Below are 71,643 nucleotides of genomic sequence, written 5' to 3'. Positions count from 1 at the left end.
GGAGCGGAGGAGCCCCCTTCCCTGAGGGCGCCGGGAGCGCCACGGGCCCAGCCGGTGGGGGGACACCATGTCCAGGGCGCTGGGGGCCGGCGACCTCGGGCAGCTGAGCCGGGAGCAGGAGCCCAGCTGTTCCCAATCTCGAGTCTCCCCTGACATTTGCGTCAGCAGCTCTGCCCTTTGACCTTTAATTCCCGGGAGTGGAGGGTGGAGGCAGCTTTGGCGATCAGGACTAATTATTTGCAATTCGATTCAACCAGCAGTTTATTGGGGTTTGGCCTGGCCGCCTGCCCTCCTCTCCCCCCCCCCCCCCCCCCCCCCCCATTTATAGCCTTGGCCTCCTTCGGAAGCTGGAAAGAACACAGGGCAGGGGTGGTTCTACCTGGGACACACCCCGGTTCCTCTTGTCTCCCACTCCTGGGAGGGGCCTGTGGGCAATGACGCTTATAAAAGTGCTTTGAGACCCCCGGACAGAGGACGTGTCCCCATGGACACACCCAGCTCTGCCCGGTGCCCCCCGGGGCTGGCCTCCGGCTCCACTCCGGGCTTGCTGGGACACGTCCCAGGGTGGGTTGGCCAGGCCTGGAGGCGCTGGCCTCCCAGCCGCCTGTGAGTGGGTGCAGGGCTAGGAGGGGGGCAGACACCGCCCCAGCCACGGGGCTGCCCAGGTCCCGGGTCTCCTGTCGGTGTCCGGTGTCCCTCTATATTTGTCCTCTCCAAGGGGCAGGCAGCCAGCCGGCCCCATGACGTCTCCTCCGGGCCTGGGCTATTTTGGAGCCGGCCTTGGGGGGCTGGGGGAGGCAGGGGTGAGCGGTAAGGGAATGTTTCCTCCCAGCTCCAGGTCAGAGAAGAGGCTGAGGGTGTGTGGCACGGGGAACAGGCCCTGTGGCCTTTCTCAGAATTCCGTGTGCGGCTACTCAGATGTTCCTTCTGCTAGGGTTTCCTGGGGATGCCTGGGCTCCGGGGCTGTGAGGGCTGTCTGGGCAGGAACCCCAACCTCTTCTCCGCTCTCGGGGTTTTTCCAGCCATTGAGACATCGTCCCTCAGTGAAAACACAACTCCCTCCACTCCGGGTCTCACCTAGGACCAGAGCTAGCCCGGTGGCTCCCATCCGTCAGATTTCTCAGGGCACTGACATTTCCAGAAAACATCCTAAGATCTGACACGGTCACCAGGTTTGTATTTTGCTGAGTTAGGGACATTAAAAGGACATGTCAAAGGAAAGGTCCTTTTAAATACACACGTGCACACGCACGCACACAAATGAAAATATATAGTACAAGTGAAAGGGCCTTGCTTCACATCGAGTGGGTCTGGCTCTGTGAAAACCTCACTATGTTGTCCTTATTTTTCTCATTTTGCCACAAACAGATGAGAACATGGCAACAGCTGGCAGTGGGCACCCTGTCCGTGGGCTCACATTCCAGGAACCACTGGGCCCTTGCGGTCCCCACCTGGGCCCAAGGACCAAGGTCAGCAGGGGACCCCCTCCCCCCACCACTACCCTCTCCCGCTCCCATGCAGCACTTTGCTGCTTTCCGTCCCCCCCCCACCCCCAGCCCCAGTGTTCGCTGCAAGGGAGGCTGAGGACTGGTCTTGACACAGCTCTCAGGCTGTCTGGTCACTGTGCTGGTCACTGGTGCGGCCTGGCTGTCCCCGTGCCCCTTTGAACCCCATCTGGACAGAGCCTCAGGCACCCGGAACATCGGCCACGTCCCGGCCTGTGATCTGAGACTAGTCCCAAAAGCTCCCTCCCTGAGCGTCCGTCCGTTCCTTGTTCTGTAAAATGGGTATACTGACTCCTCGTGAGGATTGAGTGAGAGAGTGTTTGTGAAAGTATTTTGTGGACTATAAAGCTTGGGCAGGGGTGGTTATTATTATTATGAGAAACTAGTAAATGGCTGAAGAAAGAGCACCCCAAAAGCTGATCTCAGCTTCTGGGCACAAAGACAGTGCTCGCACCCACCCCCGTGTCTGTGATCTTGGGGCCCCTCCAACCCCACAAAGGAGCCAAGCAAGTCTGATCCCTGTGAGTCAAGGCGGCCTGGTCTATACCAAGGTCTTCTGCTTGAAATAGGGCCCGACCTCTGGCCTGTGCTCAGAGAAAGGGTCTGCCACTGGCAAAGGCTTCCATTTACTTGTGGTGGCCCCCCTGCGTGGTTATGGGTGTTGTCACCCCCTCAATTGTGGACAAGTGTGTGGAAAGCCTCCCCAAGAAGGAGGCCCTTTGGGGGGGATAAGGAGCCTTGGGTCTGAGGACTCTGAGAAGGTCCCATCCCTGAACTTCAAGGTATCCACAAAGGAGCCGACGTGAAGGACTCCCTGTCTCCCATCATCCTCTGTTTCTGGGGCAGAGACTAGGAAATACACCAACCCGTGTTCCCAGGCCATTTCGACCACTTCCTCTGGCGTGTGGCTTCAGACACATCCCTTTGCCTGCCTGAGCCTCAGTTTCCTCATCCGCAAAATAGGGATAAGAGTCCCTAACTCACGGGGGTTGCTGTAAGTGTCCATGGGATTATGTGTGAACGCCCCTGGAGGGGGCTCGCTCAAGAGGTCCCCCTCCCACCCTCCCACGAGGCCTTGGTGTAGCCACAGCTCCCCCCCAAAAACAACCAAAGTGTCCCCAGGAAGCGTGGGCCCGTGGCTGGGCTGCCTCCTCCACCCAGTAGAGGATCCCCGGGAGGTTTCCTCGTCCCAGCCAGGCCCCGGCTCCCCCCCGCCCCTTCCCCCCAGCTGCTCGGCAGCCAGTTGTCATGAAGTCATTGCCACCTTCCCCAGCCTGCAGCACCCCCCCCCCCACCTCCGCCCCCATGCTGACATCCCATTTGGCAAAGAGGTTGGAAAAGCCGCTGACTCTTCCAGACCCTGAGTTCATGGACTGGTCAGGGCCTGTCAGCCACAGGCTGACCATGTGGGCAGAGGGGGTTTACAGAGCGAGGGAGAGGCCCCTCCAGGCTTTCAGTCCCTGCCTCAAGCTAACCCCAGCTTCTGAGACACTCCTCCACTCCTCCAACACAACACACACACACGCGCACACACGCACACCTCCATGTACATACCTGGACCTAGGTACGTGTGACTCCCCCCCCCCCACTTGTATACACACTCTCCCCTTTCCACTCCCACAGAAACCGTCCTACACACACACACCGAGATACCCACTCCCGCTCCATGTATAGAGTCTTTTACTCAGCCACTTACCCACGAAAGCACACTCTGAACCCACGTGTGGCTGCACGCACACATGCGTGTGCCCACACGGCATCTCCTGACACACTGCATGGGTTCCCGGCCACCACAAGCCGCTCAGAGCTGGCCATTCCTGACTTTCACCCCCGGCCTGTGCCCTTGGGCCCCTTCCAGCCGAGAGGAACACTCACAGACGGAGCCAGACTCGGAGTGGAGAGCCTCTGAGTCCCTAGACCAGGACCCCAGGCAGCCAGAGCCGAAACGGCTCATCCCAGCCGACCCCCCTCAATCTTATTTGTGGAAACTGTGGCCCAGAGAGGGCAAGGGGATGGTCAAGCCACACAGCCGAAGTTCTTCCAAGTATTTCAAAATGCCTGAGAGCAGGGTGGAAAAGGAAGGAAGCACCCAGGCTCCTCCCTCCCTCACCGCCAGCCCCCTCAAACCTCCTGACTCAGTTCTTCCCTTCCCTGGGCAGAACCAGCCCCACGGCAGAACCATTCCTCCAGGATGACTGCCAAGACCGGGTGTTGTGCGAGACGTTCGCCCTCTGCCCTGGGTGCGGGTCACTCGAAGCTGCACAGGGGGAGGGGACCCACTGTTGAGACAAAACCTTCCCGGGCCCTCTTGTTCCCTGCCTCAGTTTCCCTCCTCAGGACTCAAGACCCGCAACAGCTGCCTGGACTGTGGCTCCAGGCACTGCCTTTGTGCCCTAGACCATCAGCTCCACAGGGGGAAGGATTTCTGCCTGGAACTGTGTCTGGCACCTAGCAGGTGCTCTGCAAAACTGTATGGCATGAATGGATAGGCCCTCCCCACCCCAGCCTCCTTTGTCATAATCAGGGGGCCTGGTGCCCAGCTGCTTCCCATCGGCCAGCAGTGCGGGATCTGCCATGGGTGGCCGTGTCACCGTGGGCCAGTCACTTGCTCCCCAGAGCCTCGGCTGCACGGAGGAACGAGGGGCCACTGCTGCGGGGGCATGCAGTTTATCTTAGGTGATTCCAGGGACCGTGTGGGGGGAGGGGGTCCAGTCTCAGGGCTGCCTCCTTCCCACTAAAGGAGGGAGCCCTCTGAGCAGACAAGGCTGGGGAGCCCCCTCTTAGAAACAAAACTGCCACCCAGAGCAGACCAACATTTTCAACCTGGGAAGCCACGGGACGAGAGTAGTTCTGAGTATTTCTCACACCTTTCCCCCAAACGCACCCACCTCTCCCAACTCACACGTGGCGGGTTCACCTGAGGGAGCCACGGGGCACCAGCTCCGGCCAACATCCTGCTTCCTGCAGGGCCCGGGGCGGGCACAGAGGGGTGTTTGTTCATAATGGGCGGCAGGAGATGCTAATCGCTGCGGCTCGCCGGGCCCCAGCTGAAGGTCAGGAGGTAAGGCGACCCGTGGTTATAAATAACCATGCCTGGCCCGGCCCCAGAGGGCAGTGCTTCATCTGCGCCCCTCACCGGGTCACCCTCCTCAGTCCCTGACTGTGGCAACCTAGCCTCCCAAAGCCCCAACCCGCAGGGATCTTTGGGGGCGAGGCGCAAGGTCACATGGGGCCCCTGGGCTGCCCTTGCCCGCGAGTGGAGGAGACACAGGTGTTCTCTGCTGGGGGTGGGGCGGGAGGCACCGAGGCGAACACAGCCTCACCCAGGGGCCCAAGGTGCGGAGAGGCCGTGGACGTAACCCGGGGACCCAGGCAGCCCATACCCCTGCACTCTCACCTCCCACGCCAAGCCTGTCCCCCAAGCCCTGCCTCCCAGCTCATGGTTTGTGACAGCTGGTGGCAGGGCCGCCCAGGGTAAGGCAGCCAGGGAGGGATAGCCCCAGGCCCGCTTCTAGGGCCTAAACTGTAACGGTGCCATTTACCTTGGGAATTGACTCCGGAGCTCCCGGCATCCTTGGGGCTTCACGGAGCCAGAATCCCCAGTCTGGAGCTTGGGGAGTCTCGGAAATGGGGGCAGGGGGAGAGAAAGTCTGGTGGCACCAATGAGGGGCAAGCACAGCACAGGCACAGTAGACATCTGCCCACCACCTCCCTTTGCACAGAAAAAACAGGTGGGGTTAACCTACTCCAGGGTGCGTGTCTTTTTCTCCTCCTTAATTTTTTTCTTATTGGAGTTAAATATACATATAGAAGATTACATACGGAAAACCGCATGAGTCGGAAGTGTACAAGCTCAGCATTGCCCGGGGAACCAGTACGCAGAAGTCCCCTCGGGACGCCCTCGCCACCCCCAGAAGGACCTGTCTCCCGACTCCCAACCCCACCTCAAGATTATGTTGGTGACATTCACCCATATATATAGGGCATTTGCTCTCATTACCGGTAGCTTGCCTGCATGTGACTTAACATTTTCCCGTGTTCTACTGTTGATGGACATTTGGGTAGGTTCCAGTTCCTGGCTGTCATGAATAGTGTCACTGTGAATATTCTAGTTCCTGTCTTCGTGACTCTATGGACACATTCCTGTCGGGTACATACTTATGAGGGGGGTCCGGGGCGTGCATCTATCTGTCTGTTCGGCTTCGGATGATACAGGAAGAGTTCCTTTTTAATCGACATTTTAATAAAAGAATGATTTTGCAAGGTAAAGTTTTTGTTTTTTAGTAAAAAACTTTTTTTAATGTTTATTTATTTTGAGAGAGAGAGAGAGAGAGCAAGCAGGGGAGGGGCAGAGAGAGAGAAGGAGACAGAATCCGAAGCAGGCTTTGCACCACCAGCACAGAGCCCGATTCGGGGCTCGAACTCACAAACCACGAGATCATGACCTGAGCTGAAGCCAAGGGTCAGACACTTAACCAACTGAGCTACTCAGGCGCCCCAGAGTTTCATTTCAAAAAGTGAGGGACGTACATGATTTTTTAAAATAGGAAAATACAGGGGCACCTGGGTGGCTCAGCTGGTTAAGCGTCCGACTCTCAATTTCGGCTCAGGTCATGATCTCATGGTTCGTGGGGTCGAACCCTGCTTCTGACTCTGTGCTCACCGCGCGGAGCCTGCTTGGAGTTCTCTCTCTCTCCCTCTGTCTCTCTCCTCCACTCATGTTCGTTCTCTCTCTCTCTTAAAAAAAGAAAAAAGTTAAAATAGGAAAATACAGAAATGCAGAAAAGGGAAAAAAATCACTCAGAGCTACTATTTAGAGTCAGTCATTCAACCAATCAACGGACATTTCCCAAGAGCCTCTGCTGTATCAGACCCTGAGCCAGAGACCCAGGTCCCCCCTCATGGAGTTTAGGGTTTGAGGCCAGGTCGGAAGCGGTGGTGCCAAGGGACAGACCAGGGGACCTGCGTCTCTCCACGGCTTCCACCGGCCCCATCTCACCCACCACAGCTGCTCCTGATAAACACGTAACAGAGCAGCGGGCTTGCCATGCCCGGCAGCCAGGCTGCTCCCCAAGAACTCAAAATGGAAAGTCAGTGGCAATAACACAATTAATTGCCATCCTGCAAGAAGAGGGCTGCAGAGAGGAGGGCCTGTCGGTAGGGCGAGGGGAAGGCGGCAGGTGTTGGGGCTGATCCCAACAGGCACACAGAGGAAGGAAAACTGGGGGGTTAGCCTGGAGAGGCCGAGGGGCTGGAGGCAGACACATGGGACTTTGGGCTTTTTTTTTTTTTTTAATGTTTATTTATTTTTGAGAGAGAGAGAGCGCGCACCAGCAGGGGAGGGGCAGACAGAGAGGGAGACACAGAATCCGAAGCAGGCTCCAAGCTCTGAGCTGTCAGCACAGAGCCCGAAGTGGGGCTTGAACTCACAGACCTCAAGATCATGACCTGAGCTGAAGTTGGACGCTTAACGGACTAAGTCACCCAGGCGCCCTGACTTTGGTCTTTATCCTGAGGACTGGAGAAGGGATTTAAGCAGGGGAGGGAGCAGTTCAGACGTACTTGTTAGCAAGATCGCTTTGCACCCCTATGGCTCGTGGTGACACAAGAGACAAGGCCAGAGACCTTCTGGGGCCTTGAGCTCATGAGCAAGGGGACAGTGTCCTGGAAGGACCTGGAGCCTGTCTGGTGCACGGGGGAGAATAGGCATCAGGAAGGTGTGAGGTTCAGCCCTGCGGAAGGGAATGGGGAAGGCACGGTGGCTTCGCAGATGGACAGAGGGTGTGGCTGGCTCCGTTGAGGTTTTGGTGGGTTTCCTTCCCATGTTTAGCAGGTTCTGTGTAGCTCCGAGAACTTGTGAGAGCCAGGTGCATTGTACTGGAAGAGGGCGGCCTGAGCCATCCCTAGGAGGTGAGAGATGGTTATTCATTTATCTGACAAATGTGTAGGGAAGACCTACCTGTCTGGGGGTTGTTCCAGGTGCTGGGGATACATTGCTGGGCAAAATAATTCTAGTAGAGAAGACATACAAATATATATAAAGTGGGGATAAATCTTAAGAAAAACCAAACTGGGTAAAGGGAGTAGTGAGTGACAGTGGCGGGAGGGAGTCTATTTCAGATAGGGTGGTCAGAGATGGCCTCTGAGCAGGTGACATCTGAGCTGGGGGAAATGGTCCAGGTAGAGGCCACAGCAAGTGCAAAGGCCCTGAGGCAAGCAATGTTTAGTGCGTCAGAGGAGCAATGAGGAGGCCAGTGTATGAGGACTGGAGTGAGGACCAGAAGGTAGAGGGAAGGCTGAACAGGGTTGAGGGGAGGTCTTTCCACTCTGGGGCTGGTGGGGAGAGCCTGTGAGGGTTTGTGGAGGGATGGCCTGATCTTGTTTTGTCTTAGAACGATCGCTCTGGCTGTTCTGAGAACAGACTATAGGGGTGAAAACAGGGCATGGGGCATGGGGGAGGCTCTTATAGAAGTACGAGTCAGAGAAGGTGGTGCCCTGACCAGGGTGGAGGCAGTAAGGGTGGTGGGAAGTGGTCTGACTGCATGCATCATGAGGGCGGGGCCCACAGTGTTTGCTGATGGGCCCACGTGGGGGTGAGCAAAAGCGGGGAGGCAGGAAGGCCCTAGTGATGGTTCCCATTCGCCAGCCTAAGAACCCCGAGATGGGCCCAGGCCTGCCAGCCTCCCTATATCTCCCCTGTCTCTCCCTCAGAACTCCCTCTCCTCTTATCACCTCACCTCTCCTCCTTTCTGCCCTTCTCCCTGGCCCCACCTCCATTTTTCCTGTTTCAGGAGTCCAGTGACCTCATGCCATCACGTCCCACAGACCAGGGAGGCTGCCCTCAAGAATATGTCCTCCAGGGGCGCCTGGGTGGCTCAGTCGGTTAAGCGGCCGACTTCGGCTCAGGTCATGATCTCACACGGTCCGTGAGTTCAAGCCCCGCGTCGGGCTCTGTGCTGACAGCTCGGATCCTGGAGCCTGTTTCAGATTCTGTGTCTCCCTCTCTCTGCCCCTCCCCCGTTCATGCTCTGTCTCTCTCTGTCTCAAAAATAAATAAACGTTAAAAAAAAAAAAAAATTAAAAAAAAAAAAAAAAAAAAAAGAATATGTCCTCCATTTACTCTGCATTGCTGATGACCGGCCAGGCGCCCAGAGGCTGGGAAAAAGTAGATATGGCCCCCAAGTCTCATCCTGCTAGAGAGAAAACCCATTCTCCACTTAGGGCATTTCCATGCTCAGGGCCCCAGACGTAAGGGTAAATCCTGATGTAAGCAAAGCCCGGGGTTCTTTGGGAGCTGACCAAGCACTGGCTGGGATCTGGGGCTAGGTTGCTCAAAGCCTCAAAGCCTCCTTTATCTGCTCACGACTGAGAGCCGGCTCCTTGGGCCTCTGTTCAGCTCTGGCTGAGGGCGTCCACACCACACGACCCTAAACCCACTGCCTGGAGGCCACCTGTGCCAGGGGAGAGGGCCGGGAGGCGGGGGCCTGCTTCTCACCCGGGCCTTGGTCCCATTTCATACTTCCTGCCCACCCTCTGTCCTGAACTCCAGACTGGGTGCAGGAGGGGAGTTTCAACTAATGTGTCCAAAGTGTGAGCTCCCAGGATCCCTCCAAACCTGCCCCCCCTCCAGCCTGCCCCCCCCCCCCCCAACTGCCTTCTTCCAGAATCGGGCAAACCTTAGCACAGTCCTTCCAGCTCTCACCCAGCATCCAGTCTATCAGAAAATGCTGTCTCTCTGCCTTGGAATTAGTCCCTCACCTGCCTCTGTCACCATGACCTGATCTAAGCCAACATCATCACAATGGCATCTGCCCTCGGCCCCTTCACTCTATTCCCAGCACAGTAACTAGGGATTTTATTAAAAAATAAGTTAGATTAGGGATGCCTGGGTGGCTCAGTTGGTTAAGCGTCCGACTTCAGCTCAGGTCATGATCTCCTTGTTCCTTAAGTTCGAGCCCCGCATCGGGCTCTGTGCTGACGGGTCAGAGCCTGGAGCCTGCTTCACTTCGGATTCTGTGTCTCCCTCTCTCTTTGCCCCTCCCCTTCTCATACTCTGTCTCTCAAAAGGTGAATAAACATTAAAAAAAAAAAAGTTATATTTTGTCACGTGCCTGCCCCTACCCTGATTAATCTGGGGAAAAGCCACAGTCCTTTATGATTGTCCCATCTGCATCTCCCCCACCTCTCCCATATCCTCCCCTGCGCCTCTCATCTGGCTCTAGCCACACTGGCTTCCTTGTTCCTTGTATACACAATGCACATGCCTACCTCAGGGCCTTTGCACTTGTGGTTCCTCTCCCTGGAGTGCTCGGCCCCACCCCCTGCTCCCTCCAGCCGGTGTCTCCATGATTTGCTCCTCACCTTCTTCAGGTTTTCACTCATACGTTACCTTTGGAGAAACTTTCATTAACTACCAAATTAAAAGTTAAAGAACACCCCTCATGCCCAGATATTTCTCATCGTCTCCAGTAAAAGGAACCAGGGATTCTTGAGAAATGGTCAATTCTACGGCTGTGTGTGGAGATACGCGAGACCAGCCTGGACCATCTCGTAGTGCCAGAAAGTAAGGAAATGCTAACAAACAAACAAACAAAACTAATGCAGGGAGGACATGCCAAAGGGCACCAGAACCACGCGAAAGAGCTCCCAGCAGCCGAAGCTAGAACAATTTGGGCGACAAAATGAAATGCCACTGGATTATAACCCAAATGTAAAATAAACATCCATGAGTCCATTATAAATAAGTGATTGGATACATTAACAAATGGGGAAGAGGCAACTTTCCCATGTGAAAGAATTTATGTCCTACACACAACTAAGTATAAGGTAGTTTCCTGGATGGACTCCCAGGACAACAACAACAACAACAACAACAACAACAAAGGAAATTAGGTAAACTAAGGAAATCGGAATAAACTATAGATGTTAGTCAATAATCATGTAATTAATCGTAACAAATGCACCATTATAATGTGAGATATCCTGTAAGTCAGTAAGAGGAGAAACTTTATGTAGAAGGAGTGGTCTGGGAGAACCGTTTGCATTGTCTTAGTTTTTCTGTAAATCTACAACTGCTCAAAAAAATCAATTAAAAATGACCACCCCCAGGGGCGGGGGGTGTGCCTGGGTGGCTCAGTCAGTTAAGCGGCTGACTTCAGCTCAGGTCATGATCTCGCAGTTCAGGGGTTCGAGCCCCACGTCGGGCTCTGTGCTGACAGCTCAGAGCCTGGATCCTGCTTCGGATTCTGTGTCTCCCTCTCTCTCTGCCCCTCCCCTGCTCGCACTCTGTCTCTCAAAAATATAAACATTAAAAAAAAATTTTTTTAAGTACCACCCCCATACCCCACATCCCTTCTCCCCACCCCTTTCCCGTTGCGTTTGTCACCCCTTAAAAATAGTATTCATTGAGCCAAGGAATTTGTTCTTTTCTGTTAACTCTCTAGAATATAAGATTCCTGAGGGTTTTGTCCTTTCCCATTATAACGCGGCACCTGAAACAACAGTCTGACAAACAGTAGGTGCGCAATACATATTTGTTGAACGATAAACTTCTAAAGATAGGCACTGTTAGCTTTTCCAGTTTCTTCCCTCTGCCTAAATACATTTATTATTGTTTCAAAATAAACACAAAGTCGTAATGTTTCGCTTATTGGCTCTCGTCACTCGCTAGCTCCTGGTTATCATTCCTTGCTATCAGTCTTTGCGTGATCATTCTCCTTCTGTGCTGTTAGTCATTTTTTAGAAGGTGCTGAGGTTTGCAGGCCTGGTGGGAAGCAAAATGGTTGCGATTCAAGAGAAGGCTCTGGGTCTCCACTGCTCTCCATCGGCTCCGCCACGCTGCCATGTGGGCAGGAAGGATGGAGCGGTGCCAGGGCCGCCCTCTGACATCAGATCCGTGGGCACTAGATCCTGCTTGGTGGTGAACTGGGTGCGTCAGAACCCAGGGATTAAACAGCTTTCGAAATCCACCGGCCTGTCTGCGATCAGCCAGCGGGCCACAGGGCACATGCCCAGCCCTTCTGCTAGCTCAGGGACGGTGGAAAACGCCATCCATACATACATGTGGGGAAACTGGGGAGAGGCCTCTCACTGGCTGAGCCCAGACCCAAGGATGATGGAGAGCTGAGCTCCTGAGCAGGGGGGATGGACTGGGGGCTGGCAGACCCTCTCCCCTCTCCCCGGGGCCAGGGGGCCGCGGAGTCTGCCCTGCTGGCCAGTTTCCTGGTGGGGATGGGGGGTCCTGGGCAGGCTTCCGTTGGTGGTGGGGGGTGGGAGGCAAGGGTCCTCTGCACCCAGGGGCCATCTGCTTTAAAATCCAGCCACTTCTGCCCTCCTTCCTGGTAGCAATACGGAGCCAGCCAGACTCTGCTAGACGTATGAGTGCTAAAGATAAAAATACTCGAAGGACACATGCCTTCTGCAAACTGCTTTGCTAAATGCGCTGTTCCTTCTGAGCCACATTTCACTCCACCCCCCCGCTGGCCCGGCTCACGGGAAGAAGCAGGGACCCGTGGCGGCCTTAAGAACCGCTGAATGTGTGGGGCGCCTGGGTGGCTCAGTCGGTTAAGCGTCCAACTTCAGCTCAGGTCATGATCTCACAGTTTGTGAGTTCGAGCCCCGCGTCGGGCTCTGTGCTGACAGCTCGGAGCCTGGAGCCTGCTTTGGATTCTGTGTCTCCCTCTCTCTCTGCCTCTCCTCTGCTCACACTTGGTCTCTCTCTCTCTCAAAATAAACATTAAAAAAAAAAGAGAACCACTGAGTATGTGCAGGCACAGGTGTGCCCTCTGGGCACATGCCCGCTGGCATCCGGATTCCGCCGCACGGACCCCCCAGGGTGTGCCCACGAGTGGGGGTGTGGGTGCTGTGAACATGCGTGCTTCTGTCTGTGCTTCGGTGTCTTTTGTGGGCTTGCCCTCTCGCAGGCGAGCTCCCGTGGGTTTGCCTGGGCACGAGGGTTTGTGTGCGTGTGTGCCTGGGTATGTACACGGACGTGTGCAGTGAGCCTTGTGAATTGGTGTGTGTGAGTGTGCGCGAGTGGGCGTGCCCCCGTGAAGAGCTGTGTGTATGTTCTTACAGGTGCACCTGGGTATATTCTGTGTGAGCTTGTGATGGGTGCGGAGGACTCCGGCATGTGCCTAGGGGGGTGAACGTATGTGCATGTGCTCAGAGGTCAAGCCCTGAGAAAATAGATGAAAGGGGCCCTGTGCACCTGCTCCGGGCCCACGTGCCACGCCCACACATCCTATGGACAGGACTGTGGTTTTGAATCTCTCGCAGATGAGGTGACCTCTGTTTTTTTCTACACATCCTTATACTTAATCATCCTAAATGTCCTCAATCTGTGCCAGAGACTGCCCTTCACCCTCCACATCTGGTCTCCTGCTTCACTAGCTCATTGGTTTGTGGCTCTCTAGGCCCTCTAGGGTCTCTAGGCTCCTGAGTCACATATTTTTGGTAAAAGCTCCATTTCGTACACCCTTATGGACAGTCTCGGTGTGCCTGAGTATACTGAAGGCTCAGAGGAGTCCTCACATGAAGAAACCTGAGTAAGTTAACTCCATACAGGGTTTCCTGGAATGATCTGGAAACTGACATGAAACGATAGCACCTTGCTGGAATCAGTGCTCACTTGGGGGTGTCTGCCGTGCGCTGTGGAGATGCCCCCGTGGTCTATAGGCAGCCTCCAAGTCAGGGGGCACTTCTCCGGGAGTGTCTGGGTCCTCACTCTTGGCCCCAGGCCTCAACGCTGGTGGCTGGGCAGCCACACCTTGCCACCCGGCCCTGGCCTGGCTGTCAGGGCAGAGGATGCCAGAGAAGCAGGGAGAAGTGCAACCTGGCCAGCAGAGCCAACCTTCCAGGACTAGAAGCCAAGTTTCGGTGCTCTGCCCCTCGGCGTTGCCCTGCCAGGCCAGGTGCCCATCGCTTCCTCAGCCCCAAGACTTCCAGCAGCCAGGATGTGAAAGCACAGTGGTCAGGGGCTGGCGGACAGCAGAGACTTCCAGCCGTCCCACTCCTGACCTGACCTGACCACTGCTTCCAGAGAATATACTAGAGTCCTGGCTCCCTGCTCTTCTCTCGGCCCCACCCCCAACACTGAAAGCAAATGATACAAGTAAGACATGAACACAGTCTCTTCCTAGGAGTCAAAGAATACAGAAGGAAAATCCAAAAGTCTCTAACCCCTCCTCACCCCGCCAATCCTGGTTCCCACCCCAGAGGTGGCCACGTTCACAGTTCCATGTAGCTTTCCACTTCCACGTTTATGGATTTTAAACAACGCAAGTGGGACACACTCTGTACTTTTCCGGGACTTGCTTTAAAAAAAAAAAAAAAAAATTAACGATCTGGTCCACGTCAATACATGTTAATCTACCTCAGTATTATTATTATTATTATTTTAAATCAGTGCTGACGTTCCCCTCACTTATTGGATCGCTCCCCACTGATAGACGTGTCCTTTTCCAATTTTTCGCTACTCCAGAGTAGACAATGGTGTAACTAACATCTTTCAACAGATCTCTGGGTGGGAGCATCCGCGGGAAAGATGGATTCCTGTGCCCGGCACACAGGAGTCAGCGCCTGAGAAGAAAAGACCCGGGAGCAGGCGGAGGTTCCGAGTGGACCCCAAGCAGCTGCGATCGCGACGTCCCCCGCGTGGGCGGGCGCCCCAGGCCCGCCGCCCTGCTTGCACTCCCCTCCTTCCTCTCCGGGCCATCCCAGGCTCTCCCCCCCCCCCCTCCCCGCTCCGGGGCGGTCCGCCCTGCTCTCCCCGCCTTCGGCCCCCGCGGCTGCAGAGCGGCCCGCGCCTCAGAGGAACCAAAAAAAGCCGGCGCGTGGTGTGCGCGCGAGCGGCGCGGGGCCCTGGCGCGGCTGTTTTTAGTGTGCCTGGAGCCCAGAATATAGACTTAATCACCCCCAGGAAACGCGGCCATAATATTTTTGGTTGCATAAGCAAACTAAATTAGAAATCTGGAGCGCATTCAAGACCTTTAGAGGCGAGCGCGGGGGACCAGGGGAGAGACAGATGGGGATTAGGCGAGCTGAGCATCAGGAGAATAATTTCCTCTTTTAATTTGGGTTCCATCGACCAGGAAAGCAGCATTAGCGGCCCACTTACGTAACCGGCGTCAGGGCCCGCTCGGATGTGCGGCAGCAACGAGCCGGCCCCGGCCTCTGCACCTGCCCGCCCTGCCTGGCCTGCAGGCGCCCCCACTCAGCCGCCCGGGGAGGCGGGCGCTGGCCTTACCCTGCTCCTCCGGGAGTTCTCAGAGAGGGCCAGTGAGTCGTCCCGGGCCACACAGCTGGGAACTGCACTGGGGATCTGAACTCGAGTGGCCTTGAGAGAGGCTCCCAACGACCTTGCGCAGAAACGGCGTGTTCCGCAGCCTCGCAAGCCCAGGGAGCGCTGAGCACAAGCCCATGGCAGCCTTGTATGGAATAATAGAATATTAGAAACCTAGAAGATGTTTGACAGTGAGGAGAATGGGCAGGTGAACTCCAGAGCGTGCATACTATGGCATATTCTAGAGCAGTGCAACAAACTGGGGGGGTGATCTCTCCATTCAGACATGGACATCTGCCCCAGACAGCCGCGAGGAGAAAAGAGCAGGTTGCAGCGCGACACGAGCAGTAGAGTCCCATTTATATTAAAAAACAAACTGCCAATCCCTGCAGAACTCTTTCTTTTTTTTTTAAAAATTTTTTTTTTAACGTTTATTTGTTATTGAGAGACAGAGAGACAGAGCGTGAGCAGGGGAGGGGCAGAGAGAGAGGGAGGCGCAGAATCCGAAGCAGGCTCCAGGCTCTGAGCTGTCAGCACAGAGCCCGAGACGGGGCTCGAACTCACGAACTGTGAGATCATGACCTGAGCTGAAACGGACTGAACCACCCAGGCGCCCCGATGCGGAACTCTTTCCGCATCTGCAGTGTCCACGAAAGTGGATGCCCTTCAAAGAGCCACAAGGGTGGTCCCTGCACCGATGGGGGCAGTCCCCTTTGGGGGAGGGAGGCAGGGCCTGAGGGAAGGTCATGGGGAATTCACATTTGACTCGCCCCAGAATGTGCTGTGTGTGCTTGTGTTATTAGAAACCGACCCCCAAAGACACGAAGGCTGGGGGTAGCCTTGCAAATGGCAGCTGAACTCTGCCTCCAGCCACCTTTGCAGAAAGCAAGACGGAAGGTGTGCGCGTGCCTCATGCTGGAGCAGGGAGGGGCTCAGAGAGTGTCTGTTCCAGCATCTTATGATCTGAACAGGGAAACTGCAGCCCTGGCCTGGGGAGGGACTGGCCCCAGCACCCTACACCAGCTGGCAGCCGGCATGTGGAGGCAGGAGCCGTGAGCTGTTAGCCTGTGGTTTTTCTACCACTAGGTTGCTCTGCCCTGCCAATTCTCAAAAATGCTGGGGTCAGGGTGGTGCAGGAGAAGGAGGCAGGCAGGAAGGAACTACTAGGCATCCATGGCGGGGGAGGGGAGAGGTGCAGAGCAACCTGACATCCATCCATCCAACCGTCCAACAAACACGTTGAGGGCCATGGTGGATTTATAGCACGTCTGCAAATTCTTCCACCCTCTTCCCATTGGCAAGTGGGGTCGCCGTCTCTTCCCCTGAATTGGGCCGACCTTAGTGACTCACTTGTAACCCATAGCATGCAGTGGGAGGCTGGGTCAGAAAAGACCACGCAGCATTCTCCTGGCTGTCTTAGGACCTTGCTTTGGGGGAAGCGAGGCTACGGAAGAAGGCCAACCACCACCCTGGAGAGGCCACATGGAGGACTTTGGTAGAAAACCCAGCTAAGCTACCAGCCAACCACCAGCATTAGCGACAGCCACGCGGATGCACCATCTTGCGTGTCCAGCCGGGGAGAACCTTCGGGTGACCGCAGCCCATGGCAGACCCCGAGGGAGAACTGCCTGGCTGACAGCTTCCCAGATTCCGGATTCGCGAGAGCACGAGCAAAAATAAAAGAGGCAATTTTAAACCACTAAGTCGTGGGGTGATTTGTTACAAAGCAGTAAGATCTGAAACGAGGGTTACTCCATGCCAGGCACCACGCACAGAGGAGTAGAATGATGAATAAGCATGGTCTCTGCCCCCGTAAACTAACCATTTAATGGCGAAGCCGGACACATAAGCAGATAATTATAAAATAATGCGGTAAGCGTAAGGATGGAGTCATGCACCGGTAATATGGGAGCAGAGCCGGAGTCTGTAATCTAGGCTGGGTGGGGTCTGAAAGTTTTCCTAGGGGAGGTGACATCGAACTGGCTTTGAAAGGTGAATAAGGCTCGTTGAGGTAGGAGATGAGGTGAGGGAGGAAAGGTGTCTCTTTCAGAGCCAGCTGAGTGGCAAGAGTAGAATAGGGTCAGCCCGGGGTGGGGGGTGGGGGTGGGGGTGGGAGCTGCTTATGAAGTAGGAGACAGATGGAAAGGAAAGGAGGGGAGACTGACCAGGTGGCAGGGATCCCAGATCAGGAATGAGTAGGCATCAGGTGGTCCTTACGCCCATTATGTTGAATGTGGTGTCAAAGGGATGTGGGATGGGCCCTGGGGCTGGCTCTTCTGCTGAAATTGGCCGGAGACGTGTAGGTGGGAGCCAAGTGTGGGAGCCAAGGGCCTAGTGATCCATGGTCAAAGTTCCCAGAATGTGTCCCAACAGCTAAGCCGCCGAGAGAGGGCAAGGAGGAAAATACAGAAGTCCAGGGATTCAGGTGGGTTGGGATCCAAGAAAACAGTCATTTAACACCTACTGTGTGCCTGGGATTATGTTCTACATATATTGTCTAATTTAATCCTTAGGCCAACCCTTCATTGATTCAACAATATCTGTTGAGCAATTACTATATGCTGGGCACTGGACTAGGTACTGGGAACAAATATACTGGTGATTAAAACAAACACTGTCCTTGTGCTCATAGAGCGTAGTGTATAGGAGGAATCTCCATTTGATAAAAGCTCAGAAAGACTAAGTCACTCGGCCAAAGTCACACAGCTGGTGAAGAGTAGGCTTTTGACTCTATGTCCAGGATGGTTCTGGGCACCAAGGCATGGCAGCTGGCAGAGGAAAGAGGAAGGCTGGGGCTTGAGGGCAGAGGGCAGCCTGATTCCAGGGGCCCAGGTCTTCAGGAAGGCTGAGGAATCGTCAAGGCGAACTTGGGGTTGGCCAGCACCCCATCTTAGGGCACTTAGGCTCCGTAGGACCCTACGAGGGCAGTGGGATCCCTGTTTGTCAGGAGATGCATCTCGGGACTGGGGGGAGATTTCAGAAGATGAACAGGGCCCAGGGCACAACTTGAGTATCTCCTCAATGATGATGATGATGGTGGTGACCCCGGAGTATCTACTGCCCACAGGGCTCTGTGCTAAACGCTTTCCACACTTCAGCTGTTTGCTATTCACAGCAACCCATTACCAGCCCATTTTACATGTGAGAACACTGAGACTCCCTGGAGGTTAGGTGACCTGCCTGTGGTTACACAGCCAGGGAGGTGGCAAAGCCACAGGAATGGACCCATCTGGCCACCCACAGTGCCTCACACTGGAGCTGGTATACGAACTGGGTGGAGTCCCAGAGAGCCCAGCCTGGAGGCCTGGGGGTGAGACCAGGTACAAGCCATGAGTGTGCCCCGCCGGGCCCCTTCCCTAAGCCTCCTCCTCTTCCTCCTCCCAACCCACGGCTGCCAGCTGTGGAGTCTTTCCAGCTCCTATAATGGAAAGGTCCCAGGAGGTCACCTGGCAGGTGAGGAAACTGAGGCACAGGGAGAGGGTGTTAGTCGTCTAAGGTCACCCTGCAAGTCTCTGACAGAGCTGAGTTTTAGTCTAGTGCCTGCCCTGCCCTCCACCCCACCCCCAGCCCCGATTTTCCAGGCTAAAAGTAGGGCCTAACCTCACTCCTCAACACCCAGCACGCGCGCGTGCCCGCGCGTGCCCGCGCGCACACACACACACACACACACACACACACACACACACACAACTTCTTTCCCCAGGTCTCCGTTCTCCAGTGGAAAGTATCAATCTGAGTTCCTACTTGCACATCACCTGTGCTTTTCATACCTGCCCCCTAACAGGGGGATGGCCGCCAATGGCTCCACGCAGCAAAAATCAATGAGTATCTCAGGCCAAAAAGAGCTGATAGACCAGGAAGTGATATGAACTCTGGCAAGTGTGTGCCTGTGAGGAACTGGACATTGTCGAATGCCCAGATGCCTGCTCAGAGGAGCCAGAGGCTTGGTTTTCTGACCTCTCCTAATTTAAACATCGGCGATACGCTTACCAGCATTAGCAAACAGTTTACTTGGTTTCAAAGATGCAAGTATGGAAGTCCACTTTGCATGGGACTGTTCCCCTCTGGCCCTCAGACACCTGCTGGGTGGCAGGCCCCAATGTGGGAAGGCTGAGGAGGTGGTCCATGAAATCCAAGGAGCCCTCCGGACCTGAGGCACCTTAATTATGCCTGGTGGCTCTTCCCATAAAGCCGCTGGTTCTCAATCTGGTCAGTACTTTAGAATCACCTGGAGGCTTTGACAAACCTGATGCTCAGGCTGCACCCAGACCAATTAAATCACAGTCCTGGGGGAGGGTCCAGGCACCAACATTCGTAAATGCTCCTCAAGTAATCCTCACGCATACCAGCAGCATCAGCATCATCACCGGTAGCTGGTTAGAAATGCAAATTCCCAAACGCCAACCTAGAACAACTGAATCAGCACCTCTAGGGTGGGGCCCAGCAATCTGTGGTTAGCAACCCTCCAGGGGGTACTGAGCCTCATCATTTCAGACCCATGGGGTGTAGGCACAGGTGCTGCCTGCCAGTAACTCGACCCATCTGAAAACGAGCAGCTTAACAAGATACATTCCATTTGAGAGAGAGAGAGAAACAGAGAGAGCACCACAAGCAGAGGAGGGGCAGAGAGAGGGGAGAGAGAGAATCCCAGGCAGGCTCCCTGTTCTCACCCTGGAGCGGATGCAGGGCTCAAACTCACCAACCGTGAGATCATGACCTGAGCCGAAATCAAGGGTCGGATGCTTGACTGGCTGAGCCACCCAGGCGCCCCAAGACACATTCAATCTAAAGATGCTTTTTGGAAAGAAAAATCTTCTTCTGGTTTATTCATTCCCAAGGGTCAGAAAGCACTACAGTTGGGCTCTTCTTCCTTATTCACTTGGAAACCTTCGCCCACCTCCTCGCCCGCTCTGACCATCCCCCTCCTTGCCAATCTGGGGCCAGAGGCCCTCCTCTCCTCATTCCTCAGATTCCCCACCGCCAGGCTGTCACACAGTAGGTGCTCACTCAACATCAGTTTCCTTCCTTCCCTTCCCCCCTTGGGATTTAAAGAGCAGTGCCTTTACATAGGTCTTCCTGCTGTTTTGATTTATATTGAAATTAATCACATTGCCCAAGTGTCCTGCGTGGGGGTGGCCAGCTGTCTGGGATTAGGAAACACTGGGTCTCATCCAGTCCAGGCTGGTTGTCCTTAACCTTTGCTGGTGCCGAAGGATCTACAAAGGAAGTGCGGAGAGCTGGGAGGCAGACCACACAGATGATTTTACTACAGCTTTGCAAAATGACCTTTCCTTGATTCTATGACACAGAAGATTTACCAAAAGCTTTCTTCTCTTTTCTTTTCTTTCTTTTCTTTTCTTTTCTTTTGTGGTGGAAAAAGAAAATACAGGCACATTATGTGTATCCATCAATTACAAAACGCATTTGTATTTTAGAAGTGTGAAAAATGTTTATTTTCAGAGGCAATGAAATAGGACTGTCCTGTGAATAATGGCTGGGAAGAAGCATGTGGAAATACTACAGAATGATGCTGTGGGCCACAGACTATCTTTTGGTCATTTGGGGTCCTTCTCATGGGTATTACCATGGGCTTTGTGTAATGATTACAAAATAAAATTTACAAAGGGAAAGAAATCCCACAAAGTCCCCTGGGGGAGATATGACCAGAGACGGTGTTTGGGAAATCTTCGATACCATGATCCTGGGTCTTAGGGCTCGACCTTAGTTCCTATGGAACCCTGACAACTCACTCTTTGGGCTTCAATTTCTTCCCTAGCAGTAGGGATCGGGATCATCTCTGCCTGGCCTGCTTCCTGGTTGCTTAGGGAATCAAATGCTGGGATTATTGAAGGGAAGAGGAGGTAGAAACTCTAATCTGATTTAGTTTGGGAAGGAGGTCTTTCCGGGACACCCTTCTCCCCCAAGTCCCAAGCCAACAGCCCTGTAGCGGACCCTCTGCAAGTTCAGGACAGAACTCATAACCTCTGCTTCCAGAGAGGCCCCCATCTCATCTGCTAGCAAAAAACTCAATGCCTCAGATCGTTGCCAAATCTCGAATCCACTGGTGACTGAAAATTCATTGAAGGGAGATGTGGTTGGTCAGCACAGGACACACAAATGCCTGGTGCCATCCAGGGGCAGCCAGAAGGCCTGAGATCCCCCCTACTATGGTCTCCCCTTTGGAGGAAATCATTCCCCAGAAAGGCCCCGATAAGGTGTAAAGGTGTTATTTTAACAAGATCAATGTTAAAATTTAGAACATAGATTGCAGTCTGCAGGTGGAACTTTGGGCCTTCACAGGGTTTTTTAAATGCCTCAATTTCCCACAACACAGCCCAAATCGTTTTCATTCCCCTGGCCACTGTTTGGGGTGTGGTGGGACTGGACGATGAAGTTCCAACAGGGGCTACCTGGGCCCCAGGGCACCGGGAGAAATTTCAGAGAACTTGGGCCATGGGCTTGAGCTACAGATTGTGCTGGAGAATGTGAGGAGGGGAGAAAGCTTCTCACCCAAATTATAAAGAAGAGGATGTTTTACAACTCTGAAATCATACCGAGGGTGGTTTCGAACCCAGTAAGGGAAAATGGCCAGCTTCAGCATTCATCCTCTCATTCAGGGGTGTGTACTGAGGACCTACTATGTGCCAGGTTCCTTCTAAGGACCAAGGGGCCAGTTATCTCATTTAATTCCCCCAGCAGCTTATGAAAGAGGTACTCTTGTTCCCGTTTACAGATGAGGAAACAGACGAAGAGGCCAGGTTCCACTGGTGTCCCTCCCCTTCAGGAAAGCTGTCCTCCATTTCTGGGCTCTGCTTCCCCAGGCTGGACGGGGTCAGGGCGGAGGCCCTCTCGGTCTGGGGTCAGAGTCTCCAGGGGCCCCTTGGCCTGGACTCAGCCCAGGCAGCCTCACCCACCCTGCAGAAGTAGGGTTGGGGAACCTTATCGACTTGCCTGGGTGTGCCCCTATTCGGAGCCTGCTGACCTCTGACCCACCCTCCAAACCCGCTGGAAACGCCACGTTCTTCAGAGGCTCCCGAGAAACACTCATGTTCACTGGGGGCAACTCTGCTTACAGGGTTTGGCAAAGGTATTTAAAAGTCACCCTCGATGCCACCAGCTAGAGATGACCGTGGTTGGTATTTGGAGGTATCTCTCCTTTCTGTCGCAAGGTGATGTTAACCGTGAAATACAACTAGATTGTGTTCCTCTATGGGGGCAGGGATCCTAGGTATTCGGGGCTTTTTTTTTTATCCCCTCCATCCTTTTTGGCTTGTTTGGAGACTTTTTTTTTTTTTTTAATCCTTCTTAGTACGTAGCACAGACTTCAGGAAATACTTCTTCAGTGGAAGAGTGGCAGGCAGAGCCCGGTCACGGTTAGGGCCAGAACACTGGCTGGCTTCCGTCGTGCCCAGCACCGGGCGGAGAAGGCCCCATCGCCATTCACTGCCCAACCATTCCTGGCATCCCTGGCTTGTGCTCAGCCCTCACCCGACCTCGCTGGGGTTTGTCGACCTTTAAGAAGGGAGATGCAGGTGCAGAGGGGGAGCCCTGACCTGGCGGAGGAGGGTGGGGGGCGGGGAGGGACTTGTGTTGTCAGCCGGGGTGTGGACCTCCTCCCAGAGTCACAGGCAGCATAGAACCCCGAAAGTAACTAACGTGCAGGGATCCTCCCCTTTGAGCGCCCGGAGAGGTCGTTCAGAAAAAGGGGGCTGGTCTTCAAAGAGAGAAGGAGGTGTGGGGGTGGGACGCAGGAAGGCAGTCAGCTGTCCCGTCGGCTCCGAGGCTCGGCAAAGGCCAGCAAAGGTCGAAGAGTTTCTCTTTTGGAGGCTTCCAAGAATTGGGGCATCTGTGTGCACTGGGTCAGCAGCCACCTACCCCCGGGGCATGGGGGAGGGACCAGGGACTTCGGGAGCCCTTCCAGAGAGCCAGGAGGCCCCGGCAGCCTGGGAGCGAGGAGGGCGTGGCGGGAGGGCCCCGGTGGGGGAAGGGCAGGCCATCCTCCCTGGGCCCCGCAGGCTTTCTGAGCCTCTGCGGGTGGCCTTGCGGTTGCCGAGGGGCCCAGCGCTGCGCTTCTCCGCGGGCTCACGCTCCTCTCAGATCTGGGAGCTGATGTGAGGCTTCGGACAGAGCTGGCGCACTCTACGAAGGTACCTTAGGATTCTTCCTGGAAACCCAGCAGGAGGAGGAGGCTAACGATGTCGGGCTGCCAGCCCCTGCCAGTGGGGAGGCCTGCGGGGGAGGGCCTTGGACCCCTGGGTTTGAATCTAGACTCTGCCACGTCCAAGCTTGGAGACCGTGGGCAAGCAAGGGGTTTACCTCTCCGAATTTTAGCGTCTTCCCCTGTACAATGTGGATTAAAACACACACACACACACACACCCAAAAAAACCCCAAACTTATTTCCTCTGTTCACCTCCCCCTCTCAGGACTGCGGAGAGGATTATGCAAGATAAATTAGGGAAAAGGTGCTCAATAAACCTCATTCTCTCCTAGAGGGTGGTTCTCAGAATTGACTGCACACCCGAATTGCCTTGGGGACTTGGTTAAACCACAGCTAGTCCCCATCCCCTGCCAAGGGGACTGCGGTGGGCCTGAATTTGACTTTTCCATAAGATCCCAGCCCAGGTGATCCTGAGGTGGCAGGACCCCAACAGAGCACTAAAGATGATAAAAGGCTATCTCCAGGCAGGAGTCCTGTGCAGGGGTGCAGGGTCTCCCCTCCCACCCTCAAAGCCTAGCCTGCGGCCCCTCCCTCCCAGGGGCTCGGTGAGCCCAGTCGTGAGCTGCTGGTTGCTGGGATGCGATGTGGGTTTTTGTCTGCTTTCTCCACCCCTTGCCAACCCGCCCAGCAGGCCCCACTGCCTTGGCAACACATTGCAAAGTCCACACAAAGGGAAACTGTGCCGGGGAGGCTGGTCCTGCCCGACGCCCGGGGAAGGGTTTCCATGGCAACGCTGACATCACCAGTCTCCGCTGTCTGCAGAGCCAGGCCCTGAATGGAGGCGCCTGGGTGTTCACGCAGCAGCCCCACAGAGGAGGGCGACCAGGGGGCTCTACGTGATGCTGGGGCGGGCCTTTCCCAGTCCCGGGCCCCACGCGGGAACTCGGCCCTTCCCCTGTCTTGCCAGGTGACTTTGAGCAAGCCACAGACCTGAGACCCACTCTCCCCATCTGTAAAATAGAGCTAATGATATTTACCTTGCATGAAGATTAAACAATCAGATAATAATACGGGTGCGTGGTAAATTTCTAAAAACCTATTCCAATGGTGAGTGGGAACTCTAGGTTGTTTCCAGGGGAGCCCCCTGAATGCCACACCCCTTGATATAGGATCCTGGAAAGGAGCCTGGGAACAGAGGAGGAGAAGCCACAATTATTCATGGGCTCCCCCTGGGAGAGGGGAGGATGAGGGGGTGGCATCTGGTGAGGAAAGTCACGGAATGGGGCCACTGTTGGTCCGGATGGTGGCTCAGGGCTGTTCTGGTCTCATGTCCTGGGTTCACAGGTGAGGATTCAGGGGTCCAGAAAGTAGGGGTGACTGGCCCAATCATACCCTGAGTTATGAGGGAGTCAGGATGGGGATATGGGTCCCCCTGGGCCCAGTGGGTGGGCCCTGGGGTGGAACCACCTCTGTGCTTTGCACAGTGGGGAGAACACCGATGGTTCTGTGGGAAATCGGGAAATTGGGAAATGGAGAAATTGGGAAATCAGGAAGTCGGGAGTTGGAAGCACAGTGCAGGAGAGGGCGTGAGCTTCAGAGAGCTCACCCCCGTGTGGTGTGCAGGCTGGAGGGCCCTGAGAAAGGCCGTGGGGGCTTCCTCTTTGCAGCCTCTTCCTCTGAGGCTCTTTGCAGGGGCCGGGCAGCATGCTCAGAAGGTTCCCTCAACCATTTCCTTTCCCAAGCTCTGGCCAGGGGCACCGTCTGTTTTCCAGCTGTGCCCCCAACCCACCCACTCCATCCCAGCACACAAGAGGATGGGCTGTTCTCGGAGGAGGCCCCGCAGCCAGCTCCCTGCCACCACCAGCTTTTCCCCTCCTGGCCCATCCCCCTTGGGGTCCAGCCCTGCCTGAGGCTCTCCATCTTCGGGCAAATTGCTGGGGCCTGTCCTACTCACAGAAGCTCAGCCTCAGGCCGGGGATCTGGACCCCCATTCTGCCAGGCTTTGTTCAGCTTCCACACAGACACCTGTGCCTGCGGGCCCTCAGCTCCCTTGGAGGGAGGGCAGACCTCCCACCACGCCAGGGGTCCCTCATCAACCTCTGGGGGGGGGGGGTTCTGTGAGTTCTAGACAGCCATTCGGACCTAACGGTAGGACGGCCACAGCCCCTCATTCCGTTTCCCACTCCCCCTTTACCTCCTAGGGTGAGGGGCCCCAGCCTGCTGCTGGGGACGGAGGGCGTGGGCTGCTCAGTAGCTGAGTGAGATAGGGCCAAAGGAAGTGGGGTTGCTTTCCAGGCCGTGTACCCAGGGGAGGACAGGAAGGAGCTTTGCTGTACACATATCATGGTCTGCCCCTGGGTCCCTATGGACCCTCCATCCCTCGCGGCCTTGAACTGACTTATAGTCACCTGCTGTGGCCTCCTGCTTAGATGGACTGTGATGTGACACTGTTGGTTTCACCCTGGTTGTGTAAGGGCCGCCCCAGTCCAGTATGCTGGGGGTGCAGAGTGATCCACAGGGGTGCCCTGAGGGAGGCAGGCACCTGTGAGCAGGAGCACCGGAAGGCGTGGGGAGACCAAAAGCCCCTTTTGAAACAGAGGCCCGAGGATCTGCCCCGCCCCCGCCCCCCCACCACATACACAGAAGAAGAACATGATGGCCACTTGAGACATATTCTTTCTCAGCAGAAGGGAGCTGTCTGACTGCATCAAAGGGCAGTGGCTGGACTTGGCCCCCCCCAGGACACGAGCCACACCATTTCCCAGTCTGGCTTTCCCCCAGGGAGGCAGGAATTGGGTCAAAGGTTGGAAGCACCTGACAGGAGTTTCCAGGGCTGCATCCTTCGGCCTCCTCCCCGTGGGAAGGTGGGCCCAGTGTCGGGGGCCGAGGTCTAGCACCCCGCTTCCAGAACACGTCTGCCAGGGCCACCTGCTCCAGCTTCAGGGAGGCTCCCGCAGAGGCTAAATGATGATTCACACAACATGGCTTCCGTGCGGGAGAAAGCGAGGTCAGCCTTCGGTGTGGGGGGAGCCCCAGCTGCGGCCTGCTGTGGGCGGCTGTCCTCGGCCCGCCCTCCCCGTGACCCTGGCTCCCGCCTCTCACCGACCTCTAACAGAGTCCTCGGTAAAGAACCTGTGGCCCCAGCTCGGCATCCGGTGGCCTCGCTGGAGCAGGAGCCAGCTCGGGGGTGAGGATGCCATGCTTCCTCCTGGGGAAACCCCGGGGGGCCTCCTGGGGTGGGGGGAGGGCTCCTTCACACGCTTCAGGCCGTTGCACCTGCACAGGACCCGCTGAGGAAGGTGGCGTCTTTTCCAGGGTACCAAGAAGGAAAGGGAGTCACAACTAGGACTCCACGGAGACCGGACGACCCAGGCCTGTGTTCTGTTGCATGTAATCTCAGACTAGGGAGCGCCGCCCGCCCTGGGCACCTCAGGGCTCACACGGACTGAGAGCGGGTGTGTGGGCCTCGCCAAGGTCTCCAAAAGCTGGAAAAAACTCCCCCTGGCTGCCTGGAGTTGTGGGCTCGGGGTGGGGGCCCTCCACCTTCCTTCTTCTCACTGGAGCGTTGACACCAGGTGAGCACATGGTGACCAGTGAGACCCTGATGCTTGAGGAATGGCCAGGCCGACCACAGTAAACTCGGCCGGCACTGGCACCCTGGCAGTGAGCAGACAGACTGTGCCAGGGCAGAGACGGGCTAACCTAGCCTGAAAGGGAAAAATGGAGGGCTGTTCTGGATCCTTGCTCTCCAACTGACTGTCCATTCCGAGACAAATCTTGGTGGGTCGTTAGCACGCATCAGCCCAACACTCAGACCGGAGATGTTGTGTCCCGGGGTCCTTCTGCCAGGAGCAGGGACAGGCCTGGCACCAGCCTGGGAACCGCAGACATGTCCGTGTCCCAGGCTGGTGTCTGGAGGCCTGGTCCCCCTCGGGCTGACCAGCTGTGACACTTTGAACAAGGGCCCTAATCTCGCTGACTCTCAGTTTCCTGGTCTGTAAAACCGGCCCTGCCTACGAAGAAGGTTGTTGTGGGGGCAGATGAGATCCTGTGTGCCCAGCTCTGTAATAAGGCAGGCGCTGAACAAAGGGAGGAGGGTGGCCCCCACCCTCTGACCACACAACTGAGGGGATCAAAGGCCAACAAGGACAGTCGACTCTGTTGGAAGAACCAGAGATTGTCAGGCGAAGCCTCTGCCCCCACCCCAGCCTGCTCTGCCTCTTTGGCTCTGCCCTATGGAGCCAGGTCTGAGTTAGGCCAGGAAAGCCAGTGACTCATAGTGACCTCACTCTTCTCGGCCTCTGTGGTTCCTTCTGTAAAACGGGCACAGCGGCTCTTGGTGAAACAATTTCCCAATGAAAGGCCCCCGATGGCTGTGGAACTCTGTTATTACCATCACCGCACCTCCTTGCTCCTACACATCTGCCCAGGAAGATGGGTGAGAGGGGGAGAGTACAGAAAAGAATAAAAAATACAGAAAATAAGCTTCACACACGGTCCCGAAGCCAGAGCTAGCTGGGTCTCGCACCCACTCATCTTCACAGCTGGTTGTTCCTCCTCTGTCCCTTTTCCACAAACAACCAAAGACAAGTTACCATTTAACCAGGCTGTGGGAATTGGGGCCAAATTCTCCAAATGGCAAACCAGCAGGACCTGTTTGCTGGGATGAAATAACCCCACTGGACCTGGTGCATGGCTGTCCTCCTACAGCCTTCCACCGCCTGCTGTGCCCAGCCCAGCAAGATGACCTTGGCAAGTCTCCTAACCTTCCCCTAGCATCCAGCATGTGCCACGGCAGACATGGGAGGAGGGGCTGCTGGGAGGAACCAGAGACAGGGCTCGTGGGGAGTGCACAGATATCAGAGGGGGAAGGAAGCGGTGTCTTCCAGACCTGGCTGGGCAAGCCCAGAGCAATCTGAGTGTACTGGAGAGACAGACTGGGATGGGAGCGGTGATTCAGCAAGAACTGGCTGGGGGGGGGGGGGGGGGGGAAAGGCGGCAGATGGGGGGCCAGGGGGGCCAGGGGAGGGACAGATCCTGCCTTCTGCCTCCCATTGGGGCCAGGTCATCCAGGGAAGGTCTCTCCTCTTGGATTTCTCCTGAAATCAGGAGTCAGGTCTTAATCACCCCGGACGCCCCCACATGTCTGACACCCATAGGTACAATCAGTGCTTATAGAATAACTGCTTGGCTCTATTTCTTTTCCCCAAAGCCCCGACCCTTGGTTGATTCAGCACCTGGATTCCGGGACTATCAGAGCAGGAAGGTGGGAGGGGTCTTAGGGAGCATTGGGGTAGGGGTGGGAGGTTGGAAAGGAGAGGGTGGGAAGGGAACTTACGTTTGACTTTGCTATTTTTTTTTAAAAAAATTCTTTGCCTAAAGTGACATCAGATTATATATGTTTACCCTTTTTAAAGTTTTAAGTAAATTTAAATTATAAAATATTTCAAACATACAGAGAAGTGCAGATAGCCACACGCCCAACCTTAAGCTTGAACAAATGTTAACATCTTGCTATATTTTCTTTAGGTCTCCTTTGGTCAAAAAGTTAAATGTTGACAGTAGAACCCAAGTGCCATCCCTAGCTTGTGTCCTTCCTCCCTTCTCAGAGGAGGCCTTGAACTTGAAATTGATGCATTTTCCGTCTGCATTTTCTTACTTCTACTATAGATATGGGTCCACAAGCAGCCTACCGTGTTGTTCTGCATGTTCACAAAATGTTGTGTGAAATGTGACCTCTGGACTGAGTGTCAGTGCCGGGTTTTCCTCTTAGGTCCTCTGGGGCCTGGGCTACGAGGTACCTCCAGGGCTGGGGCTGCAGGAGGCCGGGCCCAAGCTCGCACCCTCTTCAAACGACAGCAACTCTGGCCTCTGATTTACACATGGGCTTCTGTGTGAGATTTCCTTGGAAAAACAAGTTTCACTGCTTGAAACTTTCTAATAGAAACCCCTCTCCCGGCAGAGCATGGGACTGGGGCCCAGAGAGGGCAGGTGACTTGTTCAAGGTCACACAGCAGGTTGAGTGGCAGTGCCCACTGATGCCCAATTCAGGGCCCTTGGCCTCCCCACCGGCCTCCCTCGTGAAACAAAGGTAAGACAGACGATCGCCCAGCCCCGAAGGTTGATTTGCTCCTGCACTGGGGAAAGGTAGCACAGTCTGGAGACCAAACGACCGCCCCTTTGGGGAGTGGCAGGCGTAAGGGAAGCCTAGGGCCTGTGCTGCCAGGCATGGTGGCCACAAGCCACCTGCGGCTGCGGAGCATCGAGAATGGATGTAACCCAAACCAGCGGGTGCTGCACGAGTGAGCTACTCACCAGCTTTCAAAGACTCGGTGCAGTAAAAGGGTGTAAAAGATCTCATCCACTTTGATGTTGATCACACGTTGAAATGATAATATGCTGGATATGTTGGGTTAGGCGCCACGAGTTCCTCACATTAACTTCGCCTGTTTCTTTTGCACTTTTTAAAATGTGGCTCTAGGGGCGCCTGGGTGGCTCACTCGGTAGGGTGTCTGACTTCGACTCGGGTCAGGATCTCATGGTCTGTGCGTTCGTTCGTGCCACTCATCCGGCTGTGTGCTGACCGCTCAGAGCCTGGAGCCTGCTTCGGATTCTTTCGCTCTATGCCCCTCCCCCACTCACGCTCTGTCTGTCTCTTTCTCTCTCAAAAATAAATGTTAAAAAAAAATAATAAAGGGGCGCCTGGGTGGCGCAGTCGGTTAAGCGTCTGACTTCAGCCAGGTCACGATCTCGCGGTCCGTGAGTTCGAGCCCCGCGTCGGGCTCTGGGCTGATGGCTCAGAGCCTGGAGCCTGTTTCCGATTCTGTGTCTCCCTCTCTCTCTGCCCCTTCCCCCGTTCATGCTCTGTCTCTCTCTGTCCCAAAAATAAATAAAAAACGTTGAAAAAAAAATTAAAAAAAAAATAATAAAATTAACAAATAATAAAATGTGGCTACAGAAGAGTGCCTGGGTGGGGGTGGGGGGGGCTCAGTCGGTTAAGCGTCTGACTTTGGCTCACGATTCTTGGGTTTGAGCCCTGCAATCCGGGGCTGACCAGCTCAGGACTTGGAGCCGGCTTTGGATTCTGTGTCTCCCTCTCTGCCCCTCGCCCGCTCGCACTCTCTTTCAAAAATAAGTAAACATTAAAAAAATTTTTTTTATTTAATGTGGCTATAGAAAATTTTAAGTTATATATGTCCTAACACTGGATTCCTGTGGGACGGTGCTGCCCTAGGCCTTATGTCCAGTGGCCAAAGGCAAAGCAGTCAGACCACAGAGAGGGAGGCTGGGGCTGGGGAAGGACGGTCTCCAGGAGCCCTGAGCTGGGGACCCTCTTGACACAGGCCACACCAGGGTGCAGGATTCTGATCAGGAGCGGAGGGAACAAGCAAGCCTCCCCTGCCCCCGCACCGGCAGGGGCTCCTCTATGAGTTCTTCCCAGCCTGGTCCTCCAGGATCCAAGATCTTCCCGGCCTCTGTCCTCGAGAGCCTTGACATTCCCACCCTCCACCTCGGTCTGCACAGGCTCTAGGGAATTGAGACAATGTGAGTCCCCTCTCACGGATCTCTGGCCTCTCTTTTCTGTAATGACGACAGGGATCTTTGCTGCCCCCACCCTATCTTCCCTGCCCTGTGGGAGCTGAGTGCTAGAACTGGACTCTTCCTCCAGAACCTCCCCCAACACATACCACTTGACCTCTGGGAGAGGGTCCCCGGGCTGTCGTGTGGCCTGCAGAAACTTCCCCCACGTGGCAGCAGGCACCCCGCCCCCCACCCCGGCCCAGGGCTCCTGGGGTGAAAGGGGCCACTGAAGGGCCTGAGTGTCTGGATACAATGCCTCTAGTCCGGCCTCAGGGGAGATGTGGAAGCCCAGCCCCAGGGAGACTTCCTCTAGGACTGTCTCCTCTTGCACCATCACCCACGTCTGTGATTCCAGCCAATTACTCTGTCTTCCCCAGCGTTGGCAAAGCATGACGCTTCCCTATTGGAAATTTGCAGCTATCTCCCTGTGCAGCTGGGACCTGTCAGTCAGCAGCTTTCCTCTGTGAAGGTAGGGGGGAAGAGTGGGGGGTGGGGGGCTGCACTGCCTATCAGAAAATGAGAAAAATGTCAGGCGCTTAAGTGCATATGACAGATAGCAACCTTGTCTCCCCACGGGGGAAATAGAATCCAGAATGGAACAACTTTGGAGTTCTCAATGTGTTGGTGGGGGGCGGGGGGGGGGGACCCAGCACCCTCCATCACAACAGAATAATGCATCCACACATAGTAAAATATTCAAATAATACAAAAGCCCCCAAAGTTTTTAAAAGATTGACAGGTGATTCACCTTTCATCACTGGCCGCTGCAAATCCAAAGGTGGGTGCTGGCGGGAAGCTCTGGAACTCTCCCCCTACCTTGCCCCACTTTGCTTTGGGGAATCAAACTAACTGAATTTTACAGGACACTTCCCTGGAAATATGCTTTCTAATTTCGAAAAAGTCATCAGCCGAGGACTGTGCTCCAGAAACCACAGACTATGAAGAATGAGCATACGTGTTGAGAGTTCGCTGTTTTAATCAAATAAAACCTACAACAAAGTTAATCTGACACACAGTTAATGAAATAATCATTGTCGCGCTTCACGGGAATTAGGCATTAATGGGAAGCCGTTTTTATAAATGATGGTAATTATACTGCTGCCTTTACTCAGCCAAAATTTTAAGGTTTGTTTTTTTTTTTTTTTCTTCTTGTTTTGTTACTTCCCTCAACTATGCTGTCAGCCTCTGTGATGAAGTTTCCTGTGGGTTTTCTGTGCCATCTCGTCACGGTCGCTGCCCTGCCCCACCCCCACCCGGCTCACAGGCGGACAGCAAGGTTTTCTTGAGCACCTACCATGTACCGCTCTGCGAAGCACGTGGCTCGGATTATCTCGTTTAATCCTCACCAGAATCTCCAAGAATAGGCATTTTTAGCTCGGAGTCCACAAAAGAGAAAAAGGAGGTTCAGGTTGGTTATAGCTGCCCACAGTCCCAGAAGCAAGAACGGGCCGACCGGGGCACGCTGACCCTGCCGCTGGGGTGACACCATAGTGACGGGCAGCCCCTCTCCCATGTCCTTGGCTGGCCTCTGCTCCCTGGGGACAGCCCGGGCTGGGCAGTTGAAGGCAGCAGAAGCGTCAGGCTCTGTGCCCGCCCGGGCTCCAGCGGGAACAAAGGGGATCAAGGCGGCAAGGACTTTGCAGCCACGTGGACCGAAGTTCAAATCCCAGCAACTCATGCACTGGGCGTGTGAACCCCTCTGAGCCTCGGCGGTGTCCTCATCCATCAAGTGGGGAGGGGTTCAGGGTGCCTGTGATGATAAAGGGGGGGGGGGTGGTGTCCAGCCCCCTGTCTGGGAGCCGTGACCCAGGGCCTCGGATCCAGTGAGGGAAACAAGTGAGGGAGCGTGTTTCCCCTTGAGCTTTGTGATCAGGGGGCACCCAAGAGACAAGACAATGACAGGCTGTCATGGGGACCAGGTGCAGGTCAGTCCAGGTTTCACGAGCAAGGAGAACCCCCGCTTTTATTCCACGCCTCCCCTGAAGAGCCTGAAGTCCTCCCTGTAGTCCTTTTCATGCTGCTCTCTGGGGTATGAAGGGTTAAGCCCCAATGTCCACCCGAGGCACAGGGAGGGGTCAGCCAGCAGAAAACCCCGAGTGGAAAGGGAACAGAACAGAGAGGCCGCAAAAGGTGTCTTAGACAACCTTCTTCCACCTTACCATTTTGCCCTGGGCCTGACCTATTTGCTGTTGCCAACGGGGGGGACAAAGAGAGGTTATGTGCAAAGGGACTTTGTGTCCCTCTGGCAAGGGGCCAGCAGGGAACTCTTGTCACCATAGGCTGGGGACTCCAGGTCACTGTCTAAACCACCAGGGTTATTGGCATAGCAGGACTGAGTGGAAGGCCTATTGTGTCACAAAGCCTATTGTGGCCCCCGGAGGGGCTGCTGTCCTCGGGCCTGGGGCCGCAGGGGCCACCGAGACTGGCAGGGTCACCCGGGGCCAGTGGAGTCCTGGGCACTGATGAGCTCCTCAGCTCCCTGCCATCTTGGCTGCAGACAGAGCACAGAGATCAAGGGGCACAGGGCTGCATCTAGACTTTCGACTCGTCTGCCATCTTCCAGCAGTGAGACCCAGGGCAAGCGACTTATTTCCTGCTGAGTCCCAGTGTCCCCATCTGTGAAATGGGACTAGTCGGTGGAGCTGTTGTGAGGATGCGTGTACTCATACTCGCATGTCGAGCCTGGTGGCTGACTCACACGAGGGCTCTGTCAACGTCAGTCATTCCTAACAACAATAAATATTATGATAGTTCCTTCCGGAAATACCTGTGGGACACCTGTGGCAGGCCAGACACTGCAGGGTGCTCTTGGAGCCTTGAAGGTGAGTAAGAGGAGTCCTGCCCCTCCTAGGGGGCATGGGCAGGATTAATTCTAACCTAAGTCTGAGAGTACGGAGTGACGTGAAAAGAGGCGTGGCAGGATAGGCATTCAGGGAGGGCTTCCTGGAGGAGGCAGCATTTCAGCTGGGCTTGGGCAGGTGGCTAGGACTGTGGAGGTAGGGGAAGAGAGGAAGGGCATGAGTGCATGAGGAAGGAAGCTGGGCTGTGAAACAGCATGCTAGGGTACACGGAAGCTCTGTGTGGCTGGAGTGCAGTGTCCAGTAGGGGCACAGGGGAGTGGTCAGAGGGAGAGCATTACCGGCCCGTGAACATGCCAATCTGCTTCTGCCTTACTGGGTGACCCTGAGCCAGTCACTTCCTGTCTCTGCACCTGATGGATGACTCCTCGTCTTTCCCTCCAAGAACTCGGGTTACTCCCTTTACGTCTTTCATTCTCCCTCTCGCACAGGCTGAGTCTCTGGATGACGAAGTCATTAAAGATTTTGACCATGGCTGTGAATGATCAGTCCCAGGCAAAGTTCAAAAGCTCATCTGATTCCAGTGCGGGGAGTGGGGGAGGGCGGGGGGCAGGTGGGACCCGACCACGGTCCAGGAGGGCTAGATGAGGCCTGGGCTGAGGGAGTGGAAGACAAGATGGGGCGGGAGTGGGGGGCTGCAGAGAGGTGAAGGAGGAAACCCTATTAGTGCCTGGAACCCTGGCCTGGAGATCTGGAGGAGGGGCCAGGAGGAGGAGGAATCAGGGATGCCAGATTTCCTGGGTCAGAAGCAGGACTGGGGTGACAGGTGGCTACCTGCAAAGCTGGGGAACCCAGCCAGAGGGACAGTTCCCCTCCGCCAGAGAGACTAATGGGCTGGTTTGAACAGGTTGAATGGGAAGCACCTGTGAGCCCCTGAGGTGGGATGTTCAGTAGGGAGGGTAGGGAGGGGCTAAGTGGGGCCAAGATTGGAAACGCAGGTTATCCTGTCCAGCTCAGGGCCTTTGACCTAGTCCATGGGAACCTGAGGTACAGGGGACAGAAAAAGAGAACAGCATGAAAGTGACACCCCTGGGCCTCGCCGTCTCCCATCTTTGGAACAAGGTCTTGACGGGGGTTGTAAGGAGGTCAGCTCTCCTGCACCTTTGCTTTAAACCCTGTGAGATGGTCTAGAGAACAGCCTCTGTCCCCGGTGCTGTCTTCTGGCCAAGGCACCTGTTCTCTTTCCCTTGGGAAACTCCTAAGGTGTCCCCAACTGTGGCCCCTTCCTGCTTCCACTCTTACTGCCCTGAATTCTTGTGGGTTGGATAGACAGGCAAGGAGTAGAGAGGTTTGTGCTGGGACAGGTCCTGGGGCCCAGGTCCTGGTCCTGCTGGCCATTTTCTTTGGTATTTGATGGGAGGCCTGGCACTGGTAGGCGGGACCAATGATACTGTGCCTAATGAGCAACTGATGTGCTGGCCAATGGGACACACTGGGGCTTGCTAACCCAGCAACACAAGGGGTCTTAAAGATCACCTGTCCCTGACTCCCCATTCCCCCCACCCCCAGAAAAGAGTGGGAGGGAGAGACCTGGGGCTGACTTTTTTATCTTTTGAAAAGCCTAGCAGAAATAGAACGCTTATCTGTGTGAAGGCTACACAGGCTTAACTAAAATGTCAAGTTTCTTTGCTGGAATTATAACGCGGAACATGATAAATGTACATTTATTCAGTAATTACTAATTCAAGACCCTGTTTTATATGAAAGAAAACCGTGGCATGCAGCTCAGAAGCTCTGATTGGTTTTGTTTCATACGAAATTGGCTCCTGGGTTAACAATTACTGAATAAATGTAATTTGATAGCCCTAAACTTTTAACGTTTTTTTTTATTTTTGAGACAGAGAGAGACAGAGCGTGAATGGGGGAGGGTCAGAGAGAGGGAGACACAGAATCCGAAACGGGCTCCAGGCTCTGAGCTGTCAGCCCAGAGCCCGACGCGGGGCTCGAACCCACGGACCGCGAGATCGTGACCTGAGCCGAAGTCGGCCGCTCAACCGACTGAGCCACCCAGGCGCCCCGATAGCCCTAAACTTTCATTATTTATTTATTTATTTATTTAAAAAAAATTTTTTTTTAACGTTTATTCATTTTTTGAGACACAGAGAGAGAAACAGAGCATGAATGGGGGAAGGTCAGAGAGACAGGGAGACACAGAATCTGAAACAGGCTCCAGGCTCTGAGCACAGAGCCCGACACGGGGCTCGAACTCATGGACCGCGAGATCATGACCTGAGCCGAAGTCGGCTGCTCAACCGACTGAGCCACCCAGGCACCCCGATAGCCCTAAACTTTTAAAACATGGAGAGAGAGAGAGAGAGAGAGAGAGAGTGCTGGGGGGCGGTGCAGAGCTGAGATAACAGAGTGACGGTGTTCTCATTTTATAGATGGGGAAACTGAGGAGCAGAGGATGAGTGGCCAGCTCACGGTCACATCGTGTGGCAGGGGCCACGTGGCAGGGACAGCCAGACGCTGGACTTCTTGAGCCCCCTAACCCTGGGCTCTCCCTTGTGATGTGTGGCTATTGGGTTACTGGAAGTGCAGCGGGTAAGAGGAGAGGAAGAGCTAATTTTGCACCTTTCAGGCCAAGGCCAACAGCTGCCTGGAAGATAAGGGGAGGGGACCCCTGGGAATTCACAGCCTGTGGATTGGAGAGATTGAGCAGGGCAGGAAAAACAGGTGCAGGTGATAACAGGGAGTGGGGGAGGGGAAACAAACATAGAGACAGAGATGGATGAAATCAGACAGAGCAGAGGAGGTGAGGCTCTTGGGGCCCTTGAAGATCCCCTGCGGTCCAAAAGGGCAGATCTCATGGTGAATAGAACCTCTCCGAGATCCCACAGAGGGTTAAATGGGCCTCAAAGGCCCTGAAAGGCGGAATCTGAAAGGTCTGAATGGGATGCCCGGGTGGCTCAGTGGGTTAGGCATCTGAGTTTCGGCTCGTCATGATCTCCACGGTTCGGTTCGTGAGATCGAGCCCGGCATCAGGCTCTGTGCTGACATCGTGGAGCCTGCTTGGGATTCTCTGTCTGCCCCTCCCCTGCTCTCTCTCTCTCTCTCAAAATAAATAAATAAACATTAAAAAAAAAAAAAAAAAAAGAAAGAAAGGTCTGAAGGGAGGACCTTGGCCTCAGCCAACTCTGGCCTCAGCCAGTGGGCAAAAGCGATGTCCACTTTGACAAACCAGCAGCCACAGAACTTCCTCCCGAGGGCCATCCAGCCATTGTGGTACACAGACCCTTTGTTTCATAGGCCCTGTCCCGGAGAGCTCTTGCTCAGAACCAGCCCCATTAAAAATCCCTCCCCTGGCAATACCTGGGAACCCAGTCCAGTGTGGAGGAAAGGGCACTGCGCTAAGGGTTCAAAGTCCGAGGCTCCAGGGCCTGTCCTGTCACCAATTCTCTGACTCCCTTTGGGGGCTGTTCAGCCAGCCCCATTCAGAGTAAAGGTCTCGGGTGACTCCCGGACTCCCTGAGCTTCGTTGGGGGGCTGGGGCGTCACTTCTTTCCCCTGCAAACTTGCTCTGCAGGCAGAGAATGGGCTGGGCATCGGGAGGCCTCTCTCTGCCCCCAGCAGGGCTGTGGGGACCTGCTGGGGCCCTCAGGTCCTGTGCTTGGGCAGCAAGCTGGCACCTGTGTGAGGGTGGCTGGGCATCCTGCCCGGAGCTGAGGAGAAGCTGCCGGGGACTGAGCCCAGGCCCTCTTGTTCAGCCAGAAATTCCAGCCTTTTAAGGATCAAGGGCCAGAGAGGGACCTTTTCCAGGCTGCCAGGGAGCTGTTTTTCCAGCTTGCTGGTATTACCAGGCCTCGAGGGAAACTTCCCTGATCTTTGATTGGGCTTTCTGGAAAGGCGTTTGTCTGCACCTCGTAGGAGGAGCCGGCTGGCCTGTGGCCACTTCTGTCAGCGTGGAGGCTCCGGCCCCCTCATCCAGGCCCTTGGGAAGGGATGATTTTTTAAATCAACTTTATTGAGTTCTGATTTACGTATAACAAAATGTACCCGCTTTAGATGCACTATTTGAGGAGTCATAAATGTATGTGCTTTGTACCTAGCACAATAATCAAGGTCTAGAACATGTCCATTACCCTAACACCTTCCCTTATCCCTTGCCAGGCGTCTGCTGATCAGCTTTCTGTTCCTATAGATCAGATTTGTCCGTTTCATGTATATTACCAGACAGTTTGGACCCTTGTGTCTTTTCACTCTGCATAATAATTTCGAGATTCATCCATATCCTTGTGTCTGTAGGTAGCTCTTTCTTCTTTCTTGCTGGGTAATATTCCACTGTATGGATAAATCATAGAGTGTTCACTGGTTCCCTTGTTTTTGGACATTTGGGCTGTTTTCAGCTTGCAGCTATTGTGAATAAAGCTGCCATGAACGTTTGTATAGCAGTCTTTATGTGGACGCAGGTTTTCATTTCCCTGCATTAGTACCTAGAAAGGGGATGGCTGGGTGGTATCATAAGCTTGTTTAACTCTTTAAGAACCACCCCCCCCCCCCCCCCGCCCAAACCTGTTTCCCAGAGTGGCTACACCGTTCTACAACGTATGAGCAGGGAGGGATTTTGGATGCTGCCCTTCCCTGTCTTGGCCTTTTCTCTTCCCCAGAGACCACGCGGTACTTTATGGTGGCTTGGTGCTTCCGGCCTGGGGAGGGTCCCCTCACCTCACGAGAAGACAATGCCCAGGGGTGGGGTTAGGGTTAGGCCCCCTCACTTCCCCAGAAGACAGTCCCCTGCCCCCTCCCCGTGGCTGCTCACCGTTGAGATTCAAGTGTTATGCTGAGCGGAGGAGGACTGAGGATCTATTTATACCTGAGTTTAAGCAGATGCATTGTTGGCTAAAATGCTGTAATTATTTTCCTTTTGCTAGTTCGCGCCATTATGTGAGAATGTGTGGGGGGTTTTTTTCTTAATGTTTATTTATTTATTTTTGAGAGAGAGAGAGAGAGAGAGAGAGACAGATAATCCCAAGCAGGCACAGAGCCTGACACGGGGCTAGGACTCAAAAACCTTAACACCATGACCTGATCCAAAATCCAGAGTCAGATGCTTAACCAACTGAGCCACTCAGGTGCCCCCGAGAGCGTTTTTAAACAGAGCAGCGGCCACATTGGCAGCCTCACTCCCATCCCCCTGCCTACCACCCCCCAAGATGAAACCATTTCTTTTCAAGGCCCAGGGTCGTTGAATGCTTCTGTTCGCGGGTCCCCCTTCTCCGAAGTACGGGCTGCTAGTTGGGGTAGGTGATGTGTATGGCCAGAGGGCTTTGCTTTTTTGCTGCCTGTGGCCCCGTTCAGCTCTCATGTCCCCTCACCTTCGCTCCAGCCTGCTCCCACTCACCAGAGAGCTCCGGGCTCCCCTAGCTGCTGCAAAGGACGCAGCTGCCGGAGAGAAAGGGTGAAGCTTCCTTGCTAGTTAGTTGCCAAGAGGTGCAAGTACAGGCAAAAGAAAGGCTCTTCCGATGGAGTAAGAATTAAGGAAACCAGGGGGCCGGGCCCTGCACGTCTGTTGAGTTGGGCCTGTTCCGGTCCCTGATCTGAAGTTTTTAGGCCTGGGCCAACAGGTGGCTGCTTCAGGATAAATTAAGATCTTCTTCCTTGTAAGACTCTTTCCCTATAGTTTCCCTCAGATCTCAGGATACCCGGGAAAACGTTGTCCCCTGCTTGGGAAAATACCATTGCCCATCCCAGGAGTAGCTCATTTAGCTGCTTTCATGGTCCAAATTTTTAGAAGGCACTTACTGGCAAGATCCCTCTGGTCCCAGCATGTTTTAAGCGAGCCCGCAGATGCTAGGGCCCTGGATGGTCAAAAGTCAGACTGGATGATGACCCTGTGATATTACCCCAGTCTGAGCTATCAAAATAACATTGAACCCCTTATTATTATTACCATTAGCATTTGTGTTTTTCAAAGATTGCAATATAGTTATGAGGGACTGAATTTGACACGGGTAAGATGTCTTTAGGCTAAATTTTATTCTAAAAATTTTTTTTTAAACTTTTATTCATTTTTGAGAGACACAGACAGAGCGTGAGTGGGGGAAGGGCAGAGAGAGAGGGAGGCACAGAATCCAAAGCAAGCTCCAAGCTCTGAGCTGTCAGCACAGAGCTTGATGCGGGGCTCGAATGCACCAACTGTTGAGATCCTGACCTGAGCGGAAGTCGGACGCTTAACTGACTGAGCCACCCATGTGCCCCCGGGCTACATTTTATTCTAAATTGGCTTGATCCAAATCTGTGCTGTCCACTATGGTGACCACTAGCCACACGTGGCTGTTCAAACTTAATTAAGTTAAAATTAAAGAAAATTAAAAGTTTAGTTTCTTGATTACACCAGTCACATTTTTAAGCACTCAATACATGCTCACATGTAGTTTAGTGGCCACCATGTTGGGCCATGCAGATGCAGGACATTTCCAACATCACAGAAAGTTCCATCAGCTAGTGCTGGTTGAAACACTTGGCCAGGTATGCAGTGACAGCTTTATCATCTAGCACATTTTTTTTTTTTCTTTGTATCTTCTACACTGGGTCCTTATCTAGACCGGGCCTTAAAGAAAAAACATCTCAGAGATAACCATCCCTGTCCCAAATGCATCCACAATTCCAGAACGACACAATGGCACACAGGATTGTAGACAGTGGAGGACCAATATTAGACCGAGCAAAGATAGACATACAGGGGCAAGAGATAGCAGCGGTAGAGAGGTGAGTGTAGGGCGCCTGGGTGGCTCCATCGGTTGAGTATCCGACTTCGGCTCAGGTCATGATCTCGCAGCTCGTGAGTTCAAGTCCCGCGTCGGGCTCTGTGCTGACAGCTCGGAGCCTGGAGCCTGTTTCGGATTCTGTGTCTCCCTCTCTCTCTGCACCTCCCCCACTTGTACTCTGTCTCTCTCTCTCTCTCAAAAATAAATAACTGTTAACTTTTTTTTTTTTTTTTTTTTAAATAGAGAGGTGAGTGTAAAGTCCCTTGAAAGCTCAAAGGAGGGGCAGCTGTAGGAAACTCATTCGAAGAAGAGGTATTGGGACTGGACCTTGCAGGGTGGATAGAAGTTTTCCAGGTGAGGAAGGTAGAGGGATATTCAAAGAAGAGGGAATTCTATGTGCAAAGGCGCAGAGGTGTGAGGGACTGGCCATGTTTGGGATTGCCTTGGAAGTGGACAGACCAGGTTATGGAAGGCTTTGTGTGATTCTGGTGGGGGGCGGGGTCGGGGGATGTAATTTTCCTAGAAGGCTCACAGGCAGGGGCAAGACGTGGAGAGACTTGCATTTGAGGAACATTGCTTTAAACAAAGTGTGATAGAAAGCATGGAGAGCAGCCAGCGGGAGCAGGGAATGGTGGACACAAAAACCACACTGCCCTGAACCTGAGCCTGGACAGTGGTCATGGAGAGAAGGGGCGGGTCTGAGAGACTCCCGGGTCCAGCCTGGATGAGGCAGATGGAAAGAGGCCTATACCGGGCCAGGGAAGGTTTCATGCAGGAGATGTGACTTCTGGAATCGACTTGAGGCTCGGGGCTCTAAATTCAAAAGGCTCCTACAGTAAATCCCTAAGTCCCTAGAAGACCGAGGTTGTCAACTTGATTCCTTCCTTCCAGACAGTGAAGTGTGAGGATCCTCTGAGACGTCAGCTTTCCACAGGAGCCAGTGAAGCAACAAACCTATAGTTGGAAAATGGGTTCTCCGGGGAGGGTGCTGGGGGCTGGGGGTGGGGGCTGGGCTCATCACGGCACAGAATACACAGCCACTGGTCGTCCAAACCCTCCACTTGACTTTATTTATCATCCTAATTACACCCTCCGGGAAGAACAATGGCTGATCAGCCCAGTTACAAATTGAAGTTAATAAAATGAAGAGCCGATCGAGCAGGTGCAGCTCGCAGTGTGTGCAGTGACGGTGGGGCTCTTTGCCCCTCTCCTCCCACGTCACCTTCCTTCCCCTGGCTGTGGCCCGGGGTACCCGGGTCATCTCCCATCAGGCCCGGCAGGCTTCACGTTGCCCCAGTGGGTCCCCACCGCCCCACCCCCGCTCGGGCCTTCCCCTCCACCCCTGCCTGGGCCAGCTGTCCGGTGCGTTGTTTGGAACGAGGCTGCAGGAAGCAGAGACAGGAAACAGGGCCTCCACTTTTAGGCTCCTTCCCCAATTTCTTTTGTTCCTCTTTGCTGCTCCCTTGGCTATATTGCCGTCTCTCATTTCCCCTTATCGCTTTCCCCACCCACCTCCTCACCCTGTGGCCAACCTTGTCGGTCCGCCCTGAATGTTCTGAGAGGGGGCCCTGGATTCCGTGGGCGTCCTGAACGGTCAGGCGGGCGCTGTCCGCTTGGCTCAGCGGCTCGGGCAGCTTAAACACAGCCTCTGGCTTTTGCTGACCCCATTCATTCCTTTTCTCTTTGTGAAGAGAGGAAACTGGAGAGGGAGAATGGGGGACAACCGCCTCTCACAGGCCCTGTTGTCTGTGCACCGGGCTCCTGTCTCTACCTCCCCGGGAGAGAGAGCCCCGTCTTCATTCCTTCCGACCCACAGCACACCCAGATGGATTGGATGCGTTACCTGGGAGGCCGAGGGAGGCATGTGGGGACAGGGCCACTCCTCTGCAGCGTTGAGGAAGGGCACGTGGTTGGTGCCCTACCTCTGTGCCTTTTTGCCAGTTCCCAGAACCCATGCATAATATGCAGACCAGCCTTTCAGGGGAAACAGCAAATCCAATCATCCAGCCCTTCTGGCTTGTTCTTGCCTCACATCTGCTGGACTCTAAATGCTTGGCTCTGCCTCCCCAGCCCTGGCCCTTTGGACTAGGGGTTTCAACCCAGTCCTCCTGGCCTTTGGCTCTTGGGCTTCCCAGAGGGGCATTAATGTGGCCCACACAGTGGGATGCCCCGTTTCTGCACAGCTGTGATAGGAGCTGTGCCCAGGCGCCAGCCCTGCCAACCCCGGAGATCCACACCAGAGGCTCCTGGCCTCGGCCCTGGGGAAACCAGGCAGGACAACCCAGGGAAAGGTCTTTGAGCAGGAGAGGGGCAGAAAGGAAACTGGTATGGCTCCAGGGTGGGTCAAGCCAGTGGAGCCTGCCCTCAAGACCTTCCTCCAGCCATCAGACATCAATGGCCTGACTCTGTGGATGGCCCACCCACTCCTTTGTATTGTAATCAGTCCAATGAAGGATCTCTTCCTCCTCTATTCCCACTGGGATTGATGCCAGCCGATTTACATGAGGCCCAAGGGAGAGGCTTTAAGCCTCTCAAGTCCAGTTGATCTACTTTTTTTTTTTTAATGTTTATTTATCTTTGAGAGAGAGAGACAGAGTGCCAGTGGGGGAGGGGCAGAGAGAGAGAGAGAGGGAGACACAGAATCCCAAGCAGGCTCCAGGCTGCCGAGCGGTCAGCCCAGAGCCCGACGCGGGGCTCGAACTCACAAACCCGCGAGATCATGACCTGAGCCGAGGTCGGGCTCTCAACCGGCTGAGCCACCCAGGCGCCCCGGGGACCTGTGCATTTCTTGCCTCGTTAATTCCAACCAGGAATTGGCTCACTGATTCCTGGCTTCCTTTTTTGATTCTCTCCACTCCCCCCATTGCTCACAGGTATAGCACAAATCGAATCATGCCATTCCTGTGTTTAAAATACCTCTCCTTCCTCACGAAATAAAGTACAATTCCTTTAGATCCTCTGTGATTGGGCCCAACCGACTACTCAGCCCATTTCTTGCTGTGTTCCCCTGGGACCCTGTGAGCCAACCCCCCGGAATTTTCACTGTTCTCGAGCAAGCCAGTCTTCCTCCACTCCACACCGAATTGCCAGTCCCTTCTGTACGAGCTGTGCTCCTCGGCCAACCCCGCCCTCTCTGAGCTACTGACCTCGTGCCAGTCCTTCAAGACCCAGCTGAAGTGTCACCTTCTCCGTGACTCCTCTGATGTCATCAGTGAGCCAGCAAGCATCCTTTTCTGATGTGTCTTTTCATCTTGCACATGACCCTAGCATAGGGGAAGACCAGAGTACTGCGGTGTTTGCTCCAGGTTTCTATCACATGAGCACATAAGATCCTTGAGGACAGGACCTGTGTCATACTCACCTCCGTGGACTCAAAGCTGGCAGAGTCTTGTGCCTGGGAGAAGAGGCAGTATCTGTTAGGCTGTGTGGCCTTGGGCAAGTTACTTACCCTCTCTGTCTCTCAGTTTACTGATTTGTAAAACTGTCTTCATGGCTCCCGCCTGAGGGAATCCTCAACGATGAGGATTAACCGAATTACCACTTGGAAAGCATCTGACCAGTGCTTCTCACATATTAAGCCCTCAATGAATGTTAGCTACTGTTATTAACTGGGATTATTTGGCCCTCTGTACGTGTTTTTTGAATGAATGAGTGAATGAGAGCCTACAGAGTCTAGCAAGGCACCTTCTGGCAACAAAGAACATTCAGTATTAGCATCCTTCTGTTAGGATCTTCAAGACAGGTCAAGGTACCAACTATGTCACCTGGATTGACAGTATCTTCTTTGTGAGGAACAATTTGCCATTTTTTCAAGTTGAGCAGAAAACGTTTGGTTGAGGAAAGATGACCGGAGCAAGCTTATCATACTTGTGAGACAGGGCAGGACGGGACAGGAGAGGAAAGAACAGGACCTTGGCAACTTGGTCACAATCGTGGAAAGTCAGCAGGAAAGTAGCACCAGGGCCATCGCTCCATCCACAATTTATTCACAAACTCCCTGATTACCCTTTGTGTAAGTTTTTTTTTTTTTGAGAGAGAGGAAGAGAGAGAGCTTGCGCGAGTGGGGGCGGGGCAGAGGGAGACCAAGGGAGAGAATCTTAAGCAGACTCCATGCCCAGTGCAAAGCCTGACATGTCGCTCTGTCCCACCACACTGGGATCGTGACCTGAGCCGAAATTAAGAGTCAGACGCCTAACCGACTGAGCCACCCAGGTGTCCCTTTCCTGGTTACCTTTGAGAAGGGATGTGAACCCACGATTACTCCGCTGCTAAATTACACAGAACCAGACGGGGAAACAAATTTCTGCATCCAAAAAACCTTAAAGACAATCAAATCCCAATCATTTCTTCAGAGAATGGTCATGATTTTTTTAACCTCGTTTCAAATTCTGATCCATTATTTACTGCTTATGAGATGCTGATACATCCCTGAATCTTGCAGCCCTGGAACATGGAAATCATTCCCGTCTCATGTGGTTGTTGTGAAATGAGATTAAATGAGAGAATTTACACAAAATAAAGCATGTGATCATAGGTGTGTACAAACTTAGTGTCTGAATCAAATTTGCAACCTACGCTCTACCTCGATCTGATAAAAATGCTCACCTTGTCAGCAACAATAACATTGGGCAGCTACAGGTCTATTTCTCATTCTTACATTCTAGACTGAAAAAAAAAAAATTGAACTGAGTGTGTACTATGTGCCAGACATTTTGTTAGTGGCTAGAAAAACAGAGTTAAAACAAAAACAGTAACAAAACAACCAGGGCCCTTGTCCTACTGTAGCTCATAGTCTGGACAAGACAGCAGGTTTCTAGTCATAAGTTCTACAGGTACCATGGTGTACCCACAGAGAGGAAGCTCTAAGCTGAGATGGGACAAGGTTGGACATGAGGTAGTTAAGGAAGGCTTAATTGAAGGAAGAGTAGAAGTTATCCAGTCACAAGAGGGGGAGGGGAAAGTCATTCCAGGAAGAGGGAACAGTAGATACAAAGATCCTGGGGCACAGAGAGCAGCCCCGTTCTAGGAAGATCAAATTGCCTGACAAGGATAGAGGGGTGTACCCTTCGTGCAGAGGCAAGTGAAGAGACAGGAAAACAAGGCAGCCTCATGTCACTAAGAGCCGGTGGCACCAGGCTAAGGAGTCTTGAGTCTATCCGGAAAGTAACGGATGGCCATTGAAGATTGCAAGCAGAAGAATGAACTGGTGGCATTAGTGTCCTGTGTTGTTCACTCTGGAGGCTGGAGGACAGAAGACCTGGGGTGGAGCAGTGATTCCAGAAATGCAGGCAAGACATTTTCACCTGGAGCTACACCGAGGCCATAAAGAAGCTGGCTTCACAATCTAGATCCACGTAGAAATTAACAAATATGTCCCATCCTATAGTAGATCCTCATTAATAAATGACATCTGCACACTTTCAATATACCAGGCTGGTGGGGAGGATCCTATCGGTGGTGCCCCAGCAAGGAAGGAAGGGGACGGAGGTAAACTTTGGAATATGGGGAGGTAGGTCCAAGGGGATGTACCCCCAAAATGTTTATAGAGACTACTTATAAATATAGAGCTCTATATAAATATAGAACAGGATTATGGATGACTTGTATTCCTTTTTCTACAACAAACATGAGTTATTTTTATTTATTATTTTTTAAATTTAATTTAATTTAGTCTTTTAAAGTAAGCTCTAGGCCCAACGTGGGGCTCTAACTCACCACCCTGAGATCAGGCATCGCATGCTCTACCGATTGAGCCCGTCACACGCCCCAGACATGAGTTATTTATATATTTTTTCTAAAGAATTAAACAACTGGGGCGCCTGGGTGCCTCAGTCGATGGAGCGTCCAACTTCAGCTCAGGTCATGATCTTACGGTTTGTGAGTTTGAGCCCTGCCTTGGGCTCTCTGCTGTCAGCACAGAGCCCACTTTGGATCCTCTGTCTCCCTCTCTCTGTGCCTCTGCCCTGCTCTCTCTCTCTCAAAAATAAATTTAAAAAACATTTTAAAAAAGGGATTAGGGGGCGCCTGGGTGGCTCAGTCAGTTGAGCGTCCGACTTCAGCTCAGGTCACGATCTCACGGTTCGTGAGTTCAAGCCCTGCGTCAGGCTCTGGGCTGACGGCTCAGAGCCTGGAGCCTGCTTCCGATTCTGTGTCTCCCTCTCTCTCTGCCCCTCCCCCATTCATGCTCTGTCTCTCTCTGTCTCAAAAATAAATAAACATTAAAAAAAATTTTTAAAAAAAGGGATTAAACAAGTAAAAAAAATAACCCAAGAACTTTAGATCAAAGAGAATTGGAAGATCCAAGGGCGCTCGTTAGGCACAGGAAGATGGCTAAGTAGGAGGTCTAGTTCCAGTTTGGAGCCAATGATGCCGGGAAGATTTAGGGGGAGACCAAAATCTGTCCGCAGGAGACCCAGGCAGGAGAATAAATGCCTCACTTTTGGGGGGATCCTGGTGAGCAGAGTCGAGATTCCGCCAAGGTCAAGCAGAGTGAATCCATCAAGGTCGGGATGATGCACCCGTTGGGCATTTGGCGGAGGAATGGGGAGCCAGCGTTCAGACCGATTTTTCAGTAGGTGGCTGAAAGACACGGGGAAAGATTGTGTAACTGGGTTGTGGGGAGGGAGAATAGTGGCCCATTGTTGGAGACTGATAAACAAATTTAGAGCATTCGTCTTGGGGGCGTGGGCCTGAAATAAGGTCCAAGATAGCTTAATTATCCATCACGGGTCTGCTCCTGGGATGAGTCACCGGAGAACTGTATTAACCCAGTTCAGCTTTCCCTGCCCCAGCGCCCGCAATGAAGCAATGGAGATACCGCAGCTGAGCGGCTCTCACCTCGAGGCCTCGGGCCTGCACAACGGGGGAGATGAAACCAGCCAGCCTCGTCAATCATCCCTCGGCAGGCCACAGTCCTCCCCGTTCAGTTCGCACATTCCAGATTTGCATAATCAGGCACCTGATGGAGGTGAGGGTCCTCCCCACTGCCAGCTGTGCTCTAGCCACGAGGTGTAGGTGGACAGCTGCTCAGTGGGTCCAGGTCTGCTCTGAGCAGCCGGGTGTCGTTAGGAGGAGCCTGATTTTTGCAGGCGTGGACAAATGAGGTCGGAAACTGGTAGCTCACCTGGGAATCACAGCCAACTCTCGTCACATCAGAAATGGAAATAAGAACCACTGGAAGATGGGGCGTCTGGGTGGCTCAGTTGGTTGAGCGACCAACCGAGCGACTTTGGCTCGGGTCATGATCTCGCAGTTCGTGAGTTCGAGCCCCGCGTCGGGCTCTGTGCTGACAGCTCGGAGCCTGGATGGAGCCTGCTTCGGATTCTGTGTCTCCCCCTCTCTCTGCCCCTCCCCTGCTTACGCTCTCTCTCTGTCTCTGTCTCTCTCAATAATAAATAAACATTAAAAAAAAAAAAAAAAAGAACCACTGGAAGAAATGGAGGAGCGGGTAGGTCTTTCACCAGGGGCTCCGGACTTCCCTTCTGAGTCCACCTGCCCAGAAGCCCTGTGGTATTAAGCATATCATTCAACCCCTCAGACATGCTTCGTTTCCTTGACTAAAATGGTGGTAACGCACACATTCTCTTAACCTCAGAGACTAACGGTGTACCCTTATGAAGAACTTATCGTGGGTGCCAGGCTCTAAGGTCTATATGTATATTATATTATATTATATTATATTATATTATATTAATTATACTATAGTCTCTATAATAAGCAACAACTCTACATGAGGTAGGTATTACAATACGGTTATTATCACCCCTACAGATGAGACAACTAAGGCATGGGCAAGTTAAGAAACTTGCCCAAAGTCTGGGTGCCTGGGTGGCTCATTCGGTTAAGTGTCTACTCTTGGTTTTGGCTTAGGTCATGATCTCATGGTTCATGAGATCAAGCACTTCATGGGGCTTTGTGCTGACAGTGTGGAGCCTGCATGAGATTCTCTCTCTCTTCCTCTCTCTTTCTCTCGAAATAAATAAGCTTGAAAAGGAAACAACTTGCCCAAAGTCACACACTATCACAGAGTCCGGATTGGAACCTGGGCAACCAGACTTCAGACTCCACGCTTCAAGAACCAACATTCACCTCCTCCGTCAGCTGCCGAATGCTTCACGGATAGATGGCAGGTTTATTTTTCTCAGTTGAGACGGACATTCTCAGAGTGCTGAATTAAATACCTTAGGCCCCACTCACAGCATGGTGTGGTCACCAGGGTTTCACCTCAGGGAAGGAAGGGGTGGGGGTGGGGGAGACCATTGTGTCCACTGAGTGTCGACCCTTGCAAAACCATGGCAGGCACCAGCACGGAGACTCAGACAGCTGGTGACTTCCCACAGTCATGGGGCTCAGAAGCCAAAGAGGTTCCTCTGATTCCAAACTTCCCAGTACAGGGCTTCTCAGACATTTTGGAGAAGCCAAGCGATGTGGTAGAACCTTCTAGAACCTGGGTTCAAAGCCCACTTCTGCCACTTCTCGACTGTGTGACCTTGAGCAAGTGACTTTACCTCTTTGGGCTTTGGCTTGCTGATCTGTAAAACGAAGAGTCAGTAATACCTACCTCGTAGGGTTTTGGTGAGCCGCACAGGAGTCAGCGTGAGCAATTCGTAGAACAGTGGCACATGGCATGCTCTCAATGGCTATTTGAGCAACAGCTCCAGGCCTGGGGCAGAGCATAGTATTTTTTTAAAAATTTTATTTATTTGGGGGGGGTGCCAGAGAGAGGGAGACAGAGGATCCAAAGCGGGCTCGAAGCGGGGACAGCAGAGAGCCCGATGCGAGGCTCAAACTCACGAACCGTGAGATCATGACCTGAGCCAAAGTCGGATGCTTAACTGACTGAGCCCCCCAGGTGCCCCAAGAGTACAGTGCTTGACTCAAAGCTTGCTTTGCTTAGAGGAGGCAGGATAAGGGCTATACCCAGAAACTTCACACGGTGGTGGGGCATCTGTTTGGGGAAGATTCTAGCAGGAAGCAAACGGTAAAGTCAGACTGCTGGGATGATAGAATGAGGGCCCCGGAGGGTCGAAGGTAGGTAAATGAGGAAGGGACTAGTTGGACTGGTGGTTATTTTGGGGACCCGGAGCTAGGCAGCTGGGTGCTCTCCTTCCAGGGATTGTGCTCAGTATTCAGAGGGTCTGCCAGTGTCTGGGGAGGATGCCCAACAAGGCGGGCAATAGAAGAGTCTGGTGAAGATTTGGCTGCAAGGAGTAGAGACACAGCCACTAGGTAGGAATTTTGAGGTGAAACTACTTTCTAGGTGACTGGGGGTTAGGGGAAGGATTGTGACACCTGCAGTAGGGAAGCCATCAGCACCGGAGTTCAGTTAGCTATCTACCAGACATTAGGTAGATATAGGGGGGGCTGGGAGTTCACACCATGGGCAGGAGGTAATTAGCATATGCAAAAGTTTAGGGTAGTGCTTGGCTCAAAGTGTGTGCTGTACATGTGTTGGTGACAACGACGATGATATTTTGGCAGCCAGGATCTGTGGCTGAGGATTTCTGACTGACAGGATTTCAGTCCCTTAGAGCAGAAATATCCGGACTGGGATTTGATGTCTTATTATTTCCCTCCATCAATCTGGGGACCCAGTGCTGCCAACTTCTTAATTTAGCCAAGTGAGACTATTTAAACAACCGAAAACATGCATCACCGACCATCACCATGATTTCATAAAAGATCCATCTCATCACCAAAAGTAATACAGACATAATCTCAGAATAGACGTTTAAAGGATTTTTTTTTTAATTTTTATTTTTTTAATGTTTATTTGTGAGAAAGAGACAGAGCGTGGGTGGGGGGGAAGGGTAGAGAGAGAGGGAGACACAAAATCCCAAGCAGGCTCCAGGCTCCGAGCTGTCAGCACAGAGCCTGACGCGGGGCTCGAACCCACAAACCGCGAGATCATGACCTGAGCTGAAATTGGACACTCAACTGACTGAGCCACCCAGGTGCCCTAAAAGTATATTTTTAAAAAACGTTTATTTAGGGGCACCTGGGTGGCTCAGTCGGTTAAGCGGCCGACTTCGGCTCAGGTCACGATCTCACACGGTCCGTGAGTTCGAGCCCCGCGTCGGGCTCTGGGCTGATGGCTCAGAGCCTGGAGCCTGCTTCCGATTCTGTGTCTCCCTCTCTCTCTGCCCCTCCCCCATTCGTGCTCTGTCTCTCTCTGTCTCAAAAATAAATAAACGTTAAAAAAATTTAAAAAAACGTTTATTTATTTTTAGAGAGAGAGAGAGCGAGAGAGAGCAGGGGAGGGGCAGAAAGAGAGAGAGAGAAAAAGAGAGAGAATCCCAAGCAGGTTCCACACTGTCAGTGCAAAGCCCAATTTGGAGCTCCATCTCACAAACCTGAGATCATGACCTGAGCCGAAATCAAGAGGTGGACGCTTACCCAAATGAGCCACCCAGGCACCCCAGAATAGACATTTAAATTGGAAATGGAAATTAACTTTACAAAAGGCTCATTGACACTGTCTTTTTGTCACTGCACAGAAGACGGAGGGAAACTTTGTCGTGGAGCAGGGCTGATGGGCAGAGCAGAGTCTAGGACACGTTCCTGCCCAGGGCTCCCCTTCCTGGGACCTGGGCTACCTTGTGGGGCTTGGTCGGGAGGAACACGAGAAAGGCTCGGTGGCCACGTACAAGGTGTCTGTCCTGACCCTGGGCTTTCGTGCTCACAGCTAGCACCTCTGCAGTCCTGTGCAGACACTTCCAGGCCACTCACTTCTGGACCAGGCTGACCCCACTCCATTCCACGGCCACTTGGGTCCTCTTCCTCCTATAGCCCCTCCACATGGCCCTGTGGACATGACATCTGAACTTGCTTTCTCCTGTTCGGCCTTTGGCACTTTTTAAGGGCCCTGGCTGGCACCTGCCTTCTGCCCCTCCTGCTCCTGCCCCATTCCCCACCCCTGGACCTCGGCCCTTGTCCTCGAATGCTGAGGACCTGCACGGAATGTTAGAGCTTCCATCAGACCCTCACAGCCACTGCAATACGGACCCCACACTTCTTCCATCCATGTGCTCGTATTCTCCCCACAGGGGTGAGCCACAGAAAGACCAGACTGAGTCTCAAGTTCGGTCCAACCCATAAAAAAACAAAAACCCCCCCCCCCCCCCCCAGGGCAAGAGCTAGGTGGGTAATTAACCCACAAACTCCCTGTGTCGGAGTTTGTCTCTTGGATTGATGTGTAAGCTCTTTGAGGTGGGCGATATATCCTGACCACCTGTTATTTAATCTTTTATTTCCTACCCATTCCCAATTTCCCATGGCCGCCCTGCCCCCAAAACCAACTAGTAAAGTCCATCTGACACATGTATTTATTTGTTGCCTTGAATTTGATTCCTCCATTCAATACCCATTTACTGATCGCTTGCCAAGAATGCACTACCACCGTAGGCACTCTGAGAGACACCAAGACAAAGGAGATAAGGACGCTGCCCTCAAGGAGCCTTCACCTCCATAGGGGGAGGACACGGCCATGGAACTGGAAATGAAATCGAAAATACAGACTATTTCCAAACGAGCCTGAAGGCTGGGCTGAACTGATTTCACCTCCAAGGGCTTGGGTGGTTTGGCCCATATGGGTCAGTCCAGACCAGAAAAGAAATCTCCCCACTGGGTCTCCAAACACGTCCCGTTCGGCCTTGAACACGGCTCTGAGCCAAGGGTGAGTCGGTATCCCAACCATGCAACTTCCTTGCTTTGTGTTCAGAGAGGTTTTTTCTTTTCTTTTTCTTTCTTCCTTTCTTTTTCTTTTCTTTTTTGTCTTGCTCTGCTGGGGCTCCTTCTCCCTGACCCCTCTCCCACACTCATCCTAAACAACACCAGCAAGAACTTTCCTTGAAAACAAATGTCTCCCCGTTGCAAGATAAGGGTGCTCTTGGTGTGTTATTTTCATTAATTTCTTGATGCTTGTTTTCCTGCTGAATTTGGTTGGCCTTGTACTTGCTTTATTGAAGCCTGAAGGTTGTTTCAGCAAAAGGACACAAGAACGGGGAAAACAAATCAAAGAAACACTTAAACTCTTAACAACAACAAGAACAAAACTAAAAAAAAACCCAAAAAACAACAACTTCACTGCTGACTGACGGTAGTGGGGGGCTCAGACCTCCTCTGGAGGTTAGAGGGAACGTCTCCAAGGGATTCTGCACTGCCTTTCAGTGTCCCACCAAGCCTTGAAGCTACGCCCAGCAGGCTGCCTTCCGGCTGTGTCCACTTTCCCAGGGTAAGGTTCTCCCAACCTCCGTGAGCTTTTGGTGTCAGAATGATCACTTTCTTCCCAACTTGTGGCTTACAGAGTGGGGGCAGCCTGAAGGTTGTGGGGAAGCATTCTGAAGCAGAAGTCAGGAGACCTGGGTCCTTGTCTCGGCTGCGTCCCTGACCAGGGCAAATTCCCTGTCTTATCTACATCAGTCTCTAATGTTTGCTGGGTCTGTATCTGCTTCTGTGGTTTTAATTATGTAATTATAAACTGCACGCATGTTCACTGTAAGAAAGTGGAGATGGTACAGCAATACATCAGGACAGGGTCCCTCACCCCCACCCACCATCAGCTCCAGAAATAACCACTATCTGTTAGGTGAGCGCCCCTTCAGAAATGGTCTATGCCCACACACAGATATCACTGGGTGTGTTTAATGTTTATTTATTTTTGAGACAGAGAGAGACAGAGCATGAACGGGGGAGGGTCAGAGAGAGGGAGACACAGAATCCGAAACAGGCTCCAGGCTCTGAGCTGTCAGCACAGAGCCCGACGCGGGGCTCAAACTCACGGACCGCGAGATCATGACCTGAGCCGAAGTCGGCCGCTTAACCGACTGAGCCACCCAGGCGCCCTCACTGGGTGTGTTTAGACCCTGCCTAGTTTCAGGGGCTGCCACGGCCTGCCTCGTGGCTATGGGGATCCCCATCTACCCGAAAAAGACTCTGTCTTCGTAACGCATTTTATTCTTTCAGCACCGAGAAAGGTTTTGCTTTTTTTTTTTTTCTTTTTAAATCCACATTCGCTTTTTCTAGAAAATTCGGAGATAAGGAAAAGGTGTGCAGCTGGCTTGTGAAGGGCCAAAACTCAATTATGCATATTGATTCCAAACTCCTCATTCGGTGATGTCACATTGGTAGCTTGCAGTTGGCTGTGGGAGGGGTATTTGCACCCGAGAAACTGGCTACAAATCAGGACCCTACGGCTACCCCAGTCTAGTTTACCAGCACACCACTGGGGCCTGGTGAGGACAACTCGAGGGGGTCAGCCAAATGGTGCTATGTAGTCTGGTGGGCTCTGTGGAACCCAGAGCCTACTGGATCCCGTAGGCCACGTTGTGCTGGCAAAAGATAACAGAACCCTTTCCAAGATCATGGAAATAGATGCTGGCAGAGAAGAGGGACTTACACCTTCTCTCTCCGGCTGTCCTGAAGCAAACGCTTGATACGTTATATCTTTTAGGCCTCTGTGTTCTAGATTGTTCGAACAATGGCCCCAATGAATGGCACCTCCTTCTATCTACACCCCTTGGCTGTGTGGTGCTGCTGCTCCCCCACAGTGAGCAGTCCAGTCAATTTTGCCACCCCTTGAATGTGGATGGGCCTCATGACATTTTTCACCAGCAGAATATGGCAGAAATAACATGAAAAGTCCGGAGCTTAGGCCTAAAGGGGTCTTCCAGCTTCTACTATCACCCTCTCATAACCTTGAGAGCGCCCCTTGGAGGCCACTCCAAGTGGATGAGGCCACTTGGAGAACGGACAAGCTGCACCAACGGCCAGATGTGTGAATGAGGCCACACTGGGCCCCCCAGACCAAGTCAGGTGACCGCAGCCACGCGGGTGACTGCAGCTGAGACTAAAAGGACCACCCACACGGCCAACCCACAGCATGGTGAGAAACAAATCACTGTGCTTTGTTACACGGCAATAGCTAACTGAAACAATCTCAAAATCTAGAGACATCAGTAGGGTCTGGAAAGATGGCTGCCCTCCCATTCCCCCCGCCCCCCCCGCCACCCACTATAAAAGAATGGCCAGTAGAGTTGATAAGTGGTCAGGATGTAGTGAAGCTCTATTCCTCCCAGGGGCTCATGCTGACTCCGAAGCACATCTAACCTTCTCTGTAGCCACACCAAACAGGCCCAAACCCCCAAAAAAGAGTGCTGGAGGAAAAAAATAGACAAAGATCCCAAAGATGACAAAACATTGTTTGAATGTGGTTTCCCTCACTAGACTGCAAGCCTCTTGGAAGCAGGGATCATGAGTTACTCGCCTTTGTAACTAAGAGCCTAGCACGGGGCTTTGCACAGAGCAGACACCCCATAAATGCTGTTGAATCGAAGTGCAAATTCAGATCCAAAGAACAGGCTGGGGAGCACAGAAGCCAGTCGTTCCCATAGTTCTGAAATTTTGAAATGTTTGAAATGTCCATGGACACGGTGGCATCCTGGCCTTGCGGGCACTCGCCTCCCCTGACCCCCACCCTGGGCAGGAGTCATTGCCCTCACTTGGAACACTGGGAACTTCAAGGTGAGGCTGCAAATCCTCGGACCTCAGTGGCTCCCTGAGCCCCCTTACTCAGCAACCTTGTTCAGAGAGAGGTGACTTTGCCTGGCTTGGGAGAAGGTGGAACCTGTTTGTGTCCCAGAGCTGGATCCCTGGAATCAACCCTTCAACTGCCCTGAGTGAGGCAAAGCCAACAGCGCAGAAGAAACCCTGGACGGGGGCAGACCCTCAGGGACCCTTCCCAGGCACTCGTCAGTGGCTCTTTCAAGTTGTCATACTCGCTAATGAGTCTCAACCTGACCTAACTCCTCCCTCTAGCCTCTGCCCTTAGGGCTCAGGGCCCTGGGTGCTTGGGGGGCTCCCAGACACCTCTCTGGGTGAAGGTGGTGGCGTTGGGGAGCATCTCTCTTTCTACTATGCTAGCTCTGCTTCGTACATCTGGGGACAGGGCTAGGAAAAGGGGTCCGTTGAGCACCGTCCCTTCCAAACGCCTGCTGCTTCCTTCCCAACCAAAAGCGTGCTAGCCGGCACTTGGAGACATGGTTCCCTGTCTGCAGAAGGAAGGGAAGCAAGGAAAAGGGGGTGGGAAAGGCAAGGGAGTGGGGAGGGACTCCCTACCAACCTTCCCAGTTTCCCCCATTACCTACAGAAGAAAGTTTAAATCCTTTTTTGGTATGCAGAACTCTAGCCAGGCTGGCCAGTTTTGTCTCTGCCTCTCCTCGCTCTGACGTGACAACCACAGGGGTCTACATCAGCCTTCTGCAGCTCCTGAGTCTGAAATGTCCTTGTTTCCTCCCCGCCTGTGAAGAGATGCCCACCCTTCAAGGCCTCCTTCTGTTCTGCAATGCCTCCCTCACCGCCCAGGCAAAGACAGCCTCAGCATATTCTGTCTGGTGTTTCAACAGCATCACTCATTCATTCGCTCCTCCCTCCCTTCCTCCCTCCCTCCCTTCTCTCCTTCCTTCCTTCCTCCCTCCCTTCCTCCCTCCCTCCCTCCCTTCCTTCCTTCCTCTTTCCCTCCTTTCCTCCCTTCCTTCTTTTTTCCCTTCCTTCTTTCCTTCCTTCTTCCTTCCTTCCTTCCTTCCTTCCTTCCACAAGTGCTCACTGAGCACCTGTGTGAGCCAGGCTCTGTGCTTGGCTCCAAGGATACCACAGGGAACAAAACAGACACCATTCCTACCATTATGGACCTTATAGACAGCCTTACAGACAGCTATTGACTGATGGGGGCAAAGAGCTCGACCAGTGAGGGTTGGGAGTTTCCCGTGAAGAAGTGAAATAACAGCTGAAAGCTAAGTAGAGGTTAATGAGGTCAGGATGGGGTGAGGGGCCCCAAGGCGGGAGGGAAGCTGGTAAGCTTGAGGAAGTAAAAGAAGGCGGAGGAAGGTTGTGTTAACTCTGGGCTGTGGGCCTTGCAGACCGCAGTGAGGTTTCTGGTCCCCTTCCTGTGAGAAATGGGAGACACTGATGGGTTTAGCCTGGTGGGGGTGGAGGGATGGGGACATGTCTGATTTGCTTGTGGGGTGGTAGGTAATGGGGCAGGAGTGAAGGCCGGAGAGGCCCCAGGAGGCTGCTGCCGTGGTCGAGGAAAGAGGTGCTTGTGTCCTGGACAGTGGTGGGTGGACCAAATCAACAGGTAGGAGGTCAGACTGAGGGGCTCAGTGGCAGGTTAGCAAGAAGGGGTATCCAAGATGGCTCCCTGGTTTCTGACTTGGGAACCGTCTATGCCCCCACTAGCCTGGGACTTCCTCAGTCTTATAGCCTCTGCACCCAGCATAGAATCTTACTAAGAGCTTGTGCAAGGAAAGTCCAGACACCAGGGAACAAAAAGGGAAAATCTATTAGGGAATATGTCAGGTGTTAAGTTCTAGCCATTTTAGCCAGACTATTCACAGAATTCTTGTAACTAACAGGTACTCCCAAATACACAAAAATCAGATCCCTTCCTAAGTGATAAATAAACGCTTTTGGAACGTAGGCAGCTAGGTGGGGCATAGCATTCTGTTCTCATTTTTGCAAGATAATAGTTTGAACTAATAGTTCTTTTCTGGGAAAAAAACCTCACCATATAAACAAAGAAGTAAGCTCCAAATATAAAGGTATTTTGAATATATAAATTAGGGGCACTTGGGTGGCTCAGTTGGTTAAGTGTCCGACTTTGGCTCAGGTCATGATCTCGCGGTCGGTGGGTTCAAACTCCGCTTTGGGCTCTGCGCTGACAGCACAGAGCCTGGAGTCTGCTTCAGATTCTGTGTCTCCCTCCCTCTTTCTGCCCCTCCCTTGCTGTGTGTGCATGCGCTCTCTCCTTCTCAAAAATAAACATTAAAAAAAGAATATATAAATTATTTATAATATGTTACATAATATATATTAAAATATATTTAAGATGATATTATTTTAATTGCAAAAATGACTCCTTGCTGTGAAAAATTCCAGCAATATATAAAGAATGGCGTCAAAATGAAGTGCCCGTTCCAACACCCCCAAAGTTCTCTATCTAAATGTAAATATTTTTTCCCATGCACCAAAACATGTTTCCACTTAAAAATTATTTTATTTTATTTTATCTTAGAGAGAGAAAGAGACAGCTCTTGAGCAGGGAAGAAGAACAGAGAAAGAGAGAGAGAGAGAATCCCATGCTCAGCATGGACATGGAGCTTGATTCCACCACCCTGGAATCATGACCTGAGCCGAAATCAGGTGTCAGATGCACAACCGACTGAGCCACCCAGGTGCCCCAGTTTCCACTTTTAATAAAGATGAGATCATTCAATATTTGTGGATTGATTTTCTTCCCAGTATATCATAGTCATATGGAAGCAGGATTTAGGGTCATGGTCAAGCCACAGGCTATGGGGCCAGATCACTGGGGTTTAAATCCTAGCTCTGCCAACCACCTGTGTAGGTGAACGACTCACCCCACCGTGCCTCAGTTCCCTCGTCTGTGAAATAGCTCAAATTATGGTGTCTTCTTCATTGGGCTTCTGGGAGGATTAAATAGACGTAAAACATGGAGAACAGTGCCCGGTACATACATGATCTTCCCCCATCAGTATGGGTCCACCTCCTCGGGAGCTTTCAAGTACAAGGTGGATCAACATTATTTAACTACCCTTTGTTGGCGGACACTTAAGTTGTTTCCATTTCCTTTGCAATTCTAAACTGTAATTATCTGTAAAGTATCTTTAAAGATAGATCTTTGGTTCTTACTACAAAATGGCGTCGGTGCTCACTCCTACCCTCCTACTTAATCAGTTTGAATTCCTGTTAGAGATCCTTTTCCCCACTCTTTTGTCAATGCTAACAATTAGCAATTTTGGATGTCACCAAACCAGTGGATAAGATAAAAAATCTCGTTGTTTTCATTTTTGTTGCCCATGTTATTCGTGACATTGTCATTTTATGTGCTTATTAATAAGTTGTGCTTTTTTTCCCCCTCACTGAATTGACTCCATTTTACTGTTGGGCAACTTCCATTGAGTTTATATCTTTCAGTTGTTGATTTGTAGAAGTTCTTTATATATTGTGGTATCAGTCTTTTGCTCTTTGCTTAGGTTGCAAAGTTTCTCTCAGTTGGCCATTTGTCTTTTAATGTAGTTTATGGTTTCTTTAGTTATACCAAAGATTTAAATGTTTGTTAATCTGCTTATCAACGGATACATCTATCTGTAGTCTATCTGTTGATCGTTTCCTTTGGGATTGGGGACTTCCTTAGAAAGGCCTACCCTGACTCAAGATGCGAAAAATAAAAATATTTTTATATGTATCTCTTGTTGATTTATAGGCTTTGAAATGTTTTGATTTTTAAACCACCTATAATTTGTGTGCATGTTGTGATATAACTTTTTCCTCCTAAAATCGATAACCAATTGTTTCAGTACCATTTTGCCCCACAAATTGTAACTGCCATCATTATTACAAACTAAGTTCCTATTTATACAGGATATACTTCAGGGCTCTCTGTTCTGTTTCCTCACCTCTTTGGTTATTCCTACATCAATACCTCATTTTTTATTCTTGTCAACATTCTTTATTCTTTTTAAAAATTTTTAACGTTTATTTATTATTGAGAGACAGAGAGACAGAGCATGAGCAGGGGAGGGGCTGAGAGAGGGGGAGACACAGACTCTGAAGCAGGCTCCAGGCTCTGAGCTGTCAGCACAGAGCCCGACGCAGGACTCGAACTCACGAACTGCGAGATCATGACCTGAGTTGAAGTCTGACGCTTAACCAACTGAGCCACTCAGGCGCCCCTCATTTTTTGTTCTTATAACCTTTGTTATCTTTGTTGTATGTCTTGATATATAACAGGAGGTACTCCTTGCATTATTCTTCTATTTCAAAATGTTCTTGGCTATTCTCGTATGTTTACTCTTCCAGATGAATTTCAGAATCAGCATATCCATAAAAAGTCCTGCTAGAATGTCAATAAGAACTAATTTGGAGGAGAATTAATATCTCTTTAATACTGAGTTTTAAAAATCATTTTCAGAAGATAAGCTGTTTCTCCATATATTCAATATTCATACATACTTTAATAAAGTTTTATAGCTTTTGCATAGTAAGTCCTGTATATTTTTTGATAATTTGTTCTGAGTGCCTTATAGTTTTTATTATTAATATGATTCATAACCTTTTTGATCATACTTCCTAATTTATTATTACTGACAAATAGGAAAGCTATTAGCTTTTTCTGGGTGTATATGTTTCTTTCCTGATTTACCACCCTGTTAGGTTCTTTCATAAGCCACAATCATTTTTTAAGGTGTTGATCTTGGAGGTTCTGAATGAATAATCACATCAGCTAGAAATAATGCTATTTTGTCTCTTTTCATGTTGATATGTACCTCTTTTTTTTCATCTTACTACAATGACTAGGTACTCCAAGCTTGTTTACTAATAACAAATAATATCAGCTCGGTTTATCTCAATCCTGACCTTAAAGAAAATGTTTCTAATACTTTGCCATTCAGTTTAGCATTTGCTGTAGCTGTAGGTTCCTGATGGAGACTTTATCAAGTTAACGATGTATTCTTTCTTTTCTTTTTTTTTTTTTAGTTTACTTAAGTAGTCTCTTTTTTTTTTAATTTTTAAATGTTTATTTGTTTTTGGGAGAGAGAGAGAGAGAGAGAGACTGAGCAGAGGAGGGGCAGAGAGAGGGAGACACAGAATCTGGAGTAGGATCCAAGCTCTGAGCTGTCAGCACAGAGCCCGACGCAGGGCTTGAACTCACAGACCATGAGGTCATAACCTGAGACAAAGTCAGACGGTATGCTCTACCAACTGAACCAGCCAGGTGCCCCCAAAAGATATTTTCTTTTCTGCTTCATTAATAAGAAGGTTTTTTGTTTTTGTTTTTTTCCCAATCATCAAATGATATTGGATGTTATTAATTTTTTTTATACCAATTGAAATGATCAGAAGTTGTCTCTTTGGTGTATTAATGTAGTACATTTCATTAACAAATATCTTAATGTTGAACCATTCTTGCATTATTTAAATACACTGATCCAATTTGCAATATTTCATTTAGGGTTTTTAAAATCTGTGTTTATAAGCGAATTTAGCTTTTGATTTCCTTCTTTGTTGTTCTACGTTTGTCTGCTTTGTAGCAGCATTATGTCAGCCACCTGGAATGAGTTTGTAAGATCCTACCATATAAAACCACACTAGCCTCATTTCTTTTCTGTGGGTAGATTTTACTTTTTTTTTTTATACCCAACATGGGGCTTGAACTTACAACCCCGAGATCAAGAGTCACATATTCTACCAACTAAGCCAGCCAGGCGCTCCACTGTGGATAAATTTTAAGTTAGTTTTTTTTTTTCTTCACTTTTTTCTATTGTTGGTGGTCTATTTAGGTTTGATACTATCTCTTTTTAAAAAATTTTTTAATGTTTTTATTTTTGAGAGACAGAGAGACAGAAGTGAGAGCTGGGGAGGGGCAGAAAGAGAGGGAGACACAGAATCCAAAGCAGGTTCCAGGCTCTGAGCTGTCAGCACAGAGCCCGATGTGAGGCTCAAACTCATGAACCACGAGATCATTACCTGAGCCAAAGTCAGACATTTAACCGACTGAGCCATCCAGGTGCCCCAGGTTTGATACTATTTCTTAAGTCAATTAAGATAATTTAAATTTTCCCTATTTTCATCCAGATTTAATCCAGTTGTACATAGTATTTTCTAAATTATTTAATAGCCTCTGCTTCTTTTTTTTAAAAGTTTATTTCTTTATTTTGAGAGAAGGAGAGAGGACACATGAGTGGGGGAAGTGCAGAGGGAGATGGAGAGAGAGAATTCCAAGCAGCCTCCATGCTGTCACAGAGCCTGATGCAGGGCTCAATCCCACAGACCATAAGATCATGACTTGAGCTGAAATCAAGAGTCAGACACTCAATCGACTGAGCCACCCAGGTGCCCCAATAACCTGTTTTTATAATCACTTTCTTCTCTTGTTTCTAAAATCATCAGTTTGAGGGGAGCCTGGGTGGCTTAGTCAGTTAAGCATCCGACTTCGGCTCAGGTCATGAACTCGCTGTTCTAAAATCATCAGTTTGAGGGACACCTGGCTGGCTCAGGTGATAAAGCATGCAACTATTTTTTTTTTTAACATTTATTTATTTTTGAGAGACAGAGAGAGAGAGAGAGAGAGAGAGAGAGAATGAGCGGGGGATGGGCAGAGAGTGAAGAAAAAACAGGCTCCAGGCTCCAGACTCTGAGCAAGCTGTCAGCACAGAGCCTGATGCGGGGCTCAAACCCACGAACCATGAGATCATGACCTGAGCTGAAGTTGGACACTCAACCGATTGAGCCACCCATGCAACTCTTGATTTCAGGGTTGTGAGTTCAAACACTATGTTGGGTGAGGAGCCTATTTTTAAAAAATAAATAATTAATTTTTAAAAATAAATAAAATCATCAGTTGGAGTCCTTTTCCTTTAATCAGACTTGTAAAAATTTTATCTATTTTATCAATCAGCAGCTTTTGATTTTAGATACTTGATGTTTATTATTTTATCAATTTTATCTTTATTAATTTTTACTTTCTACTTGATTTAGGTCTATTTTTGCTTCTCTTTTTCTTTCTTTCTTTCTTTTTTTTTTAAGTTTATTTATTTATTTTGAGGGAAAGAGAGAGTGCAAGTGAGTGAGAGGCAGAGAGAGAAGAAGAGAGAGAATCTCAAGCAGGCTCTGTGCTGACAGTATAGAGTGTGACTCGGGGGTTTGATCATGACCCGAACCAAAATCAAGAGTCAGATGCTTAACTGGTTGAGCCACCCAGGCACCCTGCTTCTTTTTCCTAGCGTCCTGAACTGCGTGCTTAAACTAAAACTTAGTTTTAGTTTTTCTCATTTTCTAATAAGTGTGCTTAAGGTATTAAATTTCCCTCTGATTATCACTGGGTCTGTATCATATAGAACTTGGTATGTAGTATCTGTGTTGTCATTAGTCTAAAGTGATCCGCGTTTCAGCTTTGATTTCCTATTCAGCTACAAATTTCAGAAATTTCAGTTCTGATTTCCTCTTTAATGCCAAGAGCTATTGCAAAAAGTGCTTTAAAGTTGCAAACAAATAGATTTTTTTTTTTTTTTTTTTGCTATGTTGATTGTTAATTTCTAGTGTTAAGGTTCCGTAGACTGTTGGGTCAGAAGGTTTCTACTTGGGAATACGGAAATTTTCTTCATGATGTGTTACGCAGGCAATTTTAAACTATTTCATGGATATCTGGAAAGAACCTCTGTCCTTGGAGAGTCCTACAAGGATGCAGATATCTACTGAATCAAGATTACTATTCAAATCTTTACTTTTTATCTCATTAATATATCAGTTTCTGCCCATGATTTCATTATTCCGTTCTGGTTGTTTTCTCTGGTCTTCACTTCCAGAATTCCTATATTGGTCAATATCAAAGCTCTTAGAGCTACTCTACCTGTCGCTTAATATTTGTTCTTATTAACCATAGTGAGAATAGAAGAACAGTGATTTAACTTTAGAATCCAAATCCTGCTGGACACATGAGATCCTGGGGTGATTCACTGTGTAAGTACCGCCCAAACGACAACTTTTAACAGGTTAAAACAACAGCATATATTGGGAAAAGCACATTGGGATGCGAGAGGTCCAATAGCAGAACGCTGAATTTTAGGAAAGAGTCAGTTCAGCCAAATACTCGGTAAGCATTCTGTGAATGGCACAGGCACAGGGCAGTAGAAGCTATGCCCCGCCCTTGCGGCCATGCAGATCTCTTGGAGAGATAGGACATGCACCAATACAGTGCAGTTAAGTACCACAAAGACAGCACACACTTTTATGTCAAGTGGATGGCCCAGGCAGAGAGTGTTAACAGCAGCCTAGGGAGTGGGGAGATGGGAGTTGTAAACACAAGATTGCTTATGCAGAAACCTAACCCAGCTGGCTTTAGCGAAAAAGGAACTTATTATCAACTCAGGAGTATCAGGTGCCTCTTAGGCACCACTTAGGTTCTCTCGGCCTCACCTTCTCTCCTTCCAGAGGCTGTGACCAGATCCGCACAAGCTCTAACTTCACAAGGGGAACAAGTTGATGGCTCCTCGGCTCATGCTGTGTCACTAGCCTCCTGCCTCAGGACTCCCCAGTTGACGTAGAGGTGCAGGACCTTGCTTGTCTTCCAATATCCCAAACCCAGAAATGTGGGAGCGTTAACAGCTCATGGTACACACCCTTTGACCAGTGGAAAATGAGAACTAGTGAGTAAATTCTTGGCTGTTTCTTTTCTCAGATGGATTGTCCTGGGATGCAGTTTATGCAGCTTCTTGGAGGACTGGTCTATGGGGGGCAAACAGTTGTACTCAACAGTGGCTGGCCCAATAATGCAACCTTGGGTTGGTTCTCCCTCCTTTGCTTTATTTCCTTTGTCCTTCACTCCTGCTCCCTAGTATTTCACGTCCTGTTAAAGTGGTAGCACAGAGCCCTTTGGTCAGGCTCTGCTCTTTGGGGGGACCCATGCTTAGACAGCCTGTAACTGAAAGTCCAGGTAGAGGTGATGTAGGGGCTCAAAGTCTTTTTTGGGTACTTGGTTTTCCTTCATGTTTTGCCTGTGTTAGCTGAGTTCTCCAGTAGGCTCTCTTCTGATGGTACTAAGATGGCCACAGCAGCCTCAACAATGGATGCTTCCAGGCTCACATTTCATGGGAAAGAGTCCTTATCTCCAATACCTCAAACACAATTGAGAGTTACTGATTCTGTTTGGCCTAACTAGGTCAGTGACCATCCCTGAACCCGTCACAGTGGCCAGGACAATGCCATGTTCCAGTTGTCTTCAGCATAGATCTTAGGACCCAACAGAAGGAGATGGATGGAGAGTGGCAGAAGGGTAGATGTTCAAACAGAACCCAGGACTGTTGCTGGAGGAAACAGGAATGGATAGTGTCTAAAATACCCAGCACGGACATAAAAAGTAGAGATAGAGGGAACTAATCTTCCTAGGGTCCCAGCAGAATTTTCCACAGAAAATTTTTAGGTTTTCCAGAAACCAAAAGCTTTGGGCTTATACCCTGCCAGAGAATTGTTCCCTTTTCTTTTGTACCAAGGTGGGTAGAAATACTGGTCTACAGACAGGGTCTATTTCCTTGCTAAAAGACAAAGTATTTCGTCTTCAAAATAATAGAACAAGTGAAGAATACTCTATTGAATGATAAAAGCAATTAAACATAGACCGATAAGGCAATTCCTGTGTACCAAGCACTGTACTAGGCTCTGGGGTTCAGAGCTAAATAAAATATGCTCTAAACAGAATTCCAACAATGTCATTTCCCTACTGAAAAATCATTTGATGTCTTCTTGTCTGTTAAAGGCAAAATTCCCAATTTCCTAACTCAGGGCCCTCAGTATCTGGCTTCTGCCTATCCAGCCTCTTCTCTAGAGTCTCAGTACCTTTCCCCTTTCTCACATAGTCTGTGTTCTTTCACTGGATTAGGCAACTACAGAGCAAAGCCATCAGTCAGTCAATATTGATCGACTGCAGGGTCCTACAGAGTTCATGTGCAAAGACATAAAAAAGCTTGGAATCAATCCAACATAGGAGACAGGACATAAACACATGGAAAGCAAGATAACCTAAGAATTAAATAACAATCTAAAACACCAAAGCATAAGGTTCTGAGAGATGTTTTGAAGACGGAAATGACAGAGTTGGTGACACTGTATATGAGAGAAGAGAGTGTCACTAATACCTGTTTATAGTTTACAAGCACTTTCACATATTTCTTCCTTGAACTGAATCAAATTTCCATTGGACAAAAGAAGCAAAGGAGGGGGAGGAGGAGGAGATGAGGAGGGGGGAGGTCGGGAGGGGAGGGGGAACAGGATGAGGAGGAAGGGAGGGAGGAGGAAGGAAAACAATGTTAATATCTACTTAGGGTTTTACAGTTCACCAAGCATTTTCTTCTTCTTTATTTTATTTTATATTTTATTTTATTTTGAGAGAGAGAGAGCATGTGAGCAGGGGGAGGGGCAGAGGGAGAAAGAGAGAGAGAATCCTAAGCAGGCTCCATGACTAGCAAGGAACTCCCATCTCATGACCTTGAGATCATGAGTTGAGCTGAAACCAAGAATTGGATGCTTAACCAACTGAGACACCCAGGTGTCCCAGCTCGCCAACCATTGTCCCAGGCATGACCTCATTAGATCTCACACAGCTCAGAGGGAGTTAGTGCTTCTATTCATTACAAGAAGGCTGAGACCCAGTGCAGCCATACCCAGCTAACACCTGGCAGAGCAGGACGTAAACACAAATTCTCTCAAGTTCCTAATGTTTCTACTCTGCTCAACTATAGGTGAGATAGCGAAGAAGTGGGAGCTATGCTGGGTACATCCTATGCCAGAGCAAGAACATGCAAAGTCAAAAGGGAATGTTTCAAGTAGTTACCAGTAAACAGTGTGACACGTGGCAGAAGGATGGAGGAGAAATGAAATTGAGTAAACATCACTAGATTTGTTTGTTTTGCCTTTTTTATTTTTAATTTAATTTAATTTGAGGGGTAGGGGAAAGGGGAAGAGGGAGGGAGAGAGAAAAAGAAAGAGAAAGAGAGAGAGAGAGAGAGTGAGAGAGAAAGAGAGAGAGAGGATCTCAAGCAAGCTCCATGCTCAGCACTGAGCCCATTGACGGGCTGGATCCCATGACCCTGGGATCATGACCTGAGCTGAAATCAAGAGTCCATCCCTCAACCAACTGCCCCACCCAGGTGCCTTTTTTTTTTTTTTAATGTTTATTTGTTGTTTTTGAAATGGAGACAGAGGATAAGCAGGGGAGGGACAGAGAGAGAGAGGGAGACAGAGTTTGAAGCAGGCTCCAGGCTCTGAGCCATCAGCACAGAGCCCGATGCGGGGCTCCAACTCATGAACCACGGGATTATGACCTGAGCTGAAGTTGGATGCTTAACCAACCAACTGAGCCACCCAGATGCCCCTTGCCTTTTTTTTTTTTAAAGCATTAATAACCTTTCAATAAGGCCAAATGCTACAAAGTCTAAAATAGATAAGAAATCAAGGTTCTAGGGGTGCCTGGGTGACTCAGTCGGTTAAGCATCCAACTCTTGATTTCTGCTCAGGTCATGATATTGGGGTTGACAGGTTCAAGCCCCGCATCAGGCTCTACCCTGACAGTGTGGATCTTGCTTGGGATTCCCTCTTTCTCCCTCTCTTTCTGTCCCTCCCCCTCCTCTCTCTTAAAGAAATACACTTAAAAAAAAAAAAAGAAGGAAATCAAGGTTCTATAAAGAGGTAAAAGACCCATACTCTGAAAATTATAGAACACTGATGAAAAAAATTGAAGATGACCCAAAGAAATGGAAAGATATTCCATGCTCGTGGATTGGTAGAACAAATATTGTAAACATGTCTATACTACCCAAAGCAATCTACACACTTAATCCAATCCCTATAAAAATACCTATAGCATTTTTCACAGAAGTAGAACAAACAATCCTAAAATTTGTATGGAGCCACAAAAGGCCCTGAATAGCCAAAGCAATCTTAAAAGAGAAAAGCAAAGCTTGAGGCATCACAATTCTGGACTTCAAGTTATATTATAAAGCTGTAGTGATCAAAACAGTATGGTACTGGCACATAGATCAATGAAACAGAATAGAAAACCCAGAAATAAACCCACAACTATACAGTCAATTAATCTTCAACAAAGGAAGAAAAAATATCTCATAGGAAAAAGTCCCTTCAACAAATGGTGTTGGGAAAACTGGGCAGCAACATGCAAAAGAATGAAACTGGACCATTTTCATACACTATATACAAAAATAAATTCAAAATGGATTAAAGCCCTAAGTGTGAGACCTGAAACCATAAAAGAGAGCACAGGCAGTAATTTCTTTGACATTGGCTGTAGCAACTTTTTTCTAGATAGGTCCTCTGAGGCAAGGGGAACAGAAACAAAAATAGACTATTAGGACTACATCAAAATAAAAAGCTTTTGCACAACGAAGGAAACATTCAACAAAACTAAAAGGCAACCTAAGCAATGGGAGTAGACAGATGCAAATGACATATCTAATAAAGGGTTAGTATCCAAAATACATAAAAGAACTTTTGAAACTCAACACCCAAAAAACAAATAAACCAATTAAAAAATGGGCAGAAGAGGGACACCTGGATGGCTCAGTCAGCTAAGTCTCCAACTTCGGCTCAGGTCATGATCTCTTGGTTTGTGGGTTTAAGCCTTGCATCGGGCTCTGTGCTGACAGCTCAGAGCCTGGAGCCTGTTTCAAATTCTGTGTCTCCCTCTCTCTCTGCCCCTTCCCCACTCGCGCTCTGTCTCCCTGTTTCAAAAATAAATAAACATTTAAAAAAATTTTTTTTAAATGGGCAGAAGACATGAACAGACATTTCTCCGAAGAAGACATCCAGATGGCCAACAGACACATGAAAAGATGCTCAACATCACTCATCATCAGGGAAATGCAAATCAAAACTACAATGAGGTATCACCTCATACCTGTCAGATCGCTAAAATCAGCAACACGAGGAACAACAGGTGTTGGTGAGGATGTGGAGAAAAAGGAACTTTCTTGCCCTGTTGGTGGGAATCCAAACTGGTGCAACCACTCTGGAGACACAGTATGGAGGTTCCTCAGAAAACTAAAAATAGAACTACCCTATGATCCACTAACTGCACTACTGGGTATTTACTCAAGGAATACAAAAACACTAATTCGAAGGGATACATGCACCCTGATTTTTATATTAACATTATTTATAATAGCCAAGATATGGAAGCAGCCCAAGTATCCATTGACTGGTGAATGAATAAAGAAGATGTGGTATATATTGACAATGGAATATTCTTCAGGCATAAAAAAGAATGAAATCTTGCCATTTGCAATGACATGGATGGAGCTAGAGAGTATAATGCTAAGGGAAATAAATCAATCAGAGAAAGACAAAGATGATATGATTTCACTCATATGTGGAATTTAAGAAAAAAATAAATGAGCAAAGGGAAAAAAAGAGGAAGAGGCAAACCAAGAAATAGACTCTTAACTACAGAGAACAAACTTAGGGTTACCATAGAGGAGCTGGGGTGGGTGGGGAATGACTGAAATAGGTGATGGGAATTAAGGAGTATACTCAGTGTCATGAGCGCTGAGTGATTAAAATAAAAACTTAAAAAAATAAAAATAAAATGAGTAAAAACCATCTAGAACATTTGGGGAAGTTCTAAAATGAAATTTAAGATCAGAATCATGTTCAGCAAACTATTTGTCACACAATATGCAAGGTGCTCACATGCATTAAAGAGGAAAAATTCAAAGACCTCTCATAGAAATGTGGAGAAAAAGCGTGGCTAGAAAATTCATTGAAAGAGTAGTGCGAAGAACTGACAAATATGTGAAAACATATTCATCTTACACATGATCAAAGAAGTGTGAATCAAAACAACAAACAGATACCATTTTATTTATCAAATAGCCAAGAATAGAACAAATATCCTAGTGGTCAATGCTAGCTAGGATGTAGTGAGATAGACATAATTATACACTGGGAGTGTAAAATAGTACAGTCTTTCTGGAAAATGGGTTGTCATTATGTATTAAGAGCCTTAAAAATATCCCTTCTGGGGTGCTCATTTGGTTAAGCGTCCAACTCTTGGTTTTGGCTCAGGTCATGATCTCACAGTCTTGAGATTGAGCCCCATGTCAGTCTTTGCACTGGGTATGGAGCCTGCTTAGGATGGTCTCTCCCTCCCCCTCTGCCCCTCTCCCTACTTACTCTCTCTCTCTCTCTCAAAAAAAAAAAGTTTAAAAACTATCCCTTCTCTTTGATATCTGATAAATACACTTAGGGAACAATCCCAAAGAAATAATCAGAGATGTAGTTAAAGATTTATATGTAAAATGTGTGCATTGATAGATGAATGAAAAAGAAGATGTGGTATACACACACACATACACACACACACACACACATACAGGCACACACACACAGAGGATATAACTCAGCCACAAAAATGACTGAAATCTTGCCATTTGTGGCAACATGGATGGACCTAGAGGGTGTTATGCTAAGTGAAATAAATCAGAGAAAGACACGTGCCATATGATTTCACGTATATATGGAATCTAAAAAACAAATGAATAAACAAACTAAGCAGACTCTTAAATGTAGAGACAGATGGTGACTACACTTATGATGAACATTGAGTAATGTATGTAACTGTCAAATCACTATGCTGTACACCTGAAACTAATCTAACATTGTAAGTCAGCTATACTTCAGGAATAAATTACTGAATTACAAATTCATTGATATTCCTCCCTTTGGAGGTGGTGGGAGTGGCGGTGGGGGGGAGCTCTGGACTTTCCTCTTGAATCTAGACAGGCTTCCGATTACTTCGACCAATGGAGTATGGCAGAAGTGGGGCTTTGTGAATTCCAAGGCTGGGTCGTAAAAGGCCACGCGACTTCCATTTTGGCTCTCTTAGAAGGTTCGCTCTTCAGAAACTCTCTCTTGAGGTGCTTCCTCTGAGAACCAGCTGCCATGCTGGGAGAAGTCCAAGCCACAGGGAAGGTTCAGAGGCCACGTGTAGACGCTGCAATACGGTGCCAACTGAGCCCAGCCTTTGGGTCGTCCCAGACCAGGTACTAGACAGATAAGTGAAGATGCCTCCAGACAGATTCATACTGTTCTACTCAGGAGCCGCTGGCCACCTGTGCTAATTTAAACATACATTTAATTAAAACTAAATGAAAGCTTTAGTTCCTCAGTCACTCTGGCCACATTTCAAGTGCTCAGTAGCCACCTGCGGCTAGTGGCTGTCATATCAGACAGCACAGAGATAGGCCGTTTCCATCATTGGAGAAAAGTTCTATTAGACACATCTGCTCCGGATGATTCTTGTATGTTCAAATCTTCCTAGCTGAAGTTCCAGATGTTGTGGAGCCTAGAAAGGCCATCTGGTCCCCTCTACCCTGTCTGAACGCCTGACCTACAGGATCCCAGAACATAGTAAAATGGGTGTTTTATGCTACTAAGTTCTGGATGGTTATGTAGCATTAGTAACTGGAATAAGTTCCTTTGATAAGAAGAGCAAAGCTTTCTCAGAAACCCTCCCCACTGACTTCTGTTTACACTGCTTTGTCAGAACAGTGTCACAATGCTAATTCCACTGCAAAGAAGCCTGGGAAAACATGTAGTTAGCTCTTACAGCTGTGTGTGTGTGTGTGTGTGTGTGTGTGTGTGTGTTCTCTCTCTCTCAAATACAATATATATTGTTGGACCATGTGTATCTTTTCTAAACTAGAATTTTGTTATGTAATTCTGTTTGAGTAAGGAGAGCTGCGTAATAACGGATGCAATCTATGCTTGAAATTGACATATCATTTTAACAGAGCATTTTCCATTTTTCTTAGCAGACAGGCTACAACAGGTGAAGTCTAGAATTCATACGTTTAAAGTATTCTAACACTATTAGCTCACAGAGGCTTTGAATAAGTGTTCTTTGCAGGTAGAATGTTATAAACACTGTATCATTCCCAGAATCTGCAAATGTAATCTGTGCCTGAGATCAAAATCCTCATCCTTGGCTAATGGAGAGAAATTCAAAGATTTGGTCTGGATTGTTGTTCACCAAGATAACAGGGAGTAAGCAAGTTATAAGGGCACCTTCTCCTGTTGGACCCAGTTGCTTCAGTGGGATTGCCTGTTCCAAGGATAAATGAGTTTGTTCAGTGTTATCTAGTTATCTTTCAATTACAATGTCCGTGTTCCCATCTCTTTTAGACAACGTATGGCCCTCCTCCACTAACCCATATGAGAAGCCACAGGAAACCACACTGAGGTTTCCTCAGTCATAAGTGTGTGACTTCCTTTGAAAAATGTTTAGGAAAGGGACACCTGGGTGGCTCATTCGGTTGGGCGTCAGACTCTTGGTTTCGGCTCGGGTCATGATCTCACAGTTTGTGAGTTTGAGCCCTGTGTCAGATTCTCTCTCTTTCCCCTGCTCTTGCTCTCTTTCTCTCTCAAAGTAAATAAGAAAAGAAAAGGAAAGAAAAATGTTTAGGAGAGAATTGGTTTACTTGGTTTTTAATAACTCAATGATTATTTAATAATTGGTCCTTCTCAATAATATTAAAGTGTGCATGACAGTCTGCAAGAAACGCATGACAATGATGAGAAAGATATCATGCTTGTATGCTAACTTTCAAATAAAGATAAAAGTTTGATTCTCTAGAAGTAAAATAAGCCTTGATAAGTACACATCAGGAGATGGTGACTCTCCTGTAATCCTCAGTTTGCAAAGAAACAGAATGAGAATTACAAGGTTTAGGACACATCTGTCAGAAATCAAGGCGGGAGTGTGTGTGTGTTTGTGTGTGTGAAGAAGATAATAATTCAGCGCACTTTCAAGAACTGTATTTCGCAATGATTGGAACATACTCGTTTACCTTCAATGTAAGGCACTGCTCTAGGAATCTTGTGGAATGCAAGGTGGGGAAAGGCAAAGACTGTGATTTTCAGTGACTATTACTCGCCCTGAGAGAGGAATACCTATTGTTGCGATATC

This window comes from Panthera uncia, chromosome E1 (assembly GCF_023721935.1).
Source record: "Panthera uncia isolate 11264 chromosome E1, Puncia_PCG_1.0, whole genome shotgun sequence".
NCBI classification, from domain to species: domain Eukaryota; kingdom Metazoa; phylum Chordata; class Mammalia; order Carnivora; family Felidae; genus Panthera; species Panthera uncia.
The sequence above is the reverse complement of the archived record's forward strand: the minus strand, read 5'-3'. Positions refer to the sequence as shown.